At 42.5% G+C, this 72,089-nt stretch overlaps 1 protein-coding gene across 1 annotated transcript; it reads left to right on the top strand.

The window, feature by feature from the left end:
• The first annotated feature begins 22,047 nt into the window (after positions 1–22,047).
• LOC121549528 (cadherin-20-like) lies at positions 22,048–49,657 on the top strand. Its single transcript, XM_041861322.1, has 12 exons — positions 22,048–22,289; positions 30,086–30,467; positions 33,601–33,895; positions 34,613–34,732; positions 35,246–35,413; positions 36,745–36,932; positions 37,338–37,591; positions 42,298–42,434; positions 45,694–45,815; positions 46,126–46,243; positions 48,456–48,707; positions 48,992–49,657. Exons 2-12 carry the CDS (start codon positions 30,231–30,233, stop codon positions 49,519–49,521), a joined length of 2,421 nt encoding a protein of 806 aa, XP_041717256.1. The 5' UTR covers positions 22,048–22,289; positions 30,086–30,230; the 3' UTR covers positions 49,522–49,657.
• Positions 49,658–72,089: the final 22,432 nt, after the last annotated feature.

Below are 72,089 nucleotides of genomic sequence, written 5' to 3' on the forward strand. Positions count from 1 at the left end.
GAGGAGGAGGGGAGGGGAGGTGAAGAGAGGAGAGGAGGGGAGGTGAAGAGAGGAGAGCAGGGGAGGTGAAGAGAGGAGAGGAGGGGAGGTGAAGAGAGGAGAGGAGAGGAGGGGAGGTGAAGAGAGGAGAGGAGGAGGAGGAAGAGAGGAGAGGAGGGGAGGTGAAGAGAGGAGAGGAGGGGGAGGTGAAGAGAGTCGAGGAGGGGAGGTGAAGAGAGGAAAGGAGGGGGAGGTGAAGAGAGGAGAGGAGGGGGAGGTGAAGAGGGGAGAGGAGAGGAGGGGAGGGGAGGTGAAGAGAGGAGAGGAGGGGGAGGAAGAGTTGGATGTAGTAGAACGCGTACCTGCGAGACAAAGCTATCCACAGCCCCGAAACACAGAGGGAGAAAGGGAGGATGTTTTGCAGTACCTTAGGCTTCCTCAGTCCCCTTCACAAACTCTCAAAAAAACAACACACACATGTACATACACAGAGCCCATTTAAGCAGGAAGACCACTATCAACCGCCTAAAGAAACATATACACTGAGTATACAAAACATTAGGAACACCTGCTCTTTCCAAGACATAGACTTACCAGGTGAATTAAGGTGAAAGCTATGATCCCTTATTGATGTCACTTGTTAAATTCACTTCAATCAGTGTAGATGAAGGGGAGGAGACAGGTTAAAAACAATGATGTTTAAGCCTTGAGACAATTGAGACATGGATTGTGTATGTGTGCCATTCAGAGAGTGAATGGGCAAGACAAAATATTTAAGTGCCTTTGAATGGGGTGTGGTAGTAGATGCCAGGCGCACCGGTTTGTGTCAAGAACTGCAATGCTGCTGGGTTTTTCATGCTCAACAGTTTCCCGTGTGTATCAAGAATGGTCCACCACCCAATGGACATCTAGCCAACTTTACAAAACTGTTGGAAGCATTGGATTCAAAATAGGCCAGCATCCCTGTGGAACACTTTCGACACCTTGCAGAGTCTGTGCCCCGAATTGAGGCTGTTCTGAGGGCAAAAGGGGTTGCAACTCAATATTAGGAAGGTGTTCCTAGTGTTCTGTACACTCAGTGTACAATCCATTCACTCATACTTTAACTCCAGTGTGTACACAGAAACTCTATTCAAACAACGGGGATTACAAACACTAGAGTGTTTGTCTTTTAGCCAAATATCCTAAAGATAAACACCCAAAGAGCAGACCAGAAAGGGTATGCCAGCACCTCAGACTGGGAGATTCACAAAACTCTTATCTGAATATCTATCTGGTTGAGAAACATCTCTCTTTCTGAAATAATTGAAAGTGACTCAGTCAGTCGGTTGGTAGGATAGGATAACCCCTAACCCTGACACCTAACCCTAAACCTAATCCTAATCCTAATCTTTACCCTAACCTTAACCTTAACCCTAACCCTAACATTAATCCCCAAACCTAACCTTAACCCTAAACCTAACACTAAAACTAACCCTAGCTCCTAACCCTGTACCTAATTCTAACCCTGACACTAATTATAACCTTTACCCTAAAACCCCTAAAAATAACGTTTGACCTTGTGGGGATTAACGAAATGTCCCCAGTTGGTAAAATAAAATGGTTTACTCTTCTTGTGGGGACTTCTGGTACACACAAATATAGTTAAACATGTCCACAGACACACACACACACACACACACACACACACACACACACACACACACAGTGTGATTCAGAGTTGATTGTATGGTACATAATTAAATCTGCTGGAAAAACAGATGCCAAAGTATATTTTTATCAAGCTGACAGGGAGAGCATTGTTTTGTGTCTTTTTGTCTAGCTGTTCTTGAACTTTAAATCATATGTTCCATTCTTTTATGAAACACAGCTAGACCACTTGTGGTGGCAGCTTTTCATTCAGTCTGGGCACACACGCATGCACACACACGCAGTGGTGGAAAAGTACCCAATTGTCATACTTGACATCATTTACAAACGAAGCATGTGTTTAGTGAGTCCACCACATCAGAGGCTGTAGGGATGACCAGTGATGTTCTTTTGATAAGTGTGGGAATTAGACCATTTTATTGTCCTGCTAAGCTTTCATAATGTAATGAGTACTTTTGGGTGTCAGGGAAAATGTATGGAGTAAAAAGTATATAATTCCTTCCCTTCTGTTTGCATTTTGTATTTCTATTAATTAGGGATCCCCATTAGCTGTTGCCAAGGCAGCAGCTACTCTTCCTGGGGTTCAAACACATTAAGGCACTTACATTACATATAAAACAAAAGATAAAACAGTACATCATATAACATTATTATACCACTACATATCTACATTATAAAATGTATAATACCACCATACAACAATATTACAATGTACAGTACGTGTGTGTAGAGTGTGTGTACTAGCGCTTGTGTACATATGCATGTGTCTGTACCTGTGAGTGTGTGTGTCTCTTCACAGTCCCCGCTGTTCCATAAGGTGTATTTTCACTGCTCTCATCAGTTATCTGATGTGGAATAGAGTTCCATGTAGTCACGGCTCTATGTAGTACTGTGCGCCTCCCATAGTCTGTTCTGGACTTGGGGATTGTGAAGAGACCTCTGGTGGCACGTCTTGTGGGGTATGCATGGGTGTCCGAGCTGTGTGCTAGTAGTTTAAACAGACAGCTCGGTACATTCAGCTTGTCAACACTTCTTACAATAACAAGTAGTGATGAAGTCAACCGCTTCCCCTTTGAGCCATGAGAGATTGACATGCATATCATTAATGTTAGCTCCTGTGTACTTTTAAGGGCCAGCCATGCTGCCCTGTTCTGAGCCAACAGTTGCAGTTAAAAAAACAAAGGCTACTTCCCAAATGGCAGCCTATGTCCTGTAAGGAAAAACACCAGTCTCAAAGTCAACAGTGAAGAGGCGACTCTGGGATGCTGACCTTTCTTTTTATTGGCCAGTCTGAGATATGGCTTTTTCTTTGCAACTCTGCCTAGAAGGTCAGCATCCCGGAGTCGCCTCTTCACTGTTGACGTTGAGACTGGTGTTTTGCGGGTACTATTTAATGAAGCTGCCAGTTGAGGATCTGTGAGGCGTCTGTTTTTCAAACTAGACACTCTAATGTATTTGTCCTCTTGCTCAGTTGTGCAACGGGGCCTCCCACCCCTCTTTCTATTTTGGTTAGAGCCAATTTGTGCTGTTCTGTGAAGGTAGTAGTACACATCTTTGTACGAGATCTTCAGTTTCTTGGCAATTTCTCGCATGGAATAGCCTTCATTTCTCAGAACAAGAATAGACTGACGAGTTTCAGAAGAAAGCTCTTTGTTTCTGGACATTTTGAGCCTGTAATCGAACCCACAATTGCTGATGCGCCAGATACTCAACTAGTCTCAAGAAGGCCAGTTTTATTGCTTCTTTAATCAGCACAATAGTTTTCAGCTGTGCTAACATAACTGCTAAAAGATTTTCTAATGATCAATTCGCCTTTTAAAATGATAAACTTGGATTAGCAAACACAACGTGCCATTGGAACACAGGACTGATGGTTGCTGATAATGGGCCTCTGTACGCCTATGTAGATATTCCATAAAAAAATCAGCAGTTTCCATCTACAATAGCCATTTACAACATTAACAATGTCTATACTGTATGTCTGATCACTCACCACCTTCCAGAGACACTTGAAACCCCACCTCTTTAAGGAATACCTGGGATAGGATAAAGTAATCCTTCTACCCCCCCTTACCCCACCCCACCCCCCCTAAAAAAAACATATTGTAAAGTGTTTATCCCACTGGCTATAAGGTGAATGCACCAATTTGTAAGTCGCTCTGGATAAGAGCGTCTGCTAAATGACGTAAATGTAAATGTAAATGATCAATTTGATGAAAATTGCTTTTCTTTCGAAAACAAGGAAATCTCTAAGTGACCCCACATTTCTGAACGGTAGTGTATGTACTGTACCATGTCTGGCATGGGTTTGAATCCAGCCCACACCTTTCTATAGTAGCATAAACAGCTTTCCTGTATTTCTCTCACTGGGCCCTATTTTAAAAAACTTAACGCAATGGTAAGTCTTAACACTGGCTGTAGCGATAGACAGTGCATTCGGAAAGTATTCAGACCCCTTGACTTTTTCCACATTTCGTTACATTACAGCCTTATTCTAAAATGTATGTATTTTAGTTTTTTTCATCAATCTACACACAATACCCCATAATGACAAAGCAAAAATTGGTTTTTAGACATTTTTGCAAATGTGTATAAAAAAACAAATGGAAATATCACATTTACATAAGTATTTAGACCCTTTACTCAGTACTTTGTTGAAACACCTTTGGCGGTGATTACAGCCTCAAGTCTCCTTGGGTATGATGCTACAAGCTTAGCACAACTGTATTTGGGGAGTTTCTCCCATTCTTCTCTGCTCCCGAGTGGCACAGCGGTCTAAGACACTGCATCTCAGTGCTTGAGGCGTCACTACAGACCCCCTGGTTTGATTCCAGGCTGTATCACATCTGGCTGTGATTGGGAGTCACATAGGGTGGCGCACAATTGGCCCAGCGTCATCTGTGCCTCGACGCAATTCTGTCTCAGCGCTCTACGGACAATTCCTTTGACCTAAAGGCTTGGTTTTTGCTCTGACATGGACTGTAAACTGTGGTACCTTATATAGACAGGTGTGTGCCTTTCCAAATCATGTCCAATCAATTGAATTGACCACAGGTGGACATCAATCAATTTGTAGAAACATCTCAAGAATGATCAATGGAAACAGGATGCACCTGAGCTCAATTTCAAAATAAGGTATTTCTGATTTTAATTATTTATAAATTAGCAAAAAAATCTAAAAGCCTATCTTAGCTTTGTCATTATGGGGTATTGTGTGTAGATTGATGAGGAATTGTTTTTATTTAATCAATTTTAGAATAAGGCTGAAACATAACAAAATGTGGAAAAAGTCAAGGGGTCTGATTACTTTCCGAATGCACTGTAGGTCGAGGGGTGTGTCCAAAATATTTTGATTATTTTCACAGTGATAATTATGGTTGCATTAGCTGATGGTTGGGCGAAAGGGCTGGGTTTTGATGAGTAAATACGTTTTAGGAGTCGAGGCTTGATCCAATACTGCCCAATCAGAACCTGCTCCATCGCTAAATATGTGGTTGCTTCAAGCTGTGTATTTAACGTATTTAATATTGAGTTGTCATCAAGTCCAATTCCACAGGAGGGCATGGATGTTCATCCTATCATTTGCAGATTGCTATTGTAATTATTCAAAAGTAGACTATAAAATGACTAGTTATAATAAACATGTAGGCCTATCCAGTTTTTTACATTAAAAAGTTTTACATGAAATATTATCATACATTGCATTTGCATTTTGAAAAAGATTTGCATGCCAGAGCCATGGACATGCTCCCAAAACATTATAATAAGATTAGCCTACCTTCACCGTTGATATGGCCTGTAGTGACAAATTGTTAAGGTAAACAAACAGGTAAATATCAATAGCCTAGCCTAGTGGATTCAGCACCACAGACAGTGATCTTTAGGTCCAAATCTTTAGCAAAATGATACATTCAAAACCATAAGCAGTACTTTTTTTAACAACTTGATGCGTCTAAACAGGCTTCCCAGACACTGACATCTTTCATTCAATTCACATCGCACATAGTGAGTCCAAACCTTTCACAGAACTGAACACAGATCTAATACAAAGAGAAAGCAGGGATGTCCAATCACCGTTATACTGCTCCTACATATAATTTTTTTAGAAACATAATGGAACCATCTTACTTTTCCAGAAATAGCAGACGGCTCCTAAATTGCATTGCACATTGTCAGCATGAAGCATTGTATCATAACATCGCCAGGATAAAAAAGATAACGCTGTTGAACCAGGCTTCGTTATAGTAGCCTAGGGTAAGGCTGGCCTACTGGCTTGTTTTTTAAATGGGGAACAAGCAATTGTTACAGGAAAATCACTTCTAAATACGAGAGTCGCCAGCATTATCTCATCTCTCGTTTCATGATGGTGATATGGACACATGAAGCCTACATGGAAGGGGTTTTACGCATGTCCAAAACAGGAGCTGGCAAAAAATCTAAGCCTACAATATATGCCAAATAAAAAGGGGATGTCCGCTCACTGTTTTGCTGCTCCAAAACTTGGTATTTTAATAAAGCTAGCTTTGGCGATAAAGATTTATTTCAAAGCAGTCTCACGAGCCAAACCCTTTATTGATAGCTTTGGCTACTTGGTGAACTCATTGGGACTGAAATTGACACCACCTGCAGTGAATAAATGAAGTGTTATTTAAATCACAGTGTGATCATCGCCGCATGGTGTTGTTGTTACTCGACTGTGAGAAAGACATGGGAGAGTACTTATTACAATATTTCCCAGCATGAGTTGTTGCAGGTAGATTTTTTGAATAGTTTGTTTTCATATCTGTTTCTACATGCACATTGATTGATTCATTGATATTATATTACACAAAGATAAATTACATACATTTTCCCAAACTAATCCAATCAAGTGGTTGAACTTATTTCAACCATTATTGAGATGGTTGTTTCACATTGTACCTTTTTATGCAGTTAGAGTTTTTACAATGTGTTAACATAAATGTCAAAGAAACTTTATTTTAACAGTGCATTACCATAAAGAAAGCACTGAGAAAGTAAGTCACTGGGCTTGGGGTTAGACCCTTATATCTTAACCAGCTGACTTTAACAACGCGTTCAAAGCCCGCTTTGTGTGTGGGGAATAAAAAAATAACCTGGAAGAGTGATGGGAAAATGAAGCATCCTGACACATTAACCTATTTTACATTTTAGTCATTTAGCAGACACTCTTATCCAGAGCAACTTACAGTTAGTGAGTGCATACATTATTGTTATAAAAATTTTTCAGCCAACGTGGGATTTGACCCCCCAACCCTGGCGTTGCAAACACCATGCTCTACCAACTGAGCTACATCCCTGCCGGCCATTCCCTCCCCTACCCTGGACGACACTGGGCCAATTGTGCACCACCCCATGGGTCTCCCAGTCGCAGCTGGCTACAACAGAGCCTGGATTCAAACCAGGATCTCTAGGGCACAGCTAACACTGCGATGCAGTGCCTTAGACCACTGCGCCACTCGGGAGGCTGGAAAGCATCACTTTCCAGCCAATTGTGTCAAAAATAGGTTAGTTACTCAAGGTTTTGATCTACACAGTGTACACAAGTGGCACCTGCTGGTCAAAATAATTTAGAGAAGCCAAATTATTATAGATGACGTACCACAAGCTGTAGCGCGTTCGCAGAGTATCCATTTTGTCTTCTACCAAACCAATACCAAACCAATCAGGTGGTTTGTTTGATGAAACGAAGCTTCAGACGTTGATAATGTGTTTCTGATAAAGTGATACAGGCATCGGCACACTGCTTCGAATGTAAACTGCTTAGAAATTTTTACGCATGTCTTGGAGCTCCGGCATCAAACACTACCCTTTACTACAACATGACTAAGAGCAGTGCTTGAAGTTGGCTTTCAACCGCTTGAGTACTGGCACCTTTTCTAGAATATTGGCTCTAATATCAAATCAAATCAAATCAAATTGTATTTGCCACATGCGCCGAATACAACAGGTGTAGACCTTAGAGTGAAATGCTTACTTACAAGCCCTTAACCAACAATGCAGTTTTAAGAAGAAAAAAAAAGTGTTAAATAAAAAATAAATAAGTAAAGAATAAAAATAACAAAAAATTAAAGAGCAGCAGTAAAATAAAATAACAGTAGGGAGGCTATATACAGGGGGTACCGGTACAGAGTCAATGTGCGGGGGCACCGGTTAGTCTGGGTAATTGAGGTAATATGTACATGTGGGTAGAGTTAAAGTGACTATGCATAGATAATAAACTGAGTAGCAGCAGAGTAAAAGAGGGGGTGGGGTGGGGTGGGGTGGGGTGGGGAGGGGGGGACAATGCAAATAGTCTGGGTAGCCATGAATAGCTGTTCAGGAGTCTTATTGCTTGGGGGTTGAAGCTGTTAAGAAGACTTTTGGACCTAGACTTGGCGCTCCGGTTCCGCTTGCTGTGCAGTAGCAGAGAGAACAGTCTTTGACTAGGGTGGCTGGAGTCTTTGACAATTTGTAGGGCCTTCCTCTGACACCACCTGGTATAGAGGTCCTGGATGGCAGGAAGCTTGGCCCCAGTGATGTACTAGGCCATACGCACTACCTTCTGTAGTGCCTTGCGGTCGGAGGCTGAGCAGTTGCCATACCAGGCGGTGATGTAACCATTCAGGGTGCTCTCGATGGTGCAGCTGTATACCTTTTTGAGGATCTGAGGACCCATGCCAAATCTTTTCAGTCTCCTGAGGGGGAATAGGCTTTGTCGTGCCCTCTTCACGACTGTCTTGGTGTGTTTGGACCATGATAGTTTGTTGGTGATGTGGACACCAAGGAACTTGAAGCACTCAACCTGTTCTACTACAGCCTTGTCGATGAGAATGGGGGCATGCTGAGTCCTCTTTTTATTCCTGCAGTCCACAATCATCTCCATTGTCTTGATCACATTGAGGGAGAAGTTGTTAACCTGGCACCACACGGCCAGGTCTCTGACCTCCTCCCTGTAGGCTGTCTCATCATTGTCGGTGATCAGGCCTATCAATGTTGTGTCGTCGGCAACTTAATGATGTGTTGGAGTTGTGCCTGGTCATGCAGTCATGGGTGAACAGGGAGTACAGGAGGTGACTGAGCACGCACCTTGAGGGGCCCCCATGTTGAGGATCAGCGTGGCAGATGTGTTGTTACCTACCTTACCACCTGGGGGCGGCCGGTCAAGAAGTCCAGGATCCAGTTAATTTTTAACACATCCATGTGTCTAGATAAGGACGACAAATATTTTAACACAGTCTGTGTAGGCAGTAAATTAGTTTTTTAAATGTTTCTACACATTTTCTGTCATTTCCTAGTGATAGTTAGATATTCAGTCCAGGAAAACCAACTCATATACAGAAGAACAGTTGTCTTAGCCATTTGTTAAATACTGTAATCATTTAGTCAAAATATGACCTTTACCATACACCAGTTAAACTGGTACAACACTTTAACTCACGGGTGGACAAAAAAAGAATAAACAGAAAGCCACACCTCCAATACAATTTCCCAGCGTGCCTTTTCAAGTGTATTGTAGTTACTACCCATGACGGTAATTGTTAATGACAGAGACATAGTTGTTGAATGCATTAATAATCATTCTGATTGCTAGCAACAAGTAAGTTCCTAATGAAATGTTATATTAATATTTTTAATGATGATACATATCTCGTAAGGCCCAGTTTTAGCCTTAAACAGTGACCTGAAACTCATGAAGTATTCCAGATGATGGGGAAGTGAAGCTTCCTGAAGCGGTGAATATTTCCAGCCAATTGTATCGACGATAGGTTCGTTACTCGAGGCTTTGATCAACACAGTATACACTATTGCCACCTGGTGGTCGAAATAATTTATAACAGCCAAATGATTATAGATTACCTGGAACACGCCATGTTGTGCGTGCAGTGCAGCCTTCTGCTGTAACCAATACCAAGTCAATCAGGTGGTTGTTCGACGAAACAAAGCTTTGGACTTCATTGATCACATGCTTCTGATAAAGCGACACAAGCATCGGCACACTGCTTCGAAATAAACTGCTTTGCGTAACATCACTACTCATTCCCTCCCATTTCCAGGAGGATTGCAACTGGGAATTCTGGAAATCCTCTGAAACTTTTGAGAATGTATCAACATTTCGCAACCCTACCTGGAAGTCACATTATACTGGCTTGCAAAGTGTAATTCCTATTGGACCACAGCTAGTGTTCATTGACATTTTTATTCCCCTGCAACCAGCATTCAAGAATACTGCCAGGGTTAGTAAGATGGTTTAAACTGGAACAACCATTTCCGTAACGGTTGCAAAATAACGGACTAACTGATTGGATTAGTTTAGATGAATGTATGTTATTTATCTTTGTGTAACATAAGATTAATCAATCAATGTACATGCAAAAACACTGACTGATAGGGTTAAAAACTATATATATTTTAATCTACCTGCAGTAGAGCATGCTGGGAAATATGATAATGCTTATGATAACTAGCCTAACTTCTTGAAAACGTGTTTGAGACACATCATATTTTTATAAATCAGGGCTAAAATGTTGCCTTGTCCGCTCTGCATTAGCTTCAAATGGACACGTCATTCAGATAAATAATAAATTTACTTTGTTTCTTGTTTCATATTCCTCCTGCTGGCTGGCTGAGGCTCACTCCAGGCTATAAGGTGTCTTTCACATTTCAGGACGTGAGGGCCAGAGTCTGGGGCCGCAGCATAGATGCATGAAGACTTCAGATCCGCAATGTGATTGGTCAATAATCTAACACATCTAGGGTGTGGTGCATGGTTTTCAGTTTTTAACACATTAATTGTAGGAAATAACACAACATGTGTTGAAAATGTACACAAATCATGTTGTGCCAACACAGTGATTGTGTTAAAAGTAACATGTCGTCCCGCAGCACTGGGAGCAAGAAAGCTCACCACACAAAGTTCAGAATAGTAGCCAGTCGTCCTCACTACGAGCTCTCTGCCTCAGCACTATTCCCCTTTCTCCCATTCCTCTCACGCTTCAGGCTACTCCTCAAATGGGGCAGGAACTTCTTTCTTTCTTTCTTTGGGTTTTGGTTTCATTTCGTTCAGAGGGCTTTTTCTGTCTTTAAACCATACTTTTTGTGTTTCATGTAAATAATTAAGTTGGAGCAACAATGCTGACTTGAATGCATCCATAATTTAGAGAAATTTCATGTTGCATGAGCGTTGACTGCTTCTTGCGACTGCTTCTTGCATCAATTACAATGAATGTTCTCCCACTTGTGCTCCATAAGGACTTTCAGTGTTCGTTTGTGTGTGTGTGTGTGTGTGTGTGTGTGTGTGTGTGTGTGTGTGTATCTCTGTGTGTGTGTGTGTGTATCAATGTTTCTGTGTTTCTTTCTACATAACTGTGTTTCTTGACAATCGTCATTTTCAGTACTTTATGTCTAGACCATTTATGTAAGCTTCTATGGTTACACTTTTCAATCTCTGATTCCGCTGCATAGCGTGACAGGATATTGCAGCAGCAGGGACAAGGACAGGGTCATGGAAAGTAGGGGTTATGGGGAGTGACAGGGGGGGATGAGGGGGGTTAGGGGGTAAATATCAGTGCAGAGAGACATGTTTTCCCTGGTCTCCCTGACACAAACACACATACACACGCACACATATTCCCGAGGTGTTCGGCGGACCCCACTTTTCTAAGCTCCGCTGAGCTCCACTGTCTCTTCAGTTCCCGTCAGCACGTCAGGGCCAACTAGCACCTGATCCCCAATGGTATACAGCATCAAACGGCCCGAGGAGAAGCCTTTTATCCCGAACAGAACGCCACTCCACCGCTCTGTGTCACAGGGAAGCAAGTGAAGCTTCTGCAATGGAAAGCGGACGGGAAGTTTGAATGCATCGGAGTGAAAGTCGACGGCTTCATCCCACATGGCACCCTATTCCCTATATAGTGCCATACTTGTGGCCAGAGCTCTATTGGCCCTGGTCAAAAGTAATGAGCTACATAGGGAATAGAGTGCCAGTTGGAACACATCTGAGTCTGAGAACGTGGTGGTGGGGAAATGTGGAAAGGTCACGTTTGAAAAAATTGAAAATCTAAAGTAGGAAGACACAGCTAGCTAGCTCCAAGACAGTGCACATTTAACTACTTTAGTTAAAACACTATCAAAGCTTATTGTGAAATAGACACAAATTACACCATTTCCTTCATAACTTCCGGTTAAGGGTTAAGGTTAGGGACGAAAGGTTAGGGTTAGATCATTGTCCATGATGTGATTTAATGTGATTTTTTATTTATTTTTATTTATTTCACCTTTATTTAACCAGGTAAGCCAGTTGAGAACAAGTTCTCATTTACAACTGCGACCTGGCCAAGATAAAGCAAAGCAGTGCGATAAAAACAACACAGAGTTACATATGGGGTAAAAAAACATAAAGTCAAAAATACAACAGAAAATATATATACAGTGTGTGCAAATGTAGCAAGTTATGGAGGTAAGGCAATAAATAGGCTATAGTGCAAAATAATTACAATAGTATTAACACTGGAATGCTAGATGTGGAAGAGATTATGTGCAAATAGAGATACTGGGGTACAAATGAGCAAAATAAATAACAATATAGGGATGAGGTAGTTGGGCGGGCTAATTTCAGATGGGCTGTGTACAGGTGCAGTGATCGGTAAGGTGCTCTGACAACTGATGCTTAAAGTTAGTGAGGGAGATAAGAGTCTCCAGCTTCAGAGATTTTTGCAATTCGTTCCAGTCATTGGCAGCAGAGAACTGGAAGGAATGGCGGCCAAAGGAGGTGTTGGCTTTGGGAATGACCAGTGAGATATACCTGCTGGAGCGCAGACTACGGGTGGGTGCTGCTATGGTGACCAATGAGCTAAGATAAGGCGGGGATTTGCCTAGCAGTGATTTATAGATGGCCTGGAGCCAGTGGGTTTGACGACGAACATGTAGTGAGGACCAGCCAACAAGAGCGTACAGGTCACAGTGGTGGGTAGTGTATGGGGCTTTGGAGACAAAACGGATGGCACTGTGATAGACTACATCCAATTTGCTGAGTAGAGTGTTGGAGGCTATTTTGTAAATGACATCGCCAAAGTCAAGGATCGGTGGGATAGTCAGTTTTACGAGGGCATGTTTGGCAGCATGAGTGAAGGAGGCTTTGTTGCGAAATAGGAAGCAGATTCTAGATTTAACTTTGGATTGGAGATTCTTTATGTGAGTCTGGAAGGAGAGTTTACAGTCTAACCAGACACCTAGGTATTTGTAGTTGTCCACATACTCTAGGTCAGACCCGTCGAGAGTGGTGATTCTAGTCGGGTGGGCGGGTGCCAGCAGCGTTCGATTGAAAAGCATGTATTTAGTTTTACTAGTGTTTAAGAGCAGTTGGAGGCTACTGAAGGAGTGTTGTATGGCATTGAAGCTCGTTTGGAGGTTTGTTAACACAGTGTCCAATGAAGGGCCAGATGTATACAAAATGGTGTCGTCTGCGTAGAGGTGGATCTGAGAGTCACCAGCAGCAAGAGCGACATCATTGATATACACGGAGAAAAGTGTCGGCCCAAGAATTGAACCCTGTGGCACCCCCATAGAGACTGCCATAGATCCAGACAACAGGCCCTCCGACTTGACACACTGAACTCTATCTGAGAAGTAGTTGGTGAACCAGGCGAGGCAGTCATTTGAGAAACCAAGGCTATTTAGTCTGCCAATAAGAATGCGGTGGTTGACAGAGTCGAAAGCCTTGGCCAGGTCGATGAAGACGGCTGCACAGTACTGTCTATTATCAATCGCGGTTATAATATCGTTTAGGACCTTGAGCGTGGCTGAAGTGCACCCATGACCAGCTCGGAAACCGGATTGCATAGCGGAGAAGGTACGGTGGGATTCGAAATGGTCGGTGATCTGTTTGTTAACTTGGCTTTCAAATGCTTTTGAAAGGTAGGGCAGGATGGATATAGGTCTGTAGCAGTTTGGATCTAGAGTGTCACCCCCTTTGAAGAGGGGGATGACCGCGGCAGCTTTCCAATCTCTGGGGATCTCAGATGTTATGAAAGAGAGGTTGAACAGACTAGTAATAGGGGTTGCGACAATTTCTGCGGCTAGTTTTAGAAAGAAAGGGTCCAGATTGTCTAGCCAAGCTGATTTGTAGGGGTCCAGATTTTGCAGCTCTTTCAGAACATCAGCTGTCTGAATTTGTGTGAAGGAGAAGCGGGGGGGGGCATGGGCAAGTTGCAGCGGAGGGTGCAGAGTTGGTGGCCGGGGTAGTGGTAGCCAGATGGAAAGCATGGCCAGCCGTAGCAAAATGCTTGTTGAAATTCTCGATTATTGTAGATTTATCGGTGGTGATAGTGTTTCCTAGCCTCAGTGCAGTGGGCAACTGGGAGCAAGTGCTCTTATTCTCCATGGACTTTACAGTGTCCCAAAACTTTTTGGAGTTAGTGCTACAGGATGCAAATTTCTGTTTGAAAAAGTTAGCCTTTGCTTTCCTGACTGCTTGTGTATATTGGTTCCTAACTTCCCTGAAAAGTTGCATATCGCGGGGCTATTTGATGCTAATGCAGTACGCCACAGGATGTTTTTGTGCTGGTCAAGGGCAGTCAAGTCTGAGGAGAACCAGGGGCTATATCGGTTCTTAGTTCTGTATTTTTTGAATGGGGCATGTTTATTTAAGATTGAGAGGAAATTACTTTTAAGGAACAACCAGGCATCCTCTACTGACGGAATGAGATCTATATCCATCCAGGATACCTGGGCCAGGTCAATTAGGAAGGCCTGCTCGCTAAAGTGTTTTAGGGAGCGTTTGACAGTGATGAGGGGTGGTCGTTTGACCGCGGACCCGTTACGGACGCAGGCAATAAGGCAGTGATCGCTGAGATCCTGGTTGAAGACAGCTGAGGTGTATTTAGAGGGTATGTTAGTCAGGATGATATCTATGAGGGTACCCATGTTTACGGATTTAGGGTTGTACCTGGTAGGTTCGTTGATAATTTGCGTGAGATTGAGGGCATCTAGATTTGAACATGCAATGTTTGGGTGCTAGCCCATTGCGTTATACACACACCCATCCTCCTTGACTGATATCCCTCATATCGTTTCTGTCTTAAGTAACCTACTGTCTTTATCTTTGATTGTACTACACAATACTTTTTCATGTGTCTGTCACAAATTTCCAATAATTAATTTGTGTCTGTTTCACAATAACCTGTGATAGTGGGTTGGAATGTCATAAATCTTGCTGTCTTAATTATAATAAACATTGATTACATCCCAAATGGCACCCTATATAGTGTACTATTTCTGACCAGGGTCCACCTTTTCCCTACCAGCCCTCGTCCAAAGTAGTACATAATATAGGGAATAGGGTGCTATTTGGGACGCAACCATAGTTCACTTTAGTTGACCCAGTGCCTAATTCATGCTGTCTTACAATTACACAATCAGTCAATCAAATGTTTTTATGAAGCCCGTTTTACATCAGCAGATGTCACAAAGTGCTATACAGAAACCCAGCCTAAAACCCCAAACAGCAAGCAATGCAGATGTAGAAGCACAGTGGCTAGGAAAAACTCCCTAGAAAGGCAGGAACCTAGGCTCTGAGGGGTTGCCAGTCCTCTTCTGGCTGTGCCAGGTGGAGATTATAAGAGTACAAGGCCATTTAAGGTCAGATTGTTCTTCAAGATGGTCAAATGTTCATAGATGACCATCAGGGTCAAATAATAATCAGTGGTTGTAGAGGGTGCAACAGGTCAGTACCTCAGGAGTAAATGTCAGTTGGCTTTTCATAGCCGAGCATTCAGAGGTCGAGACAGCAGGTGCGGTAGAGAGAGAGAGAGAGAGAGAGAGAGAGAGAGAGAGAGAGAGAGAGAGAGAGAGAGAGAGAGAGAGAGAGAGAGAGAGAGAGAGAGAGAGAGAGAGAGAGAGAGAGAGAGAGAGAGAGAGAGAGAGAGAGAGAGAGAGAGAGAGAGAGAGAGAGAGAGAGAGAGAGAGAGAGAGAGAGAGAGAGAGAGAGAGAGAGAGAGAGAGAGAGAGACAGAGACAGAGACAGAGAGAGAGAGAGAGAGAGAGAGAGAGAGAGAGAGAGAGAGAGAGAGAGAGAGAGAGAGAGAGAGAGAGAGAGAGAGAGAGAGAGAGAGAGAGAGAGAGAGAGAGAGAGAGAGAGAGAGAGAGAGAGAGAGAGAGAGAGAGAGAGAGAGAGAGAGAGAGAGAGAGAGAGCGAGAGAGAGAGAGTCGAAAACAGCAGGTCCGGGACAAGGTAGCACGTCCGGTGAACAGGTCAGGGTTCCCTAGCTGCTGGCAGAACAGTTGAAACTGGAGCAGCAGCACAACCAGGTGGACTGGGGACAGCCAGGAGTCATCAGGCCAGGTAATCCTGAGGCATGATCCTAGGGCGAGGGGAGGGAGAGAGTGAGAGAGAGAGAATTAGAGGGATCATACTTAAATTCACACAGGACACCAGATAAGACAGGAGAATTACACCAGATATAACAGACTGACCCTAGCCCCCTGGCACATGGACTATTGCAGCATAGATACTGGAGACTGAGACAGGTGTGGGTCGGGGGGACACTGTGGCCCCGTCCGACGATACCCCTGGACAGGGCCAACCAGGCAGGATATAACCCCACCCACTTTGCCAAAGCACAGCCCCCAAACCACTACAGGGATATCAACAGACCACCAACTTACTACCCTGAGACAAGGCTGAGTATAGCCCACAAAGATCTCCTCCACCACACGAGCCCGAGGGGGCGCAAAAAAAGACAGGAAGATCACGTCTGTGACTCAACCCACTCAAGTGACGCACCCCTCCTAGGGACGGCATGGAAGAGCACTAGTAAGCCAGTGACTCTGCCCCCGTAATAGGGTCAGAGGCAGAGAATCGCAGTGGAGAGAGGGGAGCCAGCCAGGCTGAGACAGCAAGGGTGGTTCGTCGCTCCAGTGCCTTGCCGTTCACCTTCGCACCCCTGGGCCAGACTACACTCAATCATAGGACCTACTGAAGAGATGAGTCTTCAGTAATGACTTAAAGGTTGAGACAGAGTCTGCGTCTCTCACATAAAAACCATTCCATAAAAACAGAGCTCTATAGGAGAAAGCCCTGCCTCCAGCTGTTTGCTTAGAAATTCTAGGGACAATAAGGAGGCCTGCTTCTTGTGACCGTAGCGTATGTGTAGGTATGTACGGCAGGACCAAATCGGAGAGATAGGTAGGAGCAAGCCCATGTAATGCTTTGTAGGTTAGCAGTACAACCTTGAAATCAGCCCTAGCCTTAACAGGAAGCCAGCACTGGAGTAATATGATACAATATTTTGGTTATAGTCAGGATTCTAGCAGCCATGTTTAGCACTAACTGAAGTTTAGCCGGAGAGTACAGCATTAGAGTAGTCTAATCTAGAAGTGACAAAAGCATGGATTAGCTTTTCTGCATGAATTTTGGACAAAACGTTTTCCCGATTTTTGCAATGTTACAAAGATGATATGTTCCAGGCTGTAAGGTGTCTTTCACATTTCAGGACGTGAGGGCCAGAGTGTGGAGCCGTAGCATAGATGCATGAAGACTTCAGATCCGCAATGTGATTGGTCAATAATCTAACACATCTAGGGTGTGGTGCATGGTTTTCAGTTTTTAACACATTAATTGTAGGAATTAACACAACATGTGTTGAAAATGTACACAAATCATGTTGTGCCAACACAGTGATTGTGTTAAAAGTAACACAACATGTCGTGCCGCAGCACTGGGAGCAAGATAGCTCACCACACAAAGTTCAGAATAGTAGCCAGTCGTCCTCACTACGAGCTCTCTGCCTCAGCACTATTCCTCTGTCTCCCATTCCTCTCACGCTTCAGGCTACTCCTCAAATGGGCCAGGAACTTCTTTCTTTCTTTGTTTTTTCATAATGAAGTGGAAGGCGGCAAAATGTTTTACTTTTAAACTCGGACAAAACAGAGATGCTAGTTCTAGGTCCCAAGAAACAAAGAGATCTGCTGTTGGATCTGACAATTAATCATGATGGTTGTACAGTCGCCTAAAATAAAACTGTGAAGGACCTCAGCATTACTCTGGACCCTGATCTCTCTGACTGTGCTAGTGATAGACTCCACTAAGCTAGCAGGCTGGCTAACAGCCTGCTGCCTGCACCCTATCTCATTGTGGAGCTAGAGGAGTTAGAGCCCTGTCTATGTTCATAGATAAGATGAGAGCACCCCTCCAGCTAAGATGGAGTCCGCCACTAGTCAGCAGGCCAGGCTTGGTCCTGTTTGTGGGTGAGTCCCAGAAAGAGGGCCAATTATCTACAAATTCTATCTTTTAGGAGGGGCAGAAAACAGTTTTTAACCAGCGATTGAGTTGTGAGACTCTGCTGTAGAGCTCATCACTCCCCCTATCTGGGAGGGGGCCAGAGACAATTACTCGATGCCGACACGTCTTTCTAGCTGATTTACACAAAACATCCTGTCAAAAGTAGTGTATAAACTACACTGTTTAAAAAAGGAAAAAAAAGTGATTGTTTAAGTTTAACCCCATTTATTTGAACCTGGGTCCAGTGACTGACTCACGGGTGTCCAAAAACAACTAACTGCTAACCATGCCCCCACTAAGCCACGCCTCCAAGTTACTTTACTTTACTTGCTTTGCCTTTTCAAGTGAATTGTACAGTTAACACCCATGACTGTATTTGTTAGTAACATAGACATGCTTGTTGAATTCATTCATTTTCAGTCCTGTGGCCTTCTCCAAGTGACTTCCTAGGCAAATGTTATCATAAAAATGTAACTTTTTATGAAAAAACATATTCTGAGACCTAGTTTTACCCTAATATAGAGGCCTGAAACTCATGGTTTACAGGCCACATCAGGCCTGCAATTAGGGTTGCATTAAAAAAAAAAAAAAAATCCCAGAAACTCTGGTTGAAGGATTCCAGATTTTCTTCTTATTCCCTCCCGTTTCCAGGAACTTACCAACCAGGATTTCTGGACAATTTTTGGAAAGTTAACAGGATTTTGTAATCCACCTGCAAATCAGATTATGCTGGTTTTCAATGTAATGTGTAATTCCTATTGGAATTCAGCCAGAGTTAGAATATCCAACACATTTTCACCCTCAACCTATATTCAGAATGACTGTCAGGATTAGGTATATTGATTAAGTAGACTACCTAAACCATTAAAACTGGAACAACCATTTTAGTAACGGGTGCAGTACATCTAACTAACTGATTGGATTAGTTTAATAGAAAAATGTATGTTATTTATCTTTGTGTAGCATAATATTAATCAATCAATGTACATGCAAAAACAGATATTCAAAACATTCCTACAAAAAAACAGTAGAGAATGCAGGAAAATATTTAGTATTTTTACGAACCAAAAGACTCTTACTGTAATATTTTTTACCGTTGTTTTACAGTAACTTAGAGGTAACTGGCTGCCAGTATATTAAGAACTGAACAGTCTGATTCAGCATATGTCATTCAGAGGGAGGGGTGTCCACATTCTGTAAAGGTGGGGGAGGTGGAGAGTTGTTTGAATTCAGGCTAAGTGATGTTATAATTCTCCTACCGTCCACAAGGGGCCTGCATTTTACATGTAGCTCCTATGTTATGTGTGCTTGGGTTACTTTTAACAATGGAAAATGATTTATTTGTATGCTGTGCCTTTCTGATTGCATATGGCTAGGGTGCCATTTGGGACAGAACCAGGTAGTATTTATCTCTGGTACATTGGAAATGACCATGCTGTACACAACTCTGTACACAACTCTACTCCACTTTCACAGATAGATGTGCTAGGAGTCAACACTTCCTCTCATAATTTCCCTTTGTTTCTACCTAAAGTATAAGTGGAGGAAGACATGAAAAGCTTTGTCTGGGTGCTTCAAAGACATAAGGGATCACTTTGTAGTCTACTTTTTGTAGTCTGTGCCACTTTTAATCTTGGGCAGAAAAAAAGAGTCTGCTCTCCTTTCCTCTCTCATCTCAGTCAGACAAAAAAAATTGTCTGCTCTCCTTTCTCTCCTCTCTCTATCTCTTTTATTTTCTTCTGATATCTTTCTCTCTTTCAGTTCTACCGTTTCATGACCAATTTGTCCATGTAACTACCTGGTGACAGGAACAAGTTGTTGCTTCCTCTCTTTTGGCCAATCGACAACCATTGAAGGGGTGGACTTTTTCCTGGAAGCATCACAACACACCGTGTCTCTATTACATTATGCATATCACACCAGACCTATGTCCAGATTAGCAGAACAACCAGAACACAACTGTATCCAATTTCTACGCAGTATCTAGGACTATTGTGGTGGACCCCCTCTGCGGTCTTTCTTCCTCCATCCCTAGAAGACTGAAAAGACAAAAAAGAGTCCTTCTCTTCGATAAGACCATACGTTCAATTTGTTCTGTCAATTACGATCTCCCGGCCTGCCAGTGTGATGGAAAGCGTTGCTCAATGGGGTGGAATGTCACCCTGTCAAACCCCGCCCCTCTACCCCGATCGTACCCTGCCCTGCGGGAATGAGAGACCCCAATAGGGGCCGAGACCCCCTGTCTTTTATGGGGGCCCAGTCAAGCTTTGTCTGACAGATTGGCTGAGGCACTAACCAGTCCAGAGAAACAAAGAGGTCAGGGACACCGGGAGAAGAAGAATGGGCTGGCAAATGAGAAAGAGATATATTGAAAGGGACAAGAGAGGAGACGGAGGGAAGGGGAAAAAACATATTGAACTTGATGGAGAGAGCAACCTTTTGTCCATATGTGCTGTGGAGGACGACAACAGCCGTCATCTGTATTTTATGTACCATACAACAGACTGAATTACTCTGTCAGGAAGATGAAAGAGACTGGAAAGGCTTGGAGAGGAAGGAAAAAAGAGCATACTGTTCTCAGAGAAAAGATGTCAAGAGAGAAGGAACGAAATATGACTTGCAGTGCACAAGGGGAATATGGGTTATGTTTGGAGTACTGTAGTTATATCACTTTTACAATATCAAAATAGCTTGGAACAGTTGATAATAAGAGCCACTGGTCACATAATGATAGGCTACTAAAGAAATACGAATGATAACGCATTCAATTTGGTATAGAACATTTCACAAACCCAGAGTGCTTGAAAATTGTAATGAAACAAAACCCACACCATGTCACACTGCCTTCCTCTAATATATTTTCATTTACTAACTAAGCATGGTTGAATAATTCCTGCAATGTTCTATTCTGAAGTTGAAACAAATAAAGAAGAAAACACATGCACGAAGTCTGCATCCCAAATGGCATCCTATTCCCTATATAGTGCACTACTTTTGATACACTATGTAGGGAATAGGATGCCATTTGGGACGTACCCAAAAACACTCAACACTTCACTTTACCATATTCATTTCATGATTGCTTTAAATGAAACATTGGATTTTCCTCCTGCTCCTTCTTTACGGATGACAATTTTTCTCTACTCTGAACAGGGATCAGATTTTCCGTGACCATGTCTAATGCGGGCTATGTGCTTTGTGTGTATTGGCATGCATCTAATTTCCCATAGTCTTTACGCCAATTTGGTAAACGAATTGCTTTGCCTCTGACTGGGCAAGGCAGTGATATATAATGTAGTTTTAAGTTTGAACTTTTATGTTATAAATCCCTGTACAGATCCATCCGTGTACGACATGCTCTCATTAAAATGCATAAGGGCGGTTGCTTCATGCAAGAGAAGATCATTTTTTTCTTCTTCCTCTTCCTTTCCTCTCTCCCCCTCTTTCTCTGTTTTCCAATTCACCGCACAAGGAAATAAGGAAATTAGTACACCCACTTCACTCGCGCACACTCACAAGGCACTTTATTCACTTGCAAAAACCGAAAGATTAAATGAGTGGCTTTTGTGGAACAAGAACCCGCCCCTGCCCCCTCCTCTCTCTCTCTCTCTCTCTCTCTCTCTCTCTCTCTCTCTCTCTCTCTCTCTCTCTCTCTCTCTCTCTCTCTCTCTCTCTCTCTCGCTCCTCCTCCCTTTCGCTGCTCTTCACAGCATTCCTGTCCCCTGCTTCAGGTTGCAGATTGCTGGATTACGATGGATCAAGAGGGCTGACCGCTGATTGTGCACAGCAGCAAATGCTCCTTTAGTCTGATTGGCTCCTGGGGGGATGACACTGTGGATGAGAGTGTGGAGACAGAACGAGAGAGAGAGAGAGAGAGAGTGCCCGTGGAAAGTAAAAGGGAGAAAGAGAGGAAGAAGAGTGTGTTGAGAGCAAGACACAGAGAGAGAGAGAGAGAGAGAGAGAGAGAGAGAGAGAGAGAGAGAGAGAGAGAGAGAGAGAGAGAGAGAGAGAGAGCGAGAGAGAGAGAGAGAGAGAGAGAGAGAGAGAGAGGAGAGAAAGAGAGAAAGAGAGAGAGTGAGAGAGAAAGAAAGCAAGAGCGAGAGCAAGAGAGAGAGAGAGAGAGAGAGAGAGAGAGAGAGAGAGAGAGAGAGAGAGAGAGAGAGAGAAGTAGAAACTTTTCAAAGGACAGCCAGTGTAGTTGAGAGGGAGCATGGACCCAAGGTGACTCTATAGGGAACTGATGCACTGCAGGCAGTTACTTCCACAACTTTTACAAGGGGAATTTAGTGAGCTTTGAGAGAAAAGAAGAAGAGAAAAGATAAGAAAAGAAGAGCAAAAACTGTCTGAAAAGGACAGAGAAAAAAGGAAAAAGGAAAAATAGAAGGTAAGGTGTGGAATTTTTACTGATTCTGACTCTACGCTAGAATGTTTTTCTACATGATCTTCAATGAGAGATTTCAATTAAATGCTTGACTGGGTGTTACTGTTGGGAAAATACAGTCCTTGTCTTGGAAGTTTTTATTTTCACAGAATATTTGGAATATTCAGAAACGGAAAGAGAAACCTGTGAATAACGGCAGAGATGATGCCAGTGCGGAAAAACTAGCTAACTGAAGCTGTAACCTGTTTTCAGTATAGGGAATAGGTCTGTAAGAATGCTTGTCTTGTACAGCAGGATATTTGGCTGTCAAGAGACGAACTGAGTATTACGAGAGAGTATTGGTCTGTGAGAATGCTTGTGGCAAAGTACAAACTTGTATAACTTCAATATGAATCAGAGTTCAAACTGTATAGTCTCATTCTGTACACGTCTAGCTCCGTCGGTAGTTTAAACACACTGTATTATTAGGTCTGCTTTTAGGGACTTTAGATTAGCATTCAAACGTCACTCCTCACTCACAGTGAAGGCTTACATTTTCAACATGACAAGGAGTTATTTTTTTAACATTCTTCAACAAAACCATTAAGCTGTCTCCTGTCTTGTAAATTGAAGCTGGGTAATACGCCGGTGGATTGACAAATGTGCTCAGACACAGCAAGGGGCACAAATAGGAGTGTGGGGCCAGGAAAATAACCTCTCACTTAACGTCAACAAAAAAAGGAGATGGACTTCAGGAAACAGCAGAGGGTGCACCCCCCTATCCACATCGACGGGACCGCAGTGGAGAAGGTAGAAAGCTTCAAGTTCCTTGGCGTACACATCACTGGCAAACTGAAATGGTCCACCCACGCAGACAGTGTGGTGAAGAAGGCGCAACAGAGCCTCTTCAACCTCAGGAGGCTGAAGAAATTTGGCTTGGTACCTAAAACCCTCACAAACTTTTTCAGATGCACAATTGAGAGCATCCTGTCGGGCTGTATCACCGACTGGTATGGCAACTGCACCGCCTGCAGCCGCAGGGCTCTCCAGAGGGTGGTGCGGTCTGCCCGAACGCATTACCGGGGGCAAACTACCCGCCCTCCAAGACACCTACAGCACCTGATGTCACAGGAAGGCCAAAAAGATCATCAAGGACATCAACCAACCGAGCCACTGCCTGTTCACCCTGTTATCATCCAGAAGGCGAGGTCAGTACAGGTGCATCAAAGCTGGGACCGAGAGAATGAAAAACAGCTTCTATCTCAAGGCCATCAGATTGTGAAATAGCCATCACTAGCACATTAGAGGCTGCTGCTGCCTATTGAAATCACTGGCCACTTTAAGAAATGGAACACCAGTCACTTTAATAATGTTTACATATCTTGCACTACTCATCTCATATGTATATACTGTATTCTATTATATAATATTCTACTGTATCTTAGTCCATGCCGCTCTGTCATTGCTTGTCCATATATATATATTCTTAAATTAAATGTCTTACTAGATTTGGGTGTATTGTGTATATGTTGTGAAATTGTTAGATATTACTTGTTAGATATTACTGCACTGTCGGAGCTAGAAGCACAAGCATTTCGCTACACCCGCAATAACATCTGCTAAACATGTGTATGTGACAAATACATTTTGATTTAATTTGATTTGAAATGATATTATGGTTATTATCTGTGTCAGAAGTGGGGACGATTAACGCTCATTCACGGAACTGAGTGACGCACATTATGCTGATGTCTTGCTGTATTTTCTCTATAATAACTAACAACCGCTTCCCAGGGATCCTAGATGATCCCAGGCTACGTCCTAAATGGCACCCTATTCCGTATGGTCAGAAGTAATAAACTATGCAGGGACTGGATGCCTTTGGGACGCAACCCAGCTAGGACTCTGGTTAATTAGTGGCGAAGTGACACTGATTGCAAACTTTCCCTATGACACTCATGCCCTGTGACATCATTTCCATGCACCAGTGATCGGGATGAATGTCAGTTTGTATGATTTAATTTCTCCATAAATGACAAGGTTTCCACCCCCCTCTGAATGAATGGACGTGCAGGGAAAGAGAGAGAGAGAGAGAGAGAGAGAGAGAGAGAGAGAGACAGGGAGCCCCAGAGATGGAAAGAGAGAGAAAGTACAATAATTATTATATTGTTATAGAAAAGCATAGGACAAAGCAGAGAAATATTCAGCAAATCATTTTTGCCCTTCTTGTGGCACTGAGGGTGCTAGTCCACTGCTGCTGTAGACAGATAAAGCCACACTACTGGGTTCAGATCCTATAATTTCAGAAGCTCACATGTGGCCCCCAGAACACATATAGACAGGAAGGAGAGGGATTATGTTTATTCATTTGGTTGACTATATATTTTCATTAACCAACCATGTTTACGCCTTATGTTTTTTTCTGTCTAACATGGGTGGGAATCTGGCCACCCATACCAGGATTTTACCTTTCAATCCAGCAGCCCTAAAGAACCCAGATACATCCATCCTTCTCTGGGGACAAAGATATGAAGTGCCCCGATAGTGGCTACTTTCCTCACTTTCGCCACCATGCTAAATCAATTGTGGTTAACAAATTAGCCATGACGTATCTTCCTGTGGTTCCCCACAGGTTTTTTTTACAATGCTGGGAGCCCCAAATTGGCCCTCTTTCATGGTGACTCCCTCTTTAACTGGTCCATTTAGGGACCAAGGGTCCTCTTAGAGAGCGGTGAACGGAGGATACGGACATGCCCACTGTGAAATCAAGCCTTATTAATGAATTGGAGGACCTGGACCTACATGGTATATAGGACCACACACAAACTTGGGAGAAAGTATAAAAGGTATCTCTTCAATAGGTATATTGTTACCTATGGGTCATTCCACGAAATGAGTGCCTTTTGCATACCTTTGATATAAAAGCCTGTTATATTAAATGAAATGCACTTTTATACACTGAGTGTGTCAGAACAGCCTCAATTTGTAGGGAATGGACTCTACAAGGTGTTGAAAGCGTTCCACAGGGATGCTGGCCCATTTTGACAATGCTTCCTTTGGGTGATGGACAATTCTTGATACACATGGGAAACTGTTGAGTGTGAAAAATCCAGCGTTTGACTTCTTGTGTTTTGCAAACTGGTGTTTTGCATGTCCGCAATCACGTTTTCAAGATATATAACTTTCAGAATACAGAAATATTTTGCATCAAATGATTCTGTATTTTGCATTTCTGTACTTTGAAAGTTATGTATCTTTAAAATGTGATTGCTGACATGCAAAACATTTTGGGACTATATCAACAATGGACCAATGAAACAAATACCAAAATAACATTTTTGGGTGGAATTGTTCTTTAAACAAAAAAACAAAAAAATAAAAATATATATATTTATTTTTTTAAAGCAGGGAGAAAGCGTGTAAGAATGATAATACATTTACATTTGTAAATAATGTAATCTCAGAACGTTTTGTATTCAATTACAGTATTTTCAATATAGAGCTATTAGCAGCACTATTTTGGTTGATTTTGTGGTCTCAGACCAGTGACTTTATTACATTTACATTTTAGTCATTTAGCAGACACTCTTATCCAGAGCGACTTACAGTTAGTGAATACATATTTTTTTATACTGCCCCCCCGTGGGAATCAAACCCACAACCCTGGCGTTGCAAATGCCATGCTCTATCAACTGAGCTACATCCCTGTCGGCCATTCCCTCCCCTACCCTGGACCAATTGTGCGCCGCCCATGAGTCTCCCGGTCGCGGCCGGCTGCGACAGAAGCCTGGATTCGAACCAGGATCTCTAGTGGCACAGTTAGCACTGCGATGCAGTGCCTTAGACCACTGCGCCACTCAGGAGTACATTAACATTAACATTCTTCATCAAGAATATGGGCAAAATGTTATTATTGATTAATGAAAGAGGTGGGAATGTTGTTCCCTTGCCATATAATTGCTACATTTACTGGATAAGAGCGTCTTCTAAATTTCTGAAATGTAAATGTAACATGTGCTCTTTATGACAGAATGTTAAAAAGAGATGAAACAAACTGTTTTTTCACAAAGTTACACTACTCAAAAGGCAACGAATTAGTAGAACGACCCCATCTCAATACCACACCGTCGCGCCACACATGAAGTTATATCTGTGTGAAAGTTCTGTTGTTGACCACACTGTTTTTACCATACACTAAGTTCGGAGAAAGTCAGAATGTATCTCTTCAATGGGTGCATTGTTGATGCGTTGAAAAGGTGTTGATGGTTCAAAAGCAGAGCGTATAAGTCTGTTTTGGACAAGTACACCCCTGCTCTGGAGAGGGAAGTGCTCTCTCGATAACAGGTAGGCCACAATCATACAAGATTGACTTGTACAATGGTATAAATCATTTTCATATGATCTGCTGCAGAGCACTTAAGTCAGGCTGAGTTCACAGAGTCTGAGTGACTAAAGTCAGAAGGTTTTTATACAGTTGGGATTGTTGGTTGGGATTCCACCTGTGATAGCCTAGTTTTAATTGGGGTAATGTCCTATTGTTGGCCTAAGGGAAGGGAAGAAGAAAAGTGGTGGTCAACTACAAACATTTTTAAAGGTATTTTGTCTCCACATAGTAGTTCATGGTCATGCTGTCAAACTGAGTCTGCATCCCAAATGTCACACTATTCCCTGCAAAGTGCAATACTTTTGATCAGAGTAGTGCACTATATAGGGAAACGGGTACAATGCTGACAGACTGACTGAGAGTTTGATAACTCAACAATATGGTCCTTCAATTACCAACATCAGCTGCTACTGCTGTTGATTGTTACACCCCCTCCTTGATTTACACACACACATATACACACACACATATATACACACACACACACACAGATTGTGCAACAGGATGCTTTGAGAATGACTGAGATGATACATACATCTCTCAGTTCTCCTTGAAAGTTAAAGTGGCTTTTACCATTTCCCACATAAATCTTCAAGTCCATAGAGAATGTAATTGTGGTGGGAAAATACCCTCTCTCTTCTTATGTCTGGTAAAGCTTTCTCATATGATGCCTACTCGACCCTCCACCCTCGACCCTCCCCCCTCCATCCATTCCGCCCTCCATTCCTCTGCTCAGGACAGGGGGCAACTTGTGTGGCAGGTCGTAAAGGCAGGAGCAGCAAGAACAGCTGCTTTTTCTTTTTTCTTTAATAAGTGAAAAGCCATCAGATTAGTCTGAGGGAGATGTGTGGAGTGTTTAGCCAGCACAATTATGTAGCATGTCACCTCATTATACACGACAAAATGGAGGCAGAACGTAACGGGTGCTAGTCCTGACCTTTGACAGAGAAGGGGGCTGGGGAGGTGAAGGGGTGTGCGGAAGGTTTAGCGAGGTGCTAATTTGACTTCATAATGAACAACAGGGCCACATGAATGGAAGTAATGGAGACAGAATACAGACAGAATAGAGCAGAGACCAGGAGGAGCCCATGGAGGTCAGGGATCACCCAGCCTGCCAGGGGCCCTCGTGGGGCTCTGAGTCCCAGGTTGGTTGTGTCCCAAATGGCACCCCTATTCCCTATATAGTACATTACTTTTGACCAGGGCCCATAGTGAATAGGGTGCCATTTGGGACACATCCCCTGAGTTGGAGGGCCAGGGGGGCTAGGAGCCAGATACCCCCTCCTGTCAGGGGCCTTCTAACAATAGCCCCCCACCCAGCACCCTTCCCTAGCCACCAGTCTCTTTGTGACTTTTCAAAAGTGATTAACTGTGTTTGGAGATTCAGAGAGTGTCCACTGCGGCACAATGAGCTCTCTCTCTCTTACACAATATAATAGAGCTAAACACAGTCTCTCTTTCTTTATTCTCTCTCTCTTTCTCTTTTTGTCGCCCCCTACTTTCCATTTCTCTCTCCACGCCCCCTGCTAGCATTCTTTTCTTCAATTTCTCTCTTTTCTCTCCCCCCACCCTTTTCACTATAGATCTGTCCGTTTTTCCCCCGTGCAGCTTGTTAATTAAAGAGAGGGAATAGATTGTGGTGGAGGCAAACAGATGTGACCAGTGATAAAAGGAAAGAAAATCAAGTGATGTGTCATAAAGGCACAGTTTGAGTAGAGCATATAAAATACATTGATTAAATATAAAACATTACTTGAAATCAATACAAAAATGTTTAAAAAATCTACAGCACCATGAAGTAACAATTGACCTTGCTTTTTCTGATTATTATGGGCTGTCCGAGTGCAGAAAAAATTACAAGTTAGAAAGATTTTCAAGTTATAAAAATAAGTTATCAAGTCAGTCGCTACACCTTCTATTCCAAATGGTGGAAACAAAACACCTTGCAGAACTCTACACACTCTCAGCAGAAGGCACTGAAGAGCCACTTGTTGTATGTTGTCCTGCTAGGCAGTAGCGTGTTGCTTGTAGTTACAGGCGGTTGGTGGCACCTTAATTGGGGAGGACAGGCTCATGGTAATAGCTGGAGCGGAATAGGTTTCCATGTGTTTGATGCCATTCCATTTACTCCGTTCCAGCCTTTGTTATGAGCCGTCCTCCCCTCAGCAGCCTCCACTGCTTGTAGTACACGGTTTGAGTAGCGTGTAGTACACGGTTTTAGTAGTGTGTAGTACACGGTTTGAGTAGCATGTAGTACATGGTTTGAGTAGCGCTTAGTACTGTAAATGCAGAGATGTAAAACTCAAACACTCCAGCCTCATGACATCACACCCTCAGGCCGTTAGCAGGCAAGGAACAGTGCAAATCTCAACTCTTCTACGACAGCCATGGAAAGAGAGGTAGAGAGGAAAGAAAGGAAGAGAGGCCAGGGAAGAAGGAGAGAAAAAGCATCGAATCTCTCACCTCCTCTACACTGTCAGAAAAAAGCGTTCCAAAAGGGTTATTCGGCTGCCCCATAGGAGAACCGTTTTTGGTTTCAGATAGAAAAGTTTTGGGTTCCATGTAGAACCCTCTGTGGAAAGGGTTCTCTAATGGGGACAGCTGAAGAACCATTTTAGTTCTAGATAGCACCTTTTTTTCTAAGAGTGTACGACAGGCAGCGGTAAGAGAGAGGGAGAGAGGGAAAGAGGGGAGAGGGGAGAGAAAGAGAGCGAGAGAGAGGGAAGCAACTACACACTGATAGACTGTTAGCCAGAGAGAAATGAGAGAAGTTACCGCTGTTCCTATAGAAACTGAAAAGAGAGGGTGAAGCACCAACACAGAAAGAAAGCAAAGAGAAAGATGTGGGGGGGGGTTGAGGAAATGAGGTTTGGAGATGGTGAATGGGAGAAAGAGCACAGGGGCTTAGGGCTCAAGAAGGTATCATTCGTGGCTCCTCCGAGACTAACCCTCATTCCCAAGAGGAGTAACCTCTCCCCCGTCTCTCTCCCGTCATTCCCCCGTCTCTCCCCGTCTCTCCCCTCTCCTCCTCTACATGTATTTAATATGCAGTGTGAGAGGCCCCACTCATTGAGTTTTAATACAGCTATCTATCTCTTCCACACGCAAACACAAACACACATGGACGCTCACACATGCATGTACACGCACACACAAACACACACACACGCACAGAGGATTCATTATCACTCAACAAAGGGAGAAGAGAGAAGCAGACTAATCTGTGGTTCTAAACAATAGACTGGGATCTCTCCATCCTTCCATCCATCCATACTTTCCTCAATAGTTTCAGAGAAGGAAATATATAAATAATGAAACAGAGAAGGAGGTTACAGGCCAAGGACGAAAGTGTCACAGTGTCACATCTACATTTGGAGGATTTGAAACTCATCTGTGCTTTCTCTCTTTTCTTTTCTTTTCTTTTTTCACTTTCCAGGAAGCAGGAAAAGGAGACAGTAGCCATTTGAATACCTTCCCAAGACACAAGAGACAAAGGCCTGTCACCGCTGGGTCATCGGATCACCAAAGGAAACACAAAACACCACTTTGAAAAGAATTTGATTTGTTGTTGAGTATCCATCATGGGAGATCGACATCACCACCATATTGGGGTTGGTAGGCCTGTCTACACCCTCCTACTCAGCATAGCTCTGGCCTGGCTGGCCCTGTTGTCTGAGGTCCAGGGCCGTATGGATAGAGCCAGGACAGAGGAGGAGAGTGGAGCAGGGCTGCTGATGAGGGTGAAGAGAGGCTGGGTATGGAACCAGTTCTTTGTGCTGGAGGAGTACACTGGACTGGAGCCGCTGTACATAGGAAAGGCGAGTCCACACACAAGCACGCACACACACACACAAAGAGAACACGTGTGAACTGCATGTCATTTTCGATTAAAGCATCTGCTAAATGCCCACCATCATTACTATTGAACTGCTCGTTGACAGCTCTCAACTTTTCAATAAATATCGTCGTGGTCGGCTGAACGCTACCTCTGACGACCACAGGGTCTATTATCATTGATCAAATGTTCAAGCCACTTTAACACCTGAGTGGTGTGCATGCTGAGCTGTGTATGCGTCTGTGTCTGTGTATGTACAGAATGGGAAGTGATTGCACCAAGCGTCAATAGGCTCAACAGGCTGCTATTTGCACTAACATACCCACAATGGTCTTCTGATTACACAGTCTGCATAATGGCAACCTATTCCCTATGTAGTGCACTACTTTTGACCAAAGCCCTATGGGTGCTGGTCAAACGTAGTGCATTATATTGAGAATAGGGTGCCATTTGGGATGTGTCTATAGCTCCCATAAGAACCACTAGCACCACTGATCAGGACAACTGGACATGATTACTGTTCTTCTTCTGATGACCAACCAACCGTGATTAAAGCTGCACCTAATAATATTGTTCTATCTCAGATGGCACCCTATTCCCTATATAGTGCACTACTTTTGAACAGGGCCCATAGGCACCCTATGCATTTCAAATCATATCAAATGTTATTTGTCACATGCGCAGAATACAACAGGTGTAGACCTTACAGTGAAATGCTTACTTACAAGCCCTTAATTAACAATGCAGTTTTAAGAGAAAAAGTGTGCAAATTGTCCAGGTAGCCATGATTAGCTGTTCAGGAGTCTTATGGCTTGGGGGTAGAAGCTGTTAAGAAGCATTTTGGACCTAGACTTGGCGCTCCGGTACCGCTTGCCATGCGGTAGCAGAGAGAACAGTCTATGACCACGGTGGCTGGAGTCTTTGACAATTTTTAGGGACTCCTCTGACACCACCTGGTATAGATGTCCTGGATGGCAGGAAGCTTGGCCCCAGTGATGTACTGGGCTGTACGCACTACCCTCTGTAGGACCCATGCCAAATCTTTTCAGTCTCCTGAGGGGGAATAGGCTTTATCGTGCCCTCTTCACAAATGTCTTGGTGTGTTTGGACCATGATAGTTTGTTGGTGATGTGGACACCAAGGAACTTGAAGCTCTCAACCAGTTCCACTACAGCCCCGTTGATGACAATGGGGGCGTGCTCAGTCCTCTTTTTATTCCTCCAGTCCACAATAATCTCCTTGTCTTGATCACATTGAGGGAGAGGTTGTTATCCTGCCACCACATGGCCAGGTCTCTGACCTCCTCCCTATAGGCTGTCTCTTCATTGTCAGTGATCAGGCCTACCACTGTTGTGTCGTCGGCAAACTTAATGATGGTGTTGGAGTCGTGCCTGGCCATGCAGTCATGGGTGAACAGGGAGTACAGGAGGGGACTGAGCACGCACCCCTGAGGGGCCCCCGTGTTGAGGATCAGTGTGGCAGATGTGTTGTTACCTACCCTTACCATATGGGGGCGGCCCGTCAGGAAGTCCAGGATCCAGTTGCAGTGGGAGGTGTTTAGTCCCAGGGTCCTTAGCTTTGTGATGAGCTTTGAGGGCGTTATGGTGTTGAACGCTGAGCTGTAGTCAATGAATAGCATTCTCACATAGGTGTTCCTCTTGTCCAGGTGGGAATTGGCAGTGTGGAGTGCAATAGAGATTGTATCGTCTGTGGATCTGTTGGGGCGGTATGCATATTGGAGTGGGTCTAGGGTTTCTGGGATAATGGTGTTGATGTGAGCCATGACCAGCCTTTCAAAGGACTTCATGGCTACAGACTTGAGTGCGACGGGTCAGTAGTCATTTAGGCAGGTTATCTTAGTGTTCTTGGGCACAGGGACTATGGTGGTCTGCTTGAAACATGTTGCTATTACAGACTCAGTCAGGGACATGTTGAAAATATCAGTGAAGATACTTGCTGGAGCCGGTGTAGTACGATTCAATCTTAGTCCTGTTTTGACTCTTTGCCTGTTTGATGGTTCGTCGGAGGGCATAGCGGGATTTCTTTTAGCGTCCGGGTTAGAGTCCCGCTCCTTGAAAGCGGCAGCTCTACCCTTTAGCTCAGTGTGGATGTTGCCTGTATTCCATGGCTTCTGGTTGGGGTATGTACGTACGGTCACTGTGGGGACGAGGTCATCGATGCACTTATTGATGAAGCCAGTGACTGATGTGGTGTACTCCTGAATGCCATCGGAAGAATCCCGGAACATATTCCAGACTGTGCTAGCAAACAGTCCTGTAGCTTAGCATCTGCGTCATCTGACCACTTCCTTATTAACCGAGTCACTGGTGCTTCCTCCTTTAGTTTTTGCTTATAAGCAGGAATCAGGAGGATATAATTATGGTCAGATTTGCCAAATGGAGGGTGAGGGAGAGCTTTGTACGCTTCTCTGTGTGTGGAGTAAAGGTGTTCTAGAGTTTTTTTTTCCTCTGGTTGCACATTTGACATTTGGAACGCAGTCTGTGTAATCAGAAGACTATTGTGTGTCAAGTAGCAGCCTGGTGAGCCTGTTGATGTTTGGTGCATTTGGGACGTACACTATACCATCAGTCTCATGAGGGAGCCCAGACAAACAGCATTATCTTGACCATGTATACACTGGTCCTTGACCTCTAATGGTCGAATATAGTATCTGAAATACTTTCAAGTACTGTATTTGAGGTGTGCTTGGTGTAGTTTGCCTGTTACTATAACGCCACCAAACAAATAGTCCCAAGAAATGTAAACACCATGCTAAATCAAGCCCAAACACCTAAATTACTTTAAGGTATGGTCTAACATAGAATTATATATAGAACATTTGGTAGAGCATGGTGCTTTCAATGCCAGAATTGTGGGTTTGATTCCTGGGCCAACCATATGTAAAATGAATGCACACATGACTGTAAGTCGCTTTGGATAAAATCATCTGCTTAATGGCATATACAGTATTACTATATTATTATTATTATTATTATTATTATTATTATTATTATTATTATTATTATTATTATTATTATTATTATTATTATTATATTATAGGATCTCTGGCCCCTAAGCTCTCTTGACTCCTAACCTCTGACCTGTGACCCCGACAGCTCCACTCAGACATGGACCTAGCAGACGGCTCCATCAAGTACATCCTGTCAGGCGACGGTGCGGGCACCACCTTCACCATCGACGACAGTACAGGCGACATCCATGCTATCAAGAGGCTGGACCGCGAGGTCAAGGCCCAGTACCTGCTGCGAGCCCAGGCCTGGAACCGACAGACAGACCGACCGCTGGAGCCTGAGTCTGAGTTTATCGTCAAAATCCAGGACATCAATGATAACGAACCTAAGTTCCTGGATGGGCCCTACCAGGCCACCATACCTGAGATGTCAACCATTGGTGAGTCAAGGGAGATTGTGGTGGTCAGAGACAAAGTCCCGATTCCCCTCTCTTCTCGCATGGATTTTAAGATAGTAGAAAACTCCCTCAAGCCAATGATTACACCCATTTCTTTTAAACCCGTTACAGGAACTGTGCAAGTGCACACAGAACTGGGACGTACCCATAGGGTGCGTCCAAAATGGCACCCAATTCTCTATATAGTGCACAACTTTTGACCAGGGCCATTTCAGACACAGCTAGAGAGTGTGTAGTGTAGCTGGACATTGTGCTGCTGCTTCTGAACATTCCATTCATCAATTCATGAAGAGTACTTGTATTCTTAGTTTTAATTATAGTAGTTCAGTTAGCAAACAGTGTATTTATGTAGTGTACGATGGTAAGGAGATGAGGATGTTTCAGTCTGTGAACACAATAGGCAAGGTATTGATGGTTCTGCAATTTCGTCATTATGTCAAAATGATGTCTCTGCTTACACACTGCACCAGTGGGATACAATATTTATAAATCCACCAGTGAGCGCAGGTACAGACACAGTTGCCTTTATAGCCTATACCATTCGTCAACATTTAAGCAGTTTTATGCAGATGGACAGGCCATTTTGTAAACAGGCCAAAAATAACCATACAAATAGAATGAGTCATTCCAATTGTATGGAAATAACATTGCTCACCATGTCACTCTCTTCTTCTCCTCCCTCCCTCCTCCCTTCCCCAGGCACAGAGGTGATTCGGATGACAGCCACAGATGCAGATGACCCTACGTATGGTAACAGTGCCAGGGTGGTCTACAGCATCCTACAAGGACAGCCATACTTCTCTGTAGAGCCCAAGACTGGTATGTGAGCACAGGAGAAATAATGTAAAAAAATCATCGGACCTGCATTAACGATAGCAATTACAAAATGTGTGTCTTAGTTATGTTAGTAGATTGCCATGTTTTGGCACAGAGATGAGGCACTCACGTTTGCTCCTCCCAGAAGCATACACATACAAACAAACATACAGGCTGAGTGTAAAACAACAGATTTTAAATGTATCAACTTGGTTAAGAATGCCCTCTTCTGGCTGCCAAAGGTAAGAACTGGCAAATCAGTATGCGAAGACATTAGTCATAAAAAGAAGACACTGTGCATCCCAAATGGCACCCTATTTCCTCCATAGTGCACTTTAGGGCTCTGGTCCAAAAAAGTGTGTCGGTAATAGGGTGCCATTTGGGACGCAATCTAAGACACATCCCTAATCTGCCTGACGACTGCACTGCTGACCCTCCCAATCACCCTGTTTTTAATTGTGACCTCTCTCTCTCTCTCTCTCTCTCTCTCTCCCACGTTTCTCCCCTGTCCCCCAGGCGTGGTGCGTGTGTCTCTGGCAGGCATGGACCGCGAGGTCAGGGAGAACTACTCCGTCATCATCCAGGCCAAGGACATGGGTGGCCAGCTAGGGGGTCTGACCGGAACCACAGCGGTCAACATCACCCTCAGTGACGTCAACGATAACCCACCCATGTTTGATCAGAGTAAGAACCAGAGACTCCTCTCCTCATTGTTTATTTTGATTCCCTTCTTCAATTTCACTGTTGACCTCCTTGTCTTCATTCTTGTTAACCCTCTCCTTCCCCTCTCACGTTTGACATTTTATTCATTTAGCAAGACGCTCTTATCCAGAGCGACTTACCACCCACCCCCTCCCTCCCTCTCTCCTTCTCCCCCTCCTCTCCTCGGCCACCAGCCACCTTATGCCCCTCCCTCTCTTTCTATCCCCCCCCCCCCTCTCCTTACCCGGCAACCAGTCCCATTCCGGACCCATGCTGTCTCTTTGATTGGCCCCATTCCTGCTCTCCTCATTAACAACCTCAGCAGGTCATCTGTCTATCTGTCTATCCCTCTCTCAATATCTCTCTCTCTTATCTGGCTATCCTCGGCCACAAGCCGTCCCCTAGCTGTCTGCCTGACTGGTGGTCTCGTCTCCTCCTCGGAACCCCCACCCCCACCCCTTACTTCTCTCTCTCTTCCCTCTCGTCCCCCTTCCCCCTCTTCTCTCCAATTAGTGCCATCACTTGAGTGAGACTTTAATACATTGTGAGAAGCTATGGGGGCACTTGTCTGACAACCATAACGTGTGACCGCTTCAGTTCGGACAGTAGGAGCACCTCAAATTGGGAACCGCTGTCACCCCTGTTTTTGAAAAGAGGTTAAATTGTTTAAATTAAATTCTCGTTGACCCATAAGACAATACATCCCAATTTACGAACCGGCTCTCAGTCTGAACCAATTTGTGCTCAACAGTCTGTACTCTGGGTTTATAGGTTTGTCCTTTTAATGTCTTGGTGTAATTAAAGAGATTTGGTGCCCTCTAGAGGAAGAATGGGAAAACATGTTCTAACTGCTTTATGAACTAAAACTTGATTTCTCTCTGTCTACCTTTATTTATTTATCTATTTTGCTGACATAGTACCCAACCTGACACACAACAATAGATATTCACCAAAAAAAATTGACTCAAACACACAGTTGTTATGGATATTCACCCAGGGCTCATGGCTAAAAACATTAGAACATCACCCAGCAAACATCATCCCGAGTATAAAGGAAACAACCCATGTTTTGTTATGGAAATTTAAGGCCACACAGCTCTGCGGTTGCATTGGACACCACTCAACTGTTTTTCTAATTACTACATTTATTTGGGATGTGAATATGTTTCTAAATATGGGGAGGATACAAGACATAAGAGCTGACCAAATATCTGTTGAACTGATTTGAACCTGGATTAACATGTCTCTCTCTCTCTCTCTCTCTCTCTCTCTCTTTCTCTCACTCACCCTTCCTCCCTTTTTCACCCTCTCAGAGCTGTACCAGATGAGTGTTCCAGAGTCGGCTCTGGTGGGGTCTGTTGTGGGTCGAATCCGGGCGAAGGACCGTGACATTGGCATCAATGCAGAGATGAGGTACAGCATAATCGACGGAGACGGGAGGGACACCTTCGACATCAACACAGACCCCACCAACCTGTTTGGCATCATCACCATCAAAAAGGTACAGAGGGTAGACAAACCTGAAAGGTAACATCAATGAAAGCACGCACACACAAACACACACAGGGTAGACATCAATGACATGCTTTCATGCTTTCAGGGCCACTGACAGAGGAGTCGACACAGCAGATATGAATCACATTGACCTCAATTTAGTCCAGAGAACAAGTTTAGAATCATTTTTTGATTGATAAACAGCTGATTCTCTCTTAATGGATTCTTTCTCAACATACCTGTAAACCTCTGCTTGTTTAGTGAAGGTGTCTTGGGGCCTGATTCAGACTTGAGATAGACTTAAGTCTACATCTTAAACCTACATCTTTCCTTGAGTATTTATATGAATGATACCTACCTATGATACACCATACCTACTAACGCTGTCAGCATGTCTCTCTCTCTCCTCTAGCCTCTGAACTTTGAGAGCAAGGCAAGCTACACTCTGAAGATAGAAGGAGCCAACATACACCTTGACCACCGTTTCCTGGATAAGGGCCCATTCAGCCATGTCACCATCGTTCACGTCAGCGTAGAGGATGTGGACGAACCCCCAGAGTTTGGCTCGGCTGCCTACTACATAGAGGTCCCTGAGGACGCAGAGATCAGCAAAGTGTTTATGACGGTCTCCGCTAGAGACCCCGATGCTGCCAACACCTCCATCAGGTGAGGATGGGGTTAAAACAACAACAAAATAACACCAGCACTGTCCATGTAATGCAATCAAATGGCCAAAAGGTGGCAGTATGATACCAGATGGGGGCGGTATGATATTGGAGTCTACAAGGCTATATTCAAAAGTCATTGAGCTGATGTGACAACTCTGAGTGATGGAGACAGCAGGCTATGTGATTTTTGTTAATTGGATGAGTATGGTGGTAATGATGATGACCTGGCGAGGACCCTAATCAGTCAAAGCTTTCTGCCATTGTGTGGTATTAGGGGACTTTCCCATTGTTTTCAATTATGCAGAGTCAGTGTGTTTACCTCACTCTCAGAGCAGATGTCGGGTTGGAGGGGAGCTGTGCACCCCAAATGGCACCCTATTCCTTATATAGTGCATTACATTTGAGACGCAGCAGCCTCACTCTCCAGACCGCACCTCTAATTAATCAAACGTTCAGCCTGCTGCACAGACCCTATGGACGCTCTACTCTAGAGCATCTGGTTAAATTGTGTTTAGGAGCAGTATTTTGAATCTCTAAATGGTTAAATATATGTGATTATTGAAACAATCTGTGTTTGCTTCATTTACTATCATCCTAAATTAAGATATAGAATTATTTTGCCATATCTAATGAATGTATATTACACTACATTCCATGATGTGGACAGTATAGAATGTGTTACAACATTACCCAAGCTGATGTTTTGATACCATCGAAATGGAGGGAATTACACATCCTTTTTATTTCACATTGGTGATGTTAGCGTAAAAGTTCATAGTCAACACATTGACACAAGAACAATTGCTTAAAATATATCAACATCTTTGGTTTTGTACCGTGGATTTTGTCATACATGACTTAGAACGCAGCTATCATTTTCTTTCTCAAATGGAACAGATCATTCTGAGCGGTCTGTCTATAAAAGTCACTGGCCACACACCAATACATGGATTTGAAAGTCAAACTATTACTTCAAAGTACTTTTTCCTCTCATGGCTAACTACCAGGAAGTTTGAAAAGACAGGCTGAATGGGCGGGGAGCTTATATTCAAGAGCTCGCCTTGACTGACAGCTCTATGAAACACTTTTCTCAAGAAAGTTGGAGGCAGTGAGCAGTATTGCAGTAAAATCAACAGTGTATTAGTGTTGATTCAGGTGATAAATTAACTATGTGAGTGTTAAATTAACACTCATTGGTATAAAATAACCAGTATAACCAGTAAACCAAAACGACACCCATCATTATCATATTTCCTAGCATAATCTATTGCAGTTTGATTTTCAGAATTGTTTTGTTTCAATATCTATGTTTTTGCATGTTGATTGATTAATTAATCTTATACATATGTAAATAACATACATTTTTCTAAGCTAATTCAATCTGTTGTATGGACTTATTGCATCCCTTACTGAAATAGTTGTTCCAGTTTATAAGCTAAAGGTAGTCTCATACCTTCCCAACCTGGCAGTCATTTTGAATGCAAATGTTGGATAGCCCCACTCTGGCAGGATTCCAATAGGAATTACACATCACGTTGTGACTTGCTGTCTTCATTTTGCCTGTAAACCATGAGTGTCAGGCCAATGTATTAGGGTGAAACTAGGCCCTCAAAATAAGGCCTTATAAATTATGTGTTGTGTTGTTAAATAATTACATTTTAATGATAACATATTCGCTTAGGATCTCACTTGGTGAAAGGCATATGACTGAAAATGGATGAATGCAACAACCATGTCTTTGTCACTAACAAATACAGTTATGGGTGGTAACTCTACAATTTACTTGAAAAGCAAGGCACTCTTGGAAATATGCAAATAAGGCTTTACACTAAGCAGTGTGCTAATTTAACACTGAAAAGGGTGGTCCCATACAGAAACTGGACCCTTTTTAAATGTAACACTCTCAGTGTTGATTTAACACTGGAGAATTTGCTGTGAAGGTATTAGTGAATGCCATAACATTGTACCTTTGACACTGAGGTAGTGTAACATTTTAATGCCACTGGTGTTGGAAACGATCGGTGTTAAAAGGGCAACACTTTGAAAAGTGTAAATTCAACACTTTCTGGAGATCCTCATAAGCACTTCAAAAGTGTGTAATTGAACACCCACAGTGTTCAATTTACAGATCGAATTTTGCTGTGCTTCTACAAATTCTCATCTGTATAGGTTATTCCAAGTTTCCGTGTGGCCTTTGTAAAGTGTTAGTTTAAACAGCGCCCCCTTTTCCATTGATTCCAGCATATTATCAATGGAAGTGATTAACAAAAAAAGTGTTGCGTTACACTCACCACATTGCGACCCACTTGAATCAAACTGCTAAACTTTAAAATGTAGCTAGCTGTCTTCTACAAATTGTCCTCTAACCAGTGATGTTCACATTATTCCCAGATTCTGTGTGTTTTTTGAGCTGTGTTAGTTTTAACAGGACTTGTAACCTAATCTCCCCCCTCTTGTGCAATTGATTTGAACATGATAATCGATATAAGTGATTGACAAAACAGTGCTGCGTTTCTCTTTCTGTTTTGTTGACCCCCGTATCAAAATGCAACATTCCAAAATGTAGCTGACTGTGTTCTGCAGGTTGTCTTCTAACCAGTGATGTAAAGTAATATCCTGTTTCCATGTGGTTTTTGATAAGGTGCTCGTTTAAAAAAACACTAATATGATTACTATTGTTGCACATGAATGTGTAGATAGTACATTTATGTTTATGTTTTCAATATATCACAAACTTTTTCTGCATATTGGTTAATGATTTGGACCCTTTTAAAACTGTGTTTTGACATTGGGCAAATATCAATACGTCTTGTCAACAGGAAGCAGCCACAGCATTATTTTCATCTTAAGTTTTAGGAATATAAATTGAACTTTCAACAATAATTTCCAATGGTATTGTACTTAATCAGGTAAAATGAAACTGCTGAATTACTTCAAAAACGTACTGTAATTTTGTTATTTTGATGATATACCAGAAACCACCAAAACAGGTTTAACCTGCCTACTCTAATAATCTCGTCTGAAACTGCTACCTCTCAACATTCACGCAACAACTTGAGGCTAAAGGTTTTTGGAAAGGTGACAAACTAATTATTGAAAAAGTTGGGATATAAGATTTGTTATGATGACAAGGAATATTTTTGAAAATGCTAATTTTAAACTGGAGACACATACTACTAAATTATTTCTGGTTCCATTAAAATTAGCAGCCTTTCAGATGCTGGTATTTCCAATGTTATTCCTCTTTGTAAATCTAGGTTGGTATTGTCTCTTAGATAATGTGGCTGTAGTCAATGCTTTACAACTCCTCAGTCCCAGGTTACGTCCTAAATTGCACGTTATTCCCTATATAGTGCACTGGGGAATAGGGCGATGAGAGAGATAAAAGGGAGAGAAAAATATAAGCTTTTCTCTCTCTCTCATCACAAATGTTTTCTCTCTCTCTCTCTCTCTCTCTCTGATCAAACCCTACAGACACACACACACCAGGAGATGTGAAACAGCAAGCAGTGCTCCCTCCTTTACTGATTTGACTGTGTGTGTGTGTGTTGGAAACCATTATGCCAAGGGAATGAACCCAGCCATGACTGGCACAGCCATTGCAGGGGAAGATCCCCCTAAAGAATAACTATTAATATCACTCTATGATGTGTGTGTGTTTGACTGTGTCTGCCGGTCATGTTGTCGTTGGAGGAAAGATGGAAATGAGGAGGGAAGGAGATCATAGGAGAGGGGAGATGGAGAGGGAGAGTGTGTGAGAGACAGCATTGAGATATAGCATGATATAGACTGAGAGGGAGACAGATAGATAGAGAGAGAGAGAGAGAGAGAGAGAGAGAGAGAGAGAGAGAGAGAGAGAGAGAGAGAGAGAGAGAGAGAGAGAGAGAGAGAATATAGAGGGGTCTCTATGCACAGAACATATGTGTGGTCTTTCAGGTCTTTCCCAGTAGGAAACCTGGATAGACTTTAGACCCATAAAGTGTCTCAGACAGAGGTGGCTGGTAGGAGGAGCTATAGGAGGACAGAAACATTTGAATGTCTGGAATGGAATTAATGGAACGGCATGCCAACAATTACAGTGAGCCCGTTATCCTATAGCTCCTTTCACCAGCCTCCTCTGGTCTCAGAGTAGGATCAGACCCCCGTCCCCGTCCCTGTAATATTATTCATTTTGATCTAAAAGACCAAACTGATCCTAGATCAGCACTCCTTCTTTGAGACACTATGAGTATGAGCTTAAACTGTCCTGAAGCAGTGTTCCCCTCTCTATTCATCTGGCTTCTTCTCTGAGTTTCTGTCTGTCTACTCATTGTTGCGTGGAGTTCTCTGAGGAGCGTTTTGGAAAGAGGCGCCGTGGCAGGAGATGTGTCAGGCTGTGCACACACCCACCCCAGCTTTGTGCTGCAGGTCTGTGTGTCCTCAGCTCAGTTTGGCAAAGGGCAGAGATATCTCTGATTAGACCTTATCAAAACTGGGACGGTTTGAGGCAGTTTGTCATTTCTCCACCCTAAATCACAACACCTTATCACACTAACACACACGTGTATTAATCTGCACTCATGTGTGCTCACGCACTCTCTCACACTTACACACACACAAACACACATGTGCACACACTAAGCTCAGCAATAGATAAATATAAGTATGTATATATCAGATGAGTGTTACTCAACATTGTTTAACCTTCTTTCCCTCTGTCACCAGGTATTCCATAGAGAGGACCACTGACCTGGGGAAATACTTCTACATTGACATCACTTCCGGGGCGTTGATGACAGTGCTTCCTTTGGACAGAGAGGAGATCTCCTGGCATAACATCACCGTCCTGGCCATGGAGATGAGTAAGTCACATACAGTACACCACAGCACAGCACACACTGGGCAGACTGATGCTGTTATAGACGCACATTATAGTCTGAGTCCCTATTGTCTACAAAAAAGTGCACTACATAATGAACATGGTGCCATTTGGGATGACGCCACATACACATACAGTATACTGGACATACACACACATCTGGTTTGTTTTGAGTGAAATTACCATATTACATTGTGTGATAATATAAATCAGACCTGTACACTGCTGGTATTCAGGACCCAGGAGAGTCACCTTCAGTCCTCTTGTTTTGTTTGTGTTTGTTTGGAATGCACACTAACGAGGGGAGTTACTTTTAATTAATGACTTAATTGAATAAACGGTACCTTAGTTGGGTCAAATTGGCAAATATGACTCATTTGGTCATCAGAATGGGAGGGAGGGAAATGGAGAGGGAGAGAGCGAGCAAGCGAGAGAGAGAGAGAGAGAGAGAGCGAGAGAGAGAGAGAGAGAGAGAGAGAGAGAGAGAGAGAGAGAGAGAGAGAGAGACCATAGAGATGTATAGAGATCGCAATGTTGTATCTGTCCAATTATGTCATCTGTGAGTACACGGGCAGCACCATTGAGGACATCTCCATTTTGAAGTAGTCAATTTTCTTCTTCTACTACTTCTATGAGTTGGTAAACTAACTGAAGGTGTGCATGCTGCCACCTGGAGTGTGTTATCTGAACAGGTATAAAGCCAAGGCCGGCCATTTATGGAATGATTGCTCACAAGGATAATTCATTGTCTGATCCCTCCTCATGACCTGGATGGAATTATGTGATCCTTCCTTAACCCATAGGAAGTCCCATCCAGTTGACTACTTAAAAATTGTGAAAGTCCACACTGGCGCTGCCCATGTTAAAACTGGCTTTTGGGCACTAGAGTTCTCTATACATTGCTATGATAGAGACAGTGAGAGAACAATGGGTGAGGGAGAAAGAAAATGAGTGAGTGGAGACATAATTAGAGAGAAGAGGAATGGGAACGAGTGCCTTCAGAGTCTACAGCAAGCGTGCTGGGAGGGCTGTGTTGTAACTAGTAAGGCCCCAGGGTGAGATGGAGAGATCGTTTTTACTGGGAGTCTACACACACACAAACACACTGAGAGGCAGCACAGAGAGCCATTTACCCTCAGCCAGGCAGAGCCAAAGTCAAGCTATTGATTGATTGATCGTTTGATGAAACCTGAGAAAGTAGTTACTGCCTGCTAATTGCATTTCCATTGCCAATTACAAAGTTGATTAAGGCATGCAAATGGACATTGGTATAATGGAGAATAACTGAATTGTAATCTTATTCTGTGCGACCTAATGCACACTAGGCCCAGTGTACTGTGAGTGGAGGCATGATAAAGAAAGAGGAAAGTAGGCAGAGTCGACTGCTCAGCAGTGTTCATTTTGGCACTCTTTTTTAAAATGTAGTCTAGTCTTAGTCATTTTGACAAAAATATCATGAAGTCACATTTCTGTCATTTGAATAATGTTTTAGTCTATTTATTGTCAAAATGAAGAAAAAAACGTGAGCCATTTTAGTCAACTTAATGCCCTTTCATTTCAGTCACCTTTTAGTCAATTGACATTTGTATTGACTCATTAACCTATAGTAAACATAAATCACTGCCATGTGCACTAACATATATAGACTTGTCCTACCAACATATATCATAACATCCTATTCTCTTCCCAATAGCAGAAATATGACAAACATATAAAAGAATACACTATATATAAAAAAGTATGTGGACACCCATTCAAATTAGTGGATTCAGCTATTTCAACCACACCCGTTGCTGACAGGTGTATAAAGGTAAAATCTGCTGACAGGTGTATAAAATCGAGCACACAGCCATGCAATTTCCATAGAGATAAATTGGCAGTAGAATGACCTTACTGAAGAGCTCAGTGACTTTCAACGTGGCACCGTCATAGGATGCCACCTTTCCAACAAGTCAGTTTGTCAAATTTCTGCCCAGCTAGAGCTGCCCCGGTCAACTGTAAGTGCTGTTATTGTGAAGTGGAAACGTCTAGGAGCAACAACGGCTGAGCCGCAAAGTGGTAGGCCACACAAGCTCACAGAACGGGACCGCCTAGTACTGAAGCGCGTAGCACGTAAATTGTGTCTGTCCTCGGTCGCAACACTCTCAACTAAGTTCCAAACTGCTTCTGGAAGCAACATCAGTACAATGTTTGTCGGGAGCTTCATGAAATGGGTTTCAATGGCCGAGTAGCCGCACACAAGCCTAAGATCACCATGCGCAATGCCAAGTGTTCCAACATCTAGTGGAAAGCCTTCCCAGAAGATTGGAGGCTGTTATAGCAGCAAAGGGGGGACCAACTCCATATTAATGCCCATGATTTTGGAATGAGATGTTCGACGAGCAGGTGTCCACATACTTTTGGTAATGTAGTGTATATAACGATCCCCAGATGGTGCTGCAAAGTATTGGTAAAGTAGTATGGGTTGCAACTCCGTCACTCGGTCGAGTCATTGCTATTGTTATCAACGTTCCACAGACGCAGGCCCGCAGTCACATTGGTGTCCCAAAGTAGAACGGGGGCTAATGACTTTGAACGGGAGCTGAAGACTGTTTCGCCCAGTGATGTAGTCGAGTCACGTTGCAGATAGAAATTCCATGAATAGAGCCGACGTTATTCCTTATTCAACATGTCAAAGAGGCATGTTTGTTCCACATAGCATATTTCTATCTGAACGTTCCAAAACGTTGCGTCCTGCTGAACATGTTCCAAAACGTTGCGTCCTGCTGAACATGCCCCAGGTTGTTAGCTATAGTTAGCTAATGAGGTAACATGACTGAACAAGGTGTAGCCTAAACAAATGGGTAACGGTCCGGTCTGCAAGTAGCCTAGTTTTAGAATAGCCGGTGATATGCTTTATGAATGTAAAATGCGTCCCGCCAATACACGATAGAAAGAAGGAATAAACGTAGCGCCTATATTATGGGTTATATCTTTAGAACGGTAAGGGTTACAATCAAGCCTTCTCATTTAGTTTTGAGTCAGTACCACATAAACATTTTAAGTAATAATGACTTTTCATTGACTTTGAGTTCAACTTACAAGAAGTATTTGAACAAAAAATGTCTTGGGGTTTATAGTGTACAGTAATGTTTATGTGTGTCTTGTACAGTAATGTGTGCGTGTGTGTGTGTATGTGTGCATGAGTGTGTGTGAGTGCATGCAAGTCTTATACAGTAATGTGTGTGTGTGTTATATTCCAGATAACCCCAGGATGATCGGGAGTGTGTCTGTAGCCGTGAAGATTCTGGATGTGAATGATAACCCTCCATCGCTGACACAGTACTTTGAAGCCTTTGTCTGTGAGCGCGCAAATGCTGGACAGGTACAGAGGCACACACACACTTTCATAGACACACACACACACACACACACATAAATACACATGTAAGACCTGGACAGAGGCAGACCAGTAACCAGTATTTGCAGACCTGTAATCTTATCATATGAAGAATTACTCAAATTGATGACATACTGCAGCAAAATATGTGCATACGCATCAATATTAATTAATAGATGCATAATTTGCATTTCTGTGCTATGTCAGTTTCACTCACAACCTGTCTCAAGGTTACTGACCTGACTGTCTCTCTCTCCCCTCCCCTGGCTGTTGTCTGGTTGTCCGGTGACCTCAGCTGATTCAGACAGTGACGGCAGTAGACCCAGATGATCCTCTGGGAGGTCATCACTTCTACTACAGCCTGGCCCCAGAGGCAGCAAACAACCCCAACTTCACCCTTAGAGACAACCAAGGTAAATAAATACTTTTTTATACAGCAGTAAAACCCACATGACTTCCTGGACACTGATTTTTGCACCACATATCACCTTTTTTTCTGGGTATTATTTTTCATCAACTGCTAAGCCAATTCAGCACTATTTGTCTAACTCAGTCATTTGCGGTTATAATTACAGTTACCTTGTTGTATGTGAGGCAGATCTCTCTGTTTTATATAACAGGGGGTTCTCAAAGTGGGGTCCGCAGACTATAGCTTTAAGCTTAAAACTGCTAAGTTTTCTCTCTGCCCAATGGCAAAATATGTAGAATTGCAGGATATTAGCTTAAAAGCTGCAATACAAAAAATCTCTCTGCCCCATGACAAAATGTGTAGAATTGCAGGAAATTTGCTTGAAAACTGCAAAATGTTCTCTCCGATGCCAAGAGCTGGGCCTTTAAAATGTTCCTTCCCAGGGCCTGAGACTTGCACTGCAAAGACAGTAAAACTCCTTGTATACTATGTTTATCTCACTCAAGTTATAAGGGGGTCGCTGATGAATATGATTTCACAAAAGGGATCCCCGGCCCCAAACAGTTTGAGAAACAGCCCTTGACTTTTCCCACAATTTGTTCTGTTTAAAATGGATTAAATTGAGATTTATTTGTCAGTGGCCTACACACAATACCCCATAATGTCAAAGTGGAATTATGTTTTTTTTTTATGAAAAGCTGAAATGTCTTGAGTCAATAGGTATTCAACCCCTTTGTTATGGCAAGCCTAAATAAATTCAGGAGTAAAAATGTGCTTAACAAGTCACATAATAAGTTTAATGGACTCACTCTGTGTGCAATAATAGTGTTTATCATGATTTTTGAATGACTACCTCACCTCTGTACCCCACACATACAATTATCTATAAGGTCCCTGAGTCGTGCAGTGAATTTCAAACACAGATTCAACCACAAAGACCAGGGAGGTTTTCCAATGCCTCGCAAAGAAGGGCACCTATTGGTAGATGGGTACAAAATATATATTTTTGACATTGAATATCACTTTGAGCATTGTGAAGTTATTCATTGCACTTTTGATGGTGTATCAATACACTCAGTCACTACAAAGATACAGACATCCTTCCTAACTCAGTTGCCGGAGAGGAAGGAAACCGCTCAGGGATTTCACCATGAGGCCAATTAAAACAGTTACAGAGTTGAATGGCTGTGATAGGAGAAAACTGAGGATGGCTCAACAACATTGTAGTTACTCCACAATACTAGTCGAATTGACTGAGTGAAAAAGAAGGAAGCCTATACAGAATGAAAAACATTCCAAAACATGCATCCTGTTTTCAACAAGGCACTAAAGTAATACTGCAAAAAATGTGGCAAAGCAATTAACTTTTAGTCCTGAATACAAAGTGTTGTTTTGGGGCAGATCCAATACAACACATTACTGAGTACCACTCTCCATATTTTCAAGCATAGTGGTGGCTGCATCATGTTATGGGTATGCTTGTAATCTTTAAGGACTGGGTATTGTTTCAGAATAAAAAAAATAACCAAGTACAGTCAACATCCTAGAGGAAAACCTGGTTCAGTCTGCTTTCCACCAGACACTGGGAGATAAATTCACCTTTCAGTAGAACAATAACCTAAAACACAATACCAAATCTACACTGGAGTTGCACACCAAGAAGACAGTGAATGTTCCTGAGTTACCGAGTTACAGTTTTGACTTAAATCTACTAGGAAAATCTATGTCAAGATCTGAAAATGGTTGTCTAGCAATGATAAACAACACATTTGGCAGAGCTTGAGGACTTTTGAAAAAAAAATTGGCCAATATTGCACAAACCAGGTGTAGAAAGCTCTTAGAGACTTACCCAGAAAGACTAACAGGTATAATCGCTGCCAAAGTTGCTTCTAAAAAGTATTGACTCTGGGGTGTGAATACTTATGTAAATCAGATATTTCTGTATTTCATTTTCAATAAATGTATAACAATTTCTAAAAACATGTTTTCACTTCGTCATTATGGGGTATTTAATCCTTTTTGAATTCAGGCTGTAACACAACAAAATGTGGAATAAGTCAAGGGGTATGAATACTTTCTGAAGGCACTGTATAAGACACCTAACCAGGCCCCTCTCTCTCTATCCTGTTGCTGACAACACATGGATATTAATAATAATGTATCATATGATATACTTTGTCTAACCAGGCTTTTCTCTCTCTCTGTCCCTGATGTAGACAACACAGCATGGATCCTGACGCGTCGTGGGGGCTGGTCTCAGCAGGATCAGTCAGTCTACTACCTTCCTATCTTCATCTCAGATGGAGAGCAGCCGGTCCAGACCAGCACCAGCACCCTGACCATCCGTGTGTGTAGCTGTGATGTGGACGGCAACGTTATGTCCTGTAATGCTGAGGCCTACCACCTCCCGGCTAGTCTGAGCAGAGGGGCGCTCATCGCCATACTGGCATGTATCTTCGTCCTGCTCGGTAGATCATGTTCTTCTTCTTGTTCTTCATCTATGGAATTATTTTCTCCACTGTTGATCTGCTTTATATTTACTTCTTAAGCTACTGTATATTCCTATTGTGTATGTATATACAGAACATCAAATTCCAATCTAGACAAACCCTATTTTACCGTATCTATGCTTCTTCTTTTGAATGTCTTAGTCCTGTAAACCAACTCACTAAATTCACTAAAGCAACCATTAATAAACTCCCATATTTTGGGTTTCTGTTGTATCTGACCATGTCTCTTTTCTCTCCTCTAGTGATGATCCTGCTCATGTTGTCCCTCCGGAGCCACCGTAAGAAGCCCTACCTGCACGATGAGGAAGACAACATCCACGAGAACATTGTCCGCTACGATGACGAGGGGGGCGGAGAGGAGGACACCGAGGCCTTCGACATCGCTGCCATGTGGAACCCCCGCGAGGCCCACCTAGTGGGGAAGCAACGTCAGGACATGCTGCCTGAGATTGAGAGCCTGTCGCGCTACGTTCCCCTGGCATCAGTGGGAGGGCCGGGTAGCGGTTGTGGTGATGGAAACAGCAACGTTCAGGGGTATGTGCTATCTAAGCTCCTGGAGGCGGATCTGAACCCCTGCGCCCCGCCTTACGACTCCCTGCAGACATACGCCTACGAGGGGGAGGGATCGGTGGCCGAGTCCCTGAGCTCGCTGCAGTCTGGGTGCTCCAGTACTGATCATGAGTACGACTATCTCAATGACTGGGGGCCCAGATTTAAGAAACTGGCAGAGATGTACGGGGCTCTAGAGACGAACAACCCTCCCATGTGGTAGAGGGGAGGAAGGAACGAGAGACTCCCCCCTACATACACACACCTTAGAGAAAGACAATAAACAGATACAATGACAGAGAAATAGAGAGTTTGAAAGGTATGCTCGCCATTACATTTTAGTCATTTAGCAGACGCTCTTATCCAGAGCAACTTACAGTTTAATAAGTGCATACATTTTTCATACTGGCCCCCCATGGGAATTGAACCCACAACCCTGGCATTGTAAGCGCCATGCTCTACCAATTGAGCGACAGGAGACCGCCATATAACTGTAGCACTTGCGATAGCACAGCTAAGCATCGCCTGTTCTCCACAGCCTTGGAGCCCTGACAGCCCTGAGCCGTGTAGCTTCTTAGCTGTGTAGCTGCCATCATAATCCCTCCCCATCGGCAGGGAGAGGCTTCAGAGGAGCCTGGACTGACTGACTGACAGATAGCTTGCTCCACGAGGACCTCAAAGCAAAAGGCTTCAAAGCACACGTTAGTTAACTCCTGTGGCCTACCCAGGCCCTAGCCACAGGCGCCAGCAGCTCTTTGGTCCAAAGGGTTCGATTCCCCTCAGAAGAACACAAGAGAGGGGAACGAAGGGCAAATTTGGAACTCGGAATACATTACCTGCCTGTACACATGTATGCAGGAGACAAACAAACTCTGAAACGCAGACTTTGTTTTTTGTATTCTAAGCCACTATGTGACGAGAAAAAAATTAAAAGATAAATGTTTTGATGAAAAGTTTGTCGTTGTTGTTGCAGCCATTTTGATTTGAGAACTGCTATTTATTCCCGGTAGCTCCATTATGTGGCCGTATCTTATTAATTAATGATTTTTTTCATGTGATGTCTTTATATTTCGTATAACTTATTTTGGGGAATCAAACAAACACTGGACTTGTGTTGGATGTTATCCCAAGGTTGTGGGATCGGCATAAAATGTGTTCAAATATGTTCAAGCGTTATGATGTAACATAAATGTTTCAATGGCGTCAAATTGCACTTCTATTGTGTGTGTTTCTCAGTGTCTTGTTTCAGACATAGTAAGGGAGATGGAAACTCAGTAATCCTGTTAGGATTTTAAGGTTGATTTGTTCAATGTATCAATCCATATTTTGTTAGAATGAACCCTTTGTTGTTTTGCTCCTGGTTAGGAGCATGAAGCATTCACATGCATTCAGCAGGACTTTCGGTGTGTCCCAAATGGTACCATATTTCCTATATGGGCCCTGGTCAAAAATAGTGCACTATATAGGGAATAGGGTGCCATTTGGGATGCATGTCACAATCTTTAAACTCTTGTTTTGAGATATACTGTCCATGATACCACAGCAGGACTGGGGGACATTACATTATCTGAAACGGAGGATGCTAAATTACCATCAACTTGTCAGTCAACATCACAAACATACCTGGATGAGCACAAACAGGAGATTTATGATACGGTAATAACCATTTCATCAGGGTATCAGCCATGATCAGGGGTGGAAATGGGCGGGGGGTGGTGAGTCTGAGACCCAAACAACAGAGACCATGGTTCATCTGTCCTTTTGGAGAAACCAAACCGCATCATCTAGGCCTACTCCTCCACACGTTGTGGCTTAATCTCAACCCTCGCGTCTCGACCCGTGGACTTTGATAACTTTGATAATCTGCTTCTTCAAGTGCCAAATGTAAAGAAGAAGAAAAAAACACTTCAGAACGCCAAAAAAAACAATGTGAAATTATATGAAGACATTTTGATAATTTTTGATTGGGAGGAATCTACTTGAAATATGTGTGGTGTCAGTTACGCTACATTCTGTGGTTTTTGAATGTAGATATGTTTTGTATACTTGGTAATAAAATAAAAAAATAAAGCATTTTGCTGTCAACATTCGCAGAGATCGCATTCATGGTAAACACTGCAGATGTTGGCTCAAGTAGAAATTACCTTTAAATGTTAAGCGCTGTGTAATTGTCTGCAACATGGCTTTGATTGATTCCCGGGTTTTGAGTGCTAAATAAAGGTATTTTGTTACTTTTGTGCCTTTAGGTATTTTAGCAATAATTAGATGTGCTTGCTGTAAGCAAGAACAACTTTAAAATTCCGACATACTTATTAGTCTCCTTCCGCTGCCACCTGTAGTGCCAAAACTGCAAAAGCTACCAACATCAAAACAACTTTAAAATGTGCAGGCTGACTGTCTTCAGATTGATTGAAAAAAAACATTTTGATACTACTAATCTTTTTCAAACTACAACCACTTTTGCATAAATCCCAATGCATTTTAATGTCCATAGACTTGAATTGGAAAAATTCTGGTCACTACTAGTCTTCCACCATTTAAGAAAGAAACACCATTCAAACTTTACAACGTGCAGACCGGTCTGGAATTGCTTGTCAAAAGATTGTTGATACTATGTGTACTTTTTGAACTTTAACTTCAAAGGCAAAATGTGGATTAGCCACTCCTCTTGATCCATTTCAGCTACAACAACCAACCTAACGTTGACATGTGTAGACTGACTTAACTTAGATTACCATTCATTCTTCACATGCATTTCAATGGCGGAATGCAGGCTTTAACATGCTAAACTAAAATCACTGCCACAAAACTAAAAGTGTTGAGAGCTTGAAAAAACACATTCTATGGCTTATGGTACTCACTCTAGCCTACATTTTAGTCATTTAGCAGATGCTCTTATCCAGAGCGACTTACAGTTAGTGAGTGCATACATTATTTTTCATACTGGCCCCCCGTGGGAATCGAATCCACAACCCTGGCGTTGCAAACGCCATGCTCTACCAACTGAGCTACATCCCTGACGGCCATTCCCTCCCCTACCCTGGCCCAATTGTGCGCCGCTCCCTACCATTACTAATACAAACATTACCACTACCACTACTACTACTATTTCACAACCATAAACACTTCAAGACTAGCAAGCACACATATTTACTTCAGAACATGTCCTTTTCTAGTTTTGGAGAGAGAGCATACTTTTGAATAATAAATTACTTCTCTCCCCTGTAAGGAACATTAGGCATTTCCCTGAAGCATGACAGAAGTGTAAGCCTTTCAAAATATAAAGCAGCTATTTAAATGTGCAATCATATGCTAAATTGTTCTCAAAAGTGTTATTGCAGATTACTTCATTTTCATTACAGTTCCCTCTTAAAGTAATTCATTTGCTTGACTTATTTTGTTTGGAGGCAAACAAATACCTGTGCCTAAAGCTTAAGAGGCAATTGAGGAAGGCTTCCATTCCATTCTTTTCACAACAACTACACAGACAATCTTCCCAGGTAAAACTCTTACTATGACAATCAATTTCAACCATAATCGTGTAAATATAAAACAAAGAGTTCATATGAATTATATATTCTAATGAATGTCCCTGTTAGAAGTAAAAGAATGTGTCTGATACCATTTCAGTTATTCCGTTCCAGCTATTAAAATGAGCCCCTGCTCTGGTATACAGTATCTGCCCACCAGTCAACCCTGCAACAGACAGACTTAGCATACAGGTACACAATGATACACCACTCTGTTCTGTGACGCTAAAGTAAGCCCCTCCTGCTTCAAATTACCTCAATGAATTCATGATATCCTTGTAGGAGGAAAGGAGAGGAGCTTGTAACTAGACACTCACCCAAACATTAATACCAACATCATTTTCTACTGCTTGTTATTCACAGCAATTGAGAAGCAAAATTAAGTGAAAAAAAGAAAAAGAAATAACTGTGCAATAAACAAATGAGCCTGTGGCTTTTGCTCACCTGCTGGGTGGCATTCAAGAGTGAAATTACACAGACAATGGGCCAAATATTCTTAAGACTTTAGCCACTACCTATACCATACATACTGTATATGACAGTGGAAAACTCCAATTACACACCAGTGGTTTTGTTTTGTCTGTACTTTTAGTTATATTCTACGATAACTGTTGTAGACATTCATGCATTATAAGCACATCCATATTACCACTCTGAAAGTGGTAAGGCCTTATTTTGAGGGCCTAGTTTTACCTTAAAGAAAATCTTCACCCAAAAACTATATTTTGATATTTGTTTCATTAGTCCATTGTTGACATAGTCCCAAAATGTTTTTCTTGTCAGCAATGAAGTTTTCAAGATATGTAACTTTAAAAATACAGATATCATCCCCGTATTATTCATTTTCTATCATATGATGCTGTGTTTTGCATCATATGATTTGATTTAACACTAGAGAATTTGCTGTGTATCCTTTGAAGCATCGGATACATGTTTACAAGAAAGGAAGAGGAAAACATGGAGTTTCATGGAACATGGAAGATAAGAGTTTTGCAGCCAACTAGTAAAATGCAGTGCACCCTATTGATGGGTTAGCTGACAACGTCACGAAAACAATGTGCATTCTTCAATGGGGCAGAAGTCTGTGAGTGGTTGTGATTCTGCATGGCCAACAATGGTAGCTCAGTAGGTAGAGCATGGCGCTTGCAACGCCAGGGTTGTGGGTTCGATTCCCACGGGGGGCCAGTATGAGAAAAAAAAAATTGCACTCACTAACTGTAAGTCGCTCTTCTAAATGAATAAAATCTAAGAAATTGCCATGTGGGGAATCGTAAGTGACTTGTTTCGTCGTGATTTGACTGATTTCATACCAATGCTAATATGGTTAAAATTCTCTAGCTACAGTAACCAACAATTTAACGATGTATTTGAGAGATAAAAAACATTGAAGAAGAAATGTAGCTTACATGTTGTCAACAATCTAAGCCAACCCCATCTGTTTCGCCCCATAGTTGCGCACACGTCGGTTGTGTTGCTAAACAACCAACCCGTCTATATGATTCATCAGGAAATGTAAGCATTATGCAAATTGTCAACCAGTTTAAAACGAGAAGTGGTTATGACCGATAAAAACCTTGCAGGTATTACTACTCTGTAAGTTAACTTCAGAATTCCCCTGAATCCTCTCTTTTCTAAATGACTTAAATTGTAATTATGGTTTATGATTAACCTCCTTATTAATCATTCATTCAATAAATATATTATCAAGAGCATACAAAGCATCTATCACTGCAATAAACCTCTGTCTTCAACATCCTCCCAATTCCGTTTACTGTAGTTTCCCTGCTCCTTCCAACCCCTCCATCACTGCCGCCACCGCCTCTAGCACACAGACACACTAACACACACACACACAGACACACACTCCCGTCCCAGTGTTATCCAGAGTCGTCAGGGGTAATTTGCTTTAAGCCTCAGTGCTCTGTCTCCCATAAGAGGGTTTCGAACTGCAGCACAAGTTGTTAAGAAGCCTGCTTGTTCCCTTCACTAATCCTGCCCAGGGAAACTCACCCACAGCAGAGCAGAACCCACTGAATCATCCTCTAGTACCATGCTGTGGAAAAAGGCACTCACTCTCTCACTCGGCTGCAACTGGAGGCAAGGCAAACTAACTCGCCCCAGAAATAGAGAGAGAGAGCAAGAGAGAGGGCGAGCGAGAGAGATAGAGAGACAGAGAGAGAGAGTGACAGAGACTTAGAGACAGAGAGAGAGAGAGAGAGCGGAGCAGCTCCAACACATTTGACATGTCGGAGTTTATAATGGAGCAGAACAGTACAGACTCACACGACTGACGCCACACAGATCCTCTCTTTATCGATCTCTCTTATTCTCTCTCTCTCTGCCCCACACCCTCTTTCTCTCCCCCTGCTTCTCTCTCGCTCTCCCTCTCTCTCTCCCTCTCTCTCACCCCCTATCAATATCCCACCCTGTTCATCTGTTTATTTTTATTTAACCTTTATTTAACCAGTTGGGGAGTGATGGGCTATTTACACTTCATTTCTCTAAGCTTTAGTTGAACCTCTTTTTTTTTGCCACTGGGGCAATCCGTTTAGATGTGCGGTGTGCTCTCTCTGTTTAACTGTCCTGTGTGCTGTGCACTCTCTCCGTTTAACTGTGAAGTGCACTCTCTCTGTTTAACTGCGCAGTGTGCTCTCTCTCCATTTAACTATCCCATGTGCGCTCTCTTTTTAACTCTGCTGTGTGCTCTCTGTGTACCCAGAATAACCCCAAACATTTAATGTGGTTCAAAGGGCTTCTCATGTCTCATGGATGGATTCATACCTTGCTGCATACTCTGATAAAATGACTGAGGAGTAACAATTACTATCAGACCCCAAATTAATCAATCAAAGATTCTCCCGCTTCTATAAAGAACTGTACACCTCTGATTGCAAATCCACACCAATCCAGACTAAGTCCTTTCTAAAAGAATTAAGAACTCCTCTTCTCTCAACAGAGGAAGCCACCTCGCTGGGAGCCCAAATCTCTCTCAATGAACTCAAAAGGGCATTGGATAGCATTAATAAAGGCAAATCACCTGGATGGGACAGGATTACTCCTGAGGTCTATTTACAAAATCGTAATCAATTAGGTCCACTATCGCTCAACATGAATAATACAGCCGTTCACAAAGGTTAATTTGGGAGAGATGTGAATACAGCACTAATTTCACTTTTATTAAAAAAAGGTAAGTATGCCACCCATTGTTCTCAATATCACCCCCTCTCTTTGATAAACACTGATATTAAACTGTTTTCCAAAATTTTGTCGTCCCGTCTTGAGACTTACTTACCTAAAGCGGGTTAGTTAAAACGTGTTTATCCTCGGATAACCTCTGTCAACTATTAAATATCTTAGATGCTTCATCAGAAAAAACAGTTCTTTGGGCTGTATTATCTCTCCATGCAGAAAAAGCTTTTGGGATACACTAGAATGGTCATATACAATATCTGTCTTGGAACATATGGGAATTGGCTCCAATTTCAGAAGCCCTTTCCAGCAGTCAAATGACCAAATCGTCCTCTAGTGGCCGCATGTATGGAATGCTATTAATATGTTTCATAATTTCATAATTAATAACCATATTTTTTTTTAACCACAGAAATTATTGTGTTTCTCTGTCAAACGGTTTTGTTATATTTCTGTCTTCTGTGATTTATATAAAGTGTAATATTGGGGTGAAAACTATTTGATCCCCTGCTGATTTTGTACGTTTGCCCACTGACAAAGAAATGATCAGTCTATAATTTTAATGGTAGGTTTATTTGAACAGTGAGAGACAGAATAACAACAAAAAAATTCAGAAAAACGCATGTCAAAAATGTTATGAATTGATTTGCATTTTAATGAGGGAAATAAGTATTTGACTCCACTGCAAAACATGACTTAGTACTTGGTGGCAAAACCCTTTTTGGCAATCACAGAGGTCAGATGTTTCTTGTAGTTGGCCACCAGGTTTGCACACATCTCAGGAGGGATTTTGTCCCACTCCTCTTTGCAGATCTTCTCCAAGTCATTATGGTTTCGAGGCTGACATTTGGTAACTCGAACCTTCAGCTCCCTCCACAGATTTTCTATGGGATTAAGGTCTGGAGACTGGCCAGGCCACTCCAGGACCTTAATGTGCTTCTTCTTGAGCCACTTCTTTGTTGCCTTGGCCGTGTGTTTTGGGTCATTGTCATGCTGGAAAACCCATCCACGACCCATTTTCAATGCCCTGGCTGAGCGAAGCAGGTTCTCACCCAAGATTGGACGGTACATGGCCCCGTCCATCGTCCCTTTGATGCGGTGAAGTTGTCCTGTCCCCTTAGCAGAAAAACACCCCCAAAGCATAATGTTTCCACCTCCATGTTTGACGGTGGGTATGGTGTTCTTGGGGTCATAGGCAGCATTCCTCCTCATCCAAACACGGTGAGTTGAGTTGATGCCAAAGAGCTCCATTTTGGTCTCATCTGACCACAACACTTTCACCCAGTTCTCCTTTGAATCATTCAGATGTTCATTGGCAAACTTCAGACGGCCCTGTATATGTGCTTTCTTGAGCAGGGGGACCTTGCGGGCACTGCAGGACTTCAGTCCTTCACGGCGTAGTGTGTTACCAATTGTTTTCTTGGTGACTATGGTCCCAGCTGCCTTGAGATCATTGACAAGATCCTCCCGTGTAGTTCTGGGCTGATTCCTCACCGTTCTCATGATCATTGCAACTCCACGAGGTGAGATCTTGCATGGAGCCCCAGGCCGAGGGAGATTGACAGTCTTTTGTGTTTCTTCCATTTGCGAATAATCGCACCAACTGTTGTCACCTTCTCACCAAGCTGCTTGGTGATGGTCTTGTAGCCCATTCCAGCCTTGTGTAGTTCAAACATTTTGTCCCTGACATCCTTGGAGAGCTCTTTGGTCTTGGCCATGGTGGAGAGTTTGGAATCTGATTGATTGATTGCTTCCGTGGACAGGTGTCTTTTATACAGGTAACAAACTGAAATTAGGAGCACTCCCTTTAAGAGTGTGCTCCTAATCTCAGCTCGTTACCTGTATAAAAGACACGTGGGAGCCAGAAATCTTTCTGATTGAGAAGGGGTCAAATACTTATTTCCCTCGTTAAAATGCAAATCAATTTATAACATTTTTGACATGCGTTTTTCTGTTTTTTGTTGTTGTTATTCTGTCTCTCACTGTTCAAATAAACCTCCCATTCAAATTATAGACTGATAATTTATTTGTCAGTGGGCAAACGTACAAAATCAACAGGGGATCAAATACTTTTTTCCCTCACTGTACATTTCAACTCTATATCTGATATGGTGCAGGTGTCTTGTTTTTTTTAAGCCCATAACCATGTGTGTGAGGTGTATACTTTTGTTTCAAAGTAGATTTGTTTAAGACTACTAAGAAACTCTGTGTGACCCTGATTTAGCCCACTGCAGTAAAAGTTGAATATGATTTAAATACTATATGCCAGTCCCTTAACCATAGTTATAACAGGCAATATCTGCTCTGCTCCATTCAGAATCACTAGAAGCAGCAGACGATGTGATCCAATTTCGCCTTTGCTATTCTTATTATCCATGGAACCCCTGGCCCAGGCAATTTGTCAATCGAAGGAAATAACAATTTCCTTGAAATCTACTGATCACTTCATCTCATTATATGCAGATGATATTTACTATATCTAGACAATGTATCTCAATCGCTCCCAAATGCATTGAAGATCATAGATAAATTCAGCTTCATCTCAAGTTCTACAATTCACATTACCAAATCAGCCCTGCTGCTTCTCAACACCCGTTGGAGGACTCCGTCTCTACTTATGGAATCCCAACCTTTTCCCATTTTACATATTTGGGAGTAGATATATTTCCTTCCTTAGATAAAACCATTGCCAGAAACTTTAACGGAATGATCAAATCAATTAAATCCGACCTCAGTGGATGGAATAATATCCCATTAGCAGAATATCTATTGTCAAAATGAAAATATTGCCACGGCAGAATTTCTGTAGTTCAATGCTCTCCATGGCTCCCCCTTCTGGATATTGGGATAAAATTCATAGTGCGGTTTCAAAATGTATATTGCAAGGTAAACGATCCTGGATAAAATCTATAAACTTACAAAGAGGGAAAGACGTAGGAGGAGTATAATTACAAACTTTAAATTATATTTCCAGGCACTAGCATTTCTCCCAATTGCTTTAGACATGATTATTCTGCCCCCTGGCTGAGTATAGATAGAAATAGGGTGTCTCCTATTGCCCTGGATGAGGTGGTCTTCAATGTTATATCCCTTAAACAATGTCAACTATGCTTTGGTCCGATTATTGCTCACACAAGCTCTATTTGCGCAAACTTTTAAAACAATGTAACTGGGAATCAAAATGGCATGCCCATACTCCAATATTTCACAATAATATCTTGCGATCTGGAGAGCGGCCTCTTGCATCCCCCCAATGGTCCAAATGTGGAATCCATACCCTTTCCGAATCCGTACTCTTGGTTTGAAAACATTCCAAGATTTGAAAGTCACATATACTCCTTTTTTTATATTCACCGTGGGAAACCCAAATACCGAACCATCCAATGATGGGATTTATAAATAAATTATCTGGGCTCCCAAAACGACTGGTCTCTATAATATATAAACAACTTTTGAAAGCGCATATTGTCACGATCGTCAGGGAGAGACCAAGGCGCAGCGTTGAATGCGAACATTATATATTTATTTAGAGTGATCACACGATCAAAACAACAACGATAACGTGACGTCTACAGTATAACACAAACCAAATCAGAACAAGAAACCACAAACACAAAGTAGCAGTTAATGAAGATGACACTCGTTGCCTCTGATTGGGAGTCACTCAGGCCAACATAGATAGACAACGACTAGAACCTAAACAAAATAAACACCCTGGCTCAACATACGAGAGTCCCCAGAGCCAGGGCGTGACAGTACCCCCCCCAAAGGCGCGGACTCCGACCGCGCCAACCAACCACAACAGGGGAGGGACCGGGTGGGCACTCCGCCTCGGCGGCGGATCCGGCTCCGGACATGACCCAGGCACGGGTTGTGCTGGACTGACGACGCGCACCCCTGGCTTGGTGCGTGGAGGAGGAACGGGCCTTACCAGGCTGACGACGCACCCAGTAGGCTTGGTGCGTGGAGCAGGGACAGGCCGGACTGGGCTGACGAAGCACACCACTGACTTGGTGCGGGGAGCAGGAACGGGCCGAGCCGGGCTGACGAAGCGCACCACTGCCTTGGTGCGGGGAGCAGGAATGGGCCGGACCGGGCTGACGAAGCGCACCCCTGACTTGGTGCGGGGAGCAGGAATGGGCCGGACCGGGCTGACGAAGCGCACCCCTGACTTGGTGCGGGGAGCAGGATTGGGCCGGACCGGACTGACGACGCGCACCACTGACTTGGTGCGGGGAGCAGGAATGGGCCGGACCGGGCTGACGACGCGCACCACTGACTTGGTGCGGGGAGCAGGAATGGGCCGGACCGGGCTGACGACGCGCACCACTGACTTGGTGCGGGGAGCAGGAATGGGCCGGACCGGGCTGACGACGCGCACCACTGACTTGGTGCGGGGAGCAGGAACGGGCCGCGCCGGGCTGACGAAACGCACCACTGACTTGGTGGGAGTGGCAGGAACAGGCCGGACCGTACTGGGAACACACACCACTGGCCCTACGTGGGGATCAGGAACAGGCCGGACCGGACTGGCAACACACGCCAGTACCTCTCGCCGTGCCTCTACAACCTCCTTCCCCCTGGTGACCAGTGACTCCCGTAACCTGGCGGCCTCCTCTGCCAACCCGCTGGACCGCTCTATCGCGGCCTCCTGCTGCCCCGACGTCGTGAGCCCCCCCAAAAAAAAATTCTGGGGGTCTCTCCTCCCCGTGGGCCAGGCCTCCATCGTTCTCGCCCAACTCTCGCTCCTCTGTCTCCAACTCCCGCCATTCAGCTCCTCAATGGGCTTGACCCAGTCGAAGCTCTTCCTCAACTGGTCCCAAGTCCACCCTCTCTGCTCCTCACTAGGCTTGACCCAGTCGAGGTTGCCACGGAGATCTGCTAGCGATGGCTCCTGGACACGCTGCTTGGTCTGGTTTTGGTGGTTTCTTCTGTCACGATCGTCAGGGAGAGACCAAGGCGCAGCGTTGAATGCGAACATTATATATTTATTTAGAGTGATCACACGATCAAAACAACAACGATAACGTGACGTCTACAGTATAACACAAACCAAATCAGAACAAGAAACCACAAACACAAAGTGAAAGACAGACAGTTAAATATGGCTCCCAATCAGAGACAACCAGCTGACACTCGTTGCCTCTGATTGGGAGTCACTCAGGCCAACATAGATAGACAACGACTAGAACCTAAACAAAATAAACACCCTGGCTCAACATACGAGAGTCCCCAGAGCCAGGGCGTGACACATATTCTGAGCTAGCCATTAAAAAAGCATGGTCCACAGATCAAAATGAATCTGAACAACCCTTTAATTGGAACATAATATGGAAAAATATGACCTTGGCATACCGTAATCCAAACCATCAATTTATACATTTTCAGTTTGTTCACAGACTGTATTTAACCCCAAGGAAACATGTTATGGTGAAATTGGCCCCAACTCCCAACTGTTCACTGTGTCACCTAAATCAGGTAGGCACATTCCTTCATATGATGTGGGAGTGCCCTGCAGTTAAATGCTTCTACTATGTTACTTAATGATGATAGCTCCTTACATCTCTCAATTATTCAGAGACGATTACTGCTGCCATGCAACACTGCTGCAATCAAGATGTTGGCTCTTAGATGGCAATCACCTCACTCGCTCCCAATTCGCCAGTGGATACAGCTACTATTAGAAGTTATAACATTAGAATTACCGACAACGAGAATGAATGGTGCTAGTCAAGGAACAATTGAGGCCTGGACAAATACATTTGACTCTGTAAAGAAAATTCTCAGCTAAAGCCCAACACATACAAAATAACAACCTATAAAGCCCAACATACATACAGTATACATGTTTGGTGACTGACAACCAACCATGGTTGCTAGGGGGGGTGGAAAGGGGTGAAAGACATGTTGGATGGGTGGGGTCGGGGGAATGGGGTGGGAGGTTGGGGATGGAGGCTCACTTCTTTATGTATTTTTTCCTTTGAATATTGGGTTTATTTGCACTTTTTGATTCTGTCATTATTATCAGTATTAATTATCAATACTTTATAACTAAGTACCCCCCCCACAAAAAAAAATATTTAAAAAAATAATAATAATAGTGTGGTCCAAAAAATACAGTTGAAGTCGGAAGTTTACTTACACTTAGGTTGGAGTCATTAAAACTCGTTTTTCAACCACTCCACACATGTCTTCTTAACAAACTATAGTTTTGGCAAGTCAGTTAGGACATCTACTTTGTGCATGACACAAGTAATTTTTCCAACAATTGTTTACGGAAAGATTATTTCACTTATAATTCACTGTATCACAATTCCAGTGGGTCAGAACTTTATATACACTAAGTTGACTGTGCCTTTAAACAGCTTGGAAAATTCCAGAAAATGATGTCATGGCTTTAGAAGCTTCTGCTAGGCTAATTGACATCATTTTAGTCAATTGGAGGTGAACCTGTGGATGTATTTCAAGGCCTACCTTCAAACTCAGTGCCTCTTTGCTTGACATCATGGGAAAATCAAAAGAAATCAGCCAAGACCTCTGAATTTTTTTTTTGACCTCCACAAGTCTGGTTCATCCTTGGGAGCAATTTCCAAATGCCTGAAGGTACCACGTTCATCTGTACAAACAATAGTACGCAAGTATAAACACCATGGGACCACACAGCCGTCATACCGCTCAGGAAGGAGACGCATTCTGTCTCCTAGAGATTAACGTACTTTGTTGCAAAAAGTGCAAATCTATCCCAGAACAACTACAAAGGACCTTGTGAAGATGCTGGAGGAAACAGGTACAAAAGTATCTATATCCACAGTAAAACAAGTCCTATATCGACATAACCTGAAAGGCCGCTCAGCAAGGAAGAAGCCACTGCTCCAAAACCTCCATAAAAAAGCCAGACTACGTTTTGCAACTGCACATGGGGACAAAGATCGTACTTTTTGGAGAAATGTCCTCTGGTCTGATGAAACAAAAATAGAACTGTTTGGCCGTAATGACCATCATTATGTTTGGAAGAAAAAGGGGGTTCCTTGCAAGCCGAAGAACACCATCCCAACCGGGAAGCACGGGGGTGGCAGCATCATGCTGTGGGGGTGCTTTGCTGCAGAAGGGACTGGTGCACTTCACAAAATAGATGGCATCATGAGGAAGGAAAATTATGTGGATATATTGAAGTAACATCTCAAGACATCAGTCAGGAAGTTAAAGCTTGGTCGAAAATGGGTCTTCCAAATGGACAATGACCCCAAGCATACTTCCAAAGTTGTGGCAAAATGGCTTAAGGACAACAAAGTCAAGGTATTGGAGTGGCCATCACAAAGCCCTGACCTCAATCCTTTAGAAAATGTGCGGGCAGAACTGAAAAAGTGTGTGTGACAATGGAGGCCTACAAACCTGATTCAGTTACACCAGCTCTGTCAGGACGAATGGGCCACAATTCACCCAACTTATTGTGGGAAGCTTGTGCAAGGCTACCCGAAACGTTTGTCCCAAGTTAAACAATTTAAAGGCAATGCTACCAAATACAGTTGAAGTCAGAAGTTTACATACACTTAGGTTGGAGTCATAAAAACTCGTTTTTAAACCACTCCACAAATTTCTTGTTAACAAACTATAGTTTTGGCAAGTCGGTTAGGACATCTACTTTGTGCATGACACAAGTAATTTTTCCAACAATTGTTTACAGACAGATTATTTCATTTATAATTCACTGTATCACAATTCCAGTGGGTCAGAAGTGTACATACACGAAGTTGACTGTGTCTTTAAACAGCTTGGAAAATTCCAGAAAATGATGTCATGGCTTTAGAAGCTTCTGATATGCTAATTGACATCATTTTAGTCAATTGGAGGTGTACCTGTGGATGTATTTCAAGGCCTACCTTCAAACTCAGTGCCTCTTTGCTTGACATCATGGGAAAATTAAAAGGAATCAGCCAAGACCTCAGAAAAAAAATTGTAGACCTCCACAAGTCTGGTTCATCCTTGGGAGCAAATTCCAAATGTCTGAAGGTACCACGTTCATCTGTACAAACAATAGTAAGCAAGTATAAACACCATGGGACCACGCAGCCGTCATACCGCTCAGGAAGGAGACGCGTTCTGTCTCCTAGAGATGAATGTACTTTGGTGCGCAAATCAATCCCAGAACAACAGCAAAGGACCTCGTGAAGATGCTGGATGAAACAGGTACAAAGTGTCAATATCCACAGTAAAACAAGTCCTAAATCGACATAACCTGAAAGGCCGCTCAGCAAGGAAGAAGCCACTGCTCCAAAACAGCCATAGAAAAGCCAGACTACGTTTTGCAACTGCACATGGGGACAAAGATCGTACTTTTTGGAGAAATGGCCTCTGGTCTGATGAAACAAAAATATAACTGTTTGGCCACAATGACCATCGTTATGTTTGGAGGAAAAAGGGTGTTCCTTGCAAGCCGAAGAACACCATCCCAACCGGGAAGCATGGGAGTGGCAGCATCATGCTGTGACGGTGCTTTGCTGCAGGAGGGACTGGTGCACTTCACAAAATAGATGGCATCATGTGGAAGGAAAATTATGTGGATATATTGAAGCAACATCTCAAGACATCAGTCAGGAAGTTAAAGCTTGGTCGCAAATGGGTCTTCCAAATGGACAATGACCCCAAGCATACTTCCAAAGTTGTGGCAAATGACTTAAGGACAACAAAGTCAAGGTATTGGAGTGGCCGTCACAAAGCTCTGACCTCAATCCTATAGAGAATTTGTGGGCAGAACTGAAAAAGCGTGTGCGAGCAAGGAGGCCTACAAACCTGACTCAGTTACACCAGCTCTGTCATGAGGAATGGGCCACAATTCACCCAACTTATTGTGGAAAGCTTGTGCAAGGCTACCCAAAACCTTTGACCCAAGTTAAACAATTTAAAGGCAATGCTACCAAATACTAATTGAGTGTCTGTAAAGTTCTGACCCAGTGGGAATGTGATGAAATAAATAAAAGCTGAAATAAATAATTCTCTCTAATATTGTTCTGACATTTCACATTCTTAAAATAAAGTGGTGATCCTAACTGACCTAAAACAGGGAATTTTTACTAGGATTAAATGTCAGGAATTGTGAAAAACTGAGTTTAAATGTATTTGGCTAAGGCGTATGTAAACTTCCGACTTCAACTGTACGTGGATAATTGATAATGGTATACAGTGCCTTCAGAAAGTATTCAGACCCCTTGACTTTTCCACATTTTGTTACGTTACAGCCTTATTCTTAAATGGATTAAATCGTTTTTCCCCTCATCAATATACACACAATACCCCATAATGATAAAGCAAAAACAGGTTTTTATAAATGTTTGCTATTTTATAAACAAATATCACATTTACATAAGTTTTCAGACCCTTTACTCAGTACTTTGTTGAAGCACCTTTGGCAGCGATTACAGCCTCGAGTCTTCTTGGGTCTGACCCTACAAGCGTGGCACACCTGAATATGGGGAGTTTCTCCCATTCATCTTTGCAGATCCTCTCAAGCTCTGCCAGGTTGGATGGGGAGCATTGCTGCACAGGTATTTTCAGGTCTCTCCAGCGATGTTCGATCATGTTCAAGTCCGGGCTCTGGCTGGGCCACTCAAGGACATTCAGAGATTTGTCCCGAAGCCACTCCTGCGTTGTCTTGGCTGTGTGCTTAGCGTTGTTGTCCTGTTGGAAGGTAAACCTTCACCCCAGTCTGAGGTTCTGAGAGCTCTGGAGCAGGTTTTCATAAATTACTTCATAACAATCACAACAAACAAGCTTACCAGCTTCAGTGCCTAAAAAGGTGTAGGGGATAGATTGGAGGGGAATTAAGTCTTGTGTGAGCATTTTGTCCTTTTGGACTGTTTTGCCTGTTAGTTGCTGCCAGTTTGGAAGCCTTTGTCAAGGCATCTAGTGGTGCAAGTGATATAAAACACAAAATATTGTATATTTAATTGACACATCCGTGCGTCAATCTAAGTAACACAATAAGAAAATCCCCATCAAAATCTGTCAGTTTACATTTTAGTAGATGCTCTTATCCAGAGCGACTTACAGATAGTGAGTGCATACATTTTCATACTGGCCCCCCGTGGGAAATGAACCCACAATGCTGGCATTGCAAGCACCATGCTCTACCAACTGAGCTACATGGGACTAGTTTAAACTAGAGCTATCAGTGTTTTTTTACTTGGGCTGCATCTCAAACCAGGCATTTGTCAGACCATGAGACAGCGCGGAAAAATTGTCTTCTCACGAGAACATCTGTAGCATCAGAACAGTTTGGCATAAAAAAAAAAGATCACTCTATGGAAGGATGACACTCTCATGAACATCGGTACCGTCGATGTGCCAACTTCAGTCTGTAGCATCTGAACCGTTTTTTGGCTACAAACTAATATCATGTTGTTCTCCGTTTTGCTCTACAACCCCCACAGGTGTCACGGGACTCGTCTGAAGGTAACCCGGTACTGGGTAAAAAAAAGTATGGAGGTAGTTTTGTGCCAACAATTTATTTGGTTAAATATGTGTCCAAAAAACTTAAATATTTCCTGAGCTTTCTAATATATACAAGATATAGGACAGATACTACAAAACCTTATTACTTATGATACATTTTTGGACTGTCTGTTTTGCCATTTATGAATGTGTTATTTATGTGTGTCTATGGGCCATGGTAGTAAAGGACAAATTCTATATATAATAATAAATAAAAAATTGATACCTACAGGGGTCCTAACATTCAAAATCAAATAGCTAAACGATCCACGGTATGACCATCTTAAAACAATTATATATTTTAGCTTAGACATTTCACTTTAACTAGCAGCCAACCTGCCTGCACCAATCCCTTGTAACTACAGTAAAATACTGTGAAATGCAAACCCCTCCCATCAATGAATTTCATTCATCCATTCATCAATTCATTCTGATTACGGTAGCATTACCTTTTTTACAGTACAATACAGTCAATTTTACGATATTGCACTGCGTGTCATTACACAATGCTTGCTTTGATATCGTATTCACAGTGCCTTCAGAAAGTATTCATGCCACTTGACTTATTCCACATTTTGTTGTTTTACAGCCTGAATTCAAAATGGATTAAATATATTTTTTTTCTCACCCATGCATCATAATGCAAATGGCCTTAGACTGGGGGTGAAGATTTAGGTTCCAACAGGACAATGAGCCCAAGCATACAGCCAAAGCAACACTGGAAAGGCTTCAGAACAAGAATGTGAAAGTCCTTGAGTGGCCCAGCCAAAGCCTAGACTTGAATCCCATTTAAAATCTGTGAACAGACTTAAAGATTGCTTTTCACTGCCACTCCCCATCTACCTTAATAATAATAAATAATATGCCATTTAGCAGACGCTTTTATCCAAAGCGACTTACAGTCATGCGTGCATACATTTTTTGTGTATGGGTGGTCCCGGGGATCGAACCCACTACCTTGGCGTTACAAGCGCCGTGCTCTACCAGCTGAGCTACAGAGGTTGAGAAAATCTGCAAGGAAGAATTTGAGAAAAGCCCCAAATCCAGATGTGCAAAGCTGATACAGACATACTCAAGACGACTCAAATATGTAATCGCCGCCAAAGGTGCTTCTACAAAGTATTGACTCAGGGGTGTGAATACTAAGTGGTGGGAAAAGTACCCAATTGTCATACTTGAGTAAAAGTAAAGATACCTTAATAGAAAATGACTCAAGTAAAAGTTAAAGTCACCCTGTAATATACTACTTGAGTAAAAGTCTATGGTTTTAAATATACTTAAGTATCAAAAGTAAAAGTATAAATCATTTCAAAATCCTTACAATGACCAGGGATGTTCTCTTGATAAGTTCGTGAATTGGACAATATTCCTGTCCTGCTAAGCATTCAAAAAGTAATGAGTACTTTTGGGTGTCAGGTCAAATGTGTGGAGTAAAAAGTATATTATTTTCTTTAGGAATGTTGTGAAGTAAAAGTAAAAGCTGTCAAACGTATAAATTCTAAAGTAAAGTACAGATACCAAAAAAACGACTTAAGTACTTTACACCACTGTGAATACTTAAGTAAATGAGATATTTCTGTATTTAATTTTACATAAATTTGCCAACATTTCTAAAAACATATTTTCACTTTGTCATGATGGGGTGTTGTGTGAAAAATGCATCTATTTAATCCATTTTGAATTCAGGCTGTCACACAACAAAATGTGGAATAAGTCAAGTGGTAACGAATACTTTCTGAAGGCACTGTATATAACAGTAGGTGTGCTGTAATATGAAATACAGAATTTTACTTGCCACCGAGGTGCCTGTAATCTACTGTGAATTTCACAGTAACACCTTTACAGTGTTTTTTTAATATAAAAAAACAAAAGCAAAATGGATTACATTTTAGGCTTACTAATGGCATAAGTTTTGCATAGTGGCATGTCTGGGAAAAATTTGGGAACAAATGGGTTAATGTAAATAATATGTTAATACAATGAAAAACATCAGCTGATTAGACCTAGGAACACATTTTTCCCTTACGAACAAATTTGCCACATCAGATTTTCTTTTATTAGCATTTCTCACATCCCCTTCTCAGACCGATGGTGAATAAACTGGTGACATGAATTAAATGAAGAAATAATCTAAGTGGGAGTTAGATGTGTTGGTTACATCTTGTTAAATTCATTTAGACAACCTTCTAGGGACTGAATAGCATACAATCAATATGGTCTTTCATGTGTTTGCAATTCACTACCGAATTCAGAAGGGGGACGAAATTAAATGTGACACCACGTCTTTGTAAAATGGGGCTAGGATGAGCATTCAAGGCTTTGACCAGAAAGATAATCAAGCATTGCTGGTGGACAGATGTAGGATCTTAATTTGGTCACCCTGTTGTTGCGGGACATTTCCTATACATCAGGAAACGCAAACTTGTAGTGTATTCAAGGTTTAAAAAGGCTTCCAATTGTTTTTATTAATTATAATCCACACAATAAATCACATGTCCAGTTGCTGCAGGATTATTTTCCAGCTGTGAGAAACTGGTAAAATTAAGATCCTACATCTGTAGACGTAAAACAGGGAGGATTTATCAAGCGTGTCAGTTGACAGAAAATGACATGTTGTGTATTGTCGTTGGTCACTCCAAGAGACCGGTATCAATATCTAGTGATAGCACAGAGAGAAAGAGAGAGAAAGAGTGAGAGAGAGACGAACGGACGGAGAGGGAGGGAGAGTGAGACAGAGAGAGACAGAGAAATCGAGAGCTAACAACTGTGGCCATGGGCGTGTGTGTGGTGACATTAAGTCATGAAGAGGAAAGTGAAGAGGACAAGTCAGTGTGACTGAGGGCAATCAGGAGAGGGTGATGAACGACTGAAGCTTGACAAGGACCTTAGACTGCATCACAAATGGCAGTCAAATCTAGATAGAGGGTGTGAAGAGATTGATACCCTTGACAGTTGACTATTTAAGATGGGAAAAAACATTGTCATTAAATAAAGAAAGGTGTCTGTCTCAGGTCCAGACCTGGGATAAGTATAGTTTTAACTATGCTGTATGAAAAGTAACTACTGTATTTTTGCGGGGGAACAAATAGATACTTTGGAGGTGACTACAACAATTTGAGTACACATTTTTAAAAAAAGACTACTTTTCAAAACTATTTGAATACAGATCTCAGAAAGTGACTACTTTTCAAAACTATTTGAATACAGATCTCAGAAAGTGACTACTTTCCTGAAACTATTGGATTGGCTGCCTTCAACTAATGGCAGGGCTGTATCTGGAACTGCTTGTTGAAGATATAAATATAATGAATATTCCAATCTATCTGACAGTCATATTTGATCTACACAATACATTCTATCTGAACATTCTGTAAATGTCCATTCTCCTGAATGTCCATTGCCCCAGGTGTAAATAATCAAGTCACCAATTAACCAATGATACTTTGTACATATAAGCATAAATAAGTTGTGACACTCAACTACTGTATGACTCTTTCAACATGCCACTGAAAGGTCGAAAGCTGCAATTAATTGTATATACCTGAAAATACTGAAGAGTAATTCAAAGACAATTGCAAACATTGCAAACAGCAAGTTAGATGCTTACACAGCAAATTCTCCAGTATTAAAAAGAAATAAACAACAGAGTGCAAAATCAACAACGAAAATGTGGAGTCTGTGGACCCATATAGACACTGGAACAGTGTTAAATCAACACACTGCTTAGTGTAAAGCCTTATTCAAATATTTCCCAGAGTGACTTGCCTTTCGAGTAAATTGTAGAGTTACTACATTAATCCAGTTTCAGACCTCTGGACTTTACCGAATGAGATCCTAAGCGAGGTGTCGATGGTGGAACTGCGTTGGAGCCGTCCAATCGGTAAGCAGCTGATCTTGCGATCATTGTCACGAAACCACACCCGTCCCACTCATGTTTGATGTTCTGAACAAGAAAATGTAGGCTATATAGAAATAACTATGCTTGAATGGAAAAATATTTAAATTAGGATCTCTATCAGCCTAATCGAGGTGTAGATTACACTATAGGTCAAAAGTTTTAGAATACCTACTTATTCAAGGGTTTTTCTTTATTTTCACTATTTCCTACATCATAGAACAATAGTGAAGACATCCAAACTATAAAATAACACATGGAATAATGTAGTAACCAAAGAAGAGTTAAACAAATCAAAATACATTTTAGATTCTTCAAATAGCCACCCTTTCCCTTGATGACAGCTTTGCACACTCTTGGCATTCTCTCAACCAGCCTCATTTTTCATGTACTTTTTTAAAAAAATTTGTCATTTAGCAGATGCTCTTATCGAGAGCAACTTATAGTTAGTGAGCGCATACATTTTTCATACTGGCCCCCCATGGGAATCAAACCCACAACCCTGGTGTTGCCAGTGCCATGCTCTACCAACTGAGCTACAGGAGGCCTCACCTGGTATGATTTTCCAATAGTCTTGAAGGAGTTCCCAAATACACTGAGCACTTGATGGCTGCTTTTCCTTCACTCTGTGGTCTGACTCATCCCTAACCATCTCAATTTGGTTGAGGTCGGGGGAGTCCAGGTCATCTGATGCAGCACTCCATCATTCTCCTTGGTAAAATAGGCCTTACACAGCCAGGAGGTGTGTTGGGACATTATCTTGTTGAAAAACAAATGATAGTGCCACTAAGCCCAAACCAGATGGGATGGCGTATCGCTGCAGAATGCTGTGGTAGCGATGCTGGTTAAGTGTGCCTTGAATTCTAAATAAATCACAAACAGTGTCACCAGCAAATCACCCCCACACCATAACACCTCCTCCGCGCTTTACGGTGGGAAATACACATGCGGAGATCATCCGTTCACCCACACCGCGTCTCAGAAAGACACGGCAGTTGAACCCATAAATCTCAAATTTGCACTCCAGACCAAAGGACACATTTCCACCGGTCTAATGTCCATTGCTCGTGTTTCTTGACCCAAGCAAGTCTCTTCTTCTTATTGATGTCCTTTAGTAGTGGTTTATTTGCAGCAATTTGACCATGAAGGCTTGATTCACACATTCTCCACAACAGTTGATGTTGATGTGTCTGTTACTTGAACTATGTGAAGCATATATTTGGGCTGCAATTTCTGAGGCTGATAACTCTAATGAACTTATCCTCTGCAGCAGAGGTAACTCTGGGTCTTCCATTCCTGTGGCAGTCTTCATGAGAGCCAGTTTCATCATAGCGCTTGATGGTTTTTGTGACTGCACTTGAAGAAACTTTCAAAGTTCTTGAAATGTTCAGTATTGACTGACCTTCATGTCTTAAAGAAATTCCACAAATTAAGTTTTAAGAAGGCACACCTGTTAATTGAAATGCATTCCAGAAGACTACCTCATGAAGCTGGTTGAGAGAATGCCAAGCGTGTGCAAAGCTGTCATCAAGGCAAAGGGTGACTATTTGAAGAATCTCAAATATAAAATATATTTTGATTTGTTTAACACTTTTTTGGTTACTACATGATTCCATATGTTTTATTTCATTGTTTTGATGTCTTCACTATTATTCTACAATGTAGAAAATAGTAAAAATAAAGAAAACC

This window comes from Coregonus clupeaformis, chromosome 34 (assembly GCF_020615455.1).
Source record: "Coregonus clupeaformis isolate EN_2021a chromosome 34, ASM2061545v1, whole genome shotgun sequence".
NCBI lineage: Eukaryota > Metazoa > Chordata > Actinopteri > Salmoniformes > Salmonidae > Coregonus > Coregonus clupeaformis.

Coding starts and splice junctions, on each gene's coding strand:
- LOC121549528 (XM_041861322.1), top strand. CDS start 30,231: ATGGGAGATCGACATCACCACCATATTGGGGTTGGTAGGCCTGTCTAC. Junction 36,933..37,337: donor GCATCATCACCATCAAAAAG/GTACAGAGGGTA, acceptor TCTCTCCTCTAG/CCTCTGAACTTTGAGAGCAA. Junction 46,244..48,455: donor CACCCTTAGAGACAACCAAG/GTAAATAAATAC, acceptor TCCCTGATGTAG/ACAACACAGCATGGATCCTG.